We start from the raw sequence: 68,581 nt of genomic DNA, 5'->3' as shown, positions 1-68,581 counted from the left end.
TACCAGACTGCCTTCTCAATGTACTGTTTGCTCCTATTATTTCCTTCCTTGGTGAAATTTTCTTGGTGTAAAGACTGGATCCAGGGATTGCTCCTGCTTCAGGGACTGCTGACTTCACAAACTTGCCTCGAGGTGCCAGGGGAGAAACTGACCAGTACATGCTCACACAGCTGGGATGGAAGGCTGGATTTCAATTCTCCCCTGTGACATGTTATGGCTGGAATCACCAAACTAATGATATCCACAGAATTGGAAAAGATCTTTGTGCCCCACTTACACTATGGTTTTATAAGTGAAGAAACTGAGGCTACAATCAGGGATAGGTGTGTGTCGTTTCATCTCCATCCTCAGCTCCTTCAGGTAAAAACCATCCTAATCTCTGAGGCTAAATAGGGGAAAGTTAGGAAAAGGATGTCAAGAAAATATTTTATTATAAATGATTATAAAAATTATAAAATCAAAATTATTATGATTATTATAATCATCAGAGGGGGCAGCTAGCTGGTGCAGTGGATAGAGCACCAGCCTTGAATTCAGGAGGACCCGAGTTCAAATCTGGTCTCAGACACTTAACACTTCCTAGTTGTGTGACCTTGGGCAAGTCACTTAACCCCAGCCTCCAAAAAAAAAAAAAATTATAATCATCATAATATGTTAAGGTTTGTTTGAGTTTTGGAGAGTGCTTTATGAATATTCTCATTCTATTCTTACAATAGCCCCAAGAGGTAGGTGATATTATACTCATTTTACAGATAAAGAAACTAAGGCAGAAGTTATTTTCTTCTCCAGTGACACAGCTAAAGCTGAAGCAGACTTTGAATGCAATGATTTAAATATAAATGAACATAAACAGATATATACACAAGGATAATTATATATGCACATATACACAGACACACAGACACATTCATACAAAGACGAGCTAGATGGTACAGTGGATAGACTGTTGTGGTTGGAGTCAAGAAGACCAGCTCAATTCTGCCTTAGACACTTACCAAATGAGCAAGTTAGCAAGTTATTTAATTTCTGTCTGCCTCAGTTTCCTTAACTGTAAAATGGAACCCCACCTTACAAGACTTGTGAGGATCTGAAGAAATAATAATTTGTAAAATATTCAGCACAGTGTCTGATAGATGTTGAATGATACATAAATACAAGTCATTTATTTTAATGATGATAGTGAAATATATATGTGCAAAGTTAAAGAAATGACTCAGAGGCTTCTTGGGGAGATATACATGTTATTGTCCTTCATTATTGAAGAGGACCAAAATGACATCACTATGTTAAGAGTTGAGTTACAGTGTGTCCAACGGTTGTAAAACGGGAACCACCAGCCAGTGGCTGCAGGAGGTCTAACTCAGACCTGTAGAATGGATCTCTTCATGTGAGAGGATGATGGGGACACAAGAAGACTGAGAGGCTGTTGTGTTCTCTGACCTCTCTCCTCTTCCCTCTGCCTCCAATTTATTTCATTCCCAATCCACAAGAAACATTTGCAAAAGCTACTCTGCAATGCCTTCAAGTGTTATGATTCACAGCTGTGGAGGTTCCCGGAGAATTGACCTGCCCCTTCACCTAAACATGGTCCTTAACATCCAACTATGGCTGATCAAATCAATTTGAGTTCGGAAGCTCTGCCACAGGTTGGACACAAATAGTATCCTGGGGAGAAAGGGCCTTACTAATTGTGGATCTAGGTTTTCTTGGCTTTGAAGGCAACTGTGTGGCTACCACCCCATAACGGCACATAGGTGGCAATTAATAAACGTTTATTAATTGATTGACTGATCACAGTCCAAACAAGTTTTTATGAGGCAATTAAATACCGCAGGTCTCAGTCAGGAAGATCAGAGACTTAGTCCTCAGAGACTTAATAGTTGTGTGATCCTGGACAAATCAGATTATTTTTGTTTGCATCAGTTTCTTTAACTGTAATATGGGCACAAATTAGCATCTAACCTCCTAGAGTGGTGAAGATTAAGTGAGATAGTATTAGTAAAGTGCTTAGCACAGAGACTGGCCAAAAAAAGAGAAAAAGACATTATTTTTTTTTTCCTTTAAAGAATGGAATAAAATTCATTTGCCCAGGAGTGCGTGTGTCCACAAACATGGCCACACATTCATTAAGGATTAAGGCTCACTTTGGGACCCTAAAGTCACCACTCAACTGAACATGCTCTTTCCAAAGTTATCACTAATCTCTTGGTTTCCCCATCGGTGGGTCTAAATGTCCCCTGGAGTCTTTATCAGCGATCAATCCTTTCCTCTTTCCTCATCCTTCCTGGATCTCTCCAGACTCTGCTCATCCTTATTTCCTCTCTGGGGTTTCATGACATTGCAAAATGAAATTTCATTTTCTTGTCAATGAGGAATTGCTTTTCATTGATAAGTCTTTTAGCTATCTTGGCTGTGGGGCCACAGTGTGTCATTAGTGAAAAACCAAGCTGACCTTGGAGGAGGAAAGACCTTGATTGAAGTTTCACCTCTAAATCTGGTCTCAGACAGCTAGGAAGTATGTGACCCTGAGCAAGTCACTTAACCCCAGCCTCAGGGAAAAAAAAAAAAAAAAAGAAGTTTCACCTCAGATACCTGACTGGCTATGAAACCATGAGCAAATCATTTAATTAACCTTTTCGGGGCACAAGCTGGGTCCTTAGTAATGTTTGTCAGCTGACTGATTGACCAATCTTGGGATGAGTTCCTCTAGAAATGAAATCCTTAGTCCAAGTCCCTTCAAAGAATAATAGCAGCATAGTGATTTATTCTAGAGCTATTTCTAACTGAATACCCATGAAAAAGAGAAGGAGATCATAATAATGAGTAAATAACAATGAGAATTAACTTAAATCTGATTCTGAGATTTAAAAATGCCTTGAACAGAGTTCCATCTGATTCTCACAGCATCCCTAGAGAGATAAATGCTATATCAAGACTTCCTAATCCACAGTACAAGAACTTGGGTTTTATTTATTTATTTATTTTCTGAGAGTTGGCTTCTTTTGCAATCCTATGTATTTTATTCTGAACTTTACCAGAACAACTTCCAAGTGGGTCCATGTCCCCCTAAAAGGTTAAGAACTCTTGCTTTAGGTATTAATCACAGTCTGACAGATGAGGAAACTGAGACTCACTGGAGTTATACTTTCCCAGTGTCATTTGGTTAGCACTGGCTTTGGAGTGTTGGGATTTGGCCCTGTGATTTCCTGTTTGAGTGTCCCAGAGCAGGGCACTTAATACTTCCCAGTGTGCCCTGGGCTTCTCCTCCAATGGTTGATGGGCCTGGACTCTGTAGTCTCCAACCTTCTAGGACTGTGAAATCTTTAATATTGATTCTATTTGTAGATCGCATTGAGTTCAAATTCAGCAGGACACAAACACACACCCACTCACAAACAAGCACACATATTCTCACAGACACATATACTCAGGAACACACACAGACACACACACACACACACACACACACTTGCTTAGATATACTCACATACACATTCACAGACATTTGCATTCACACACTCACAAATGTACTCACAAACACACACACACTTGCTTAGATATACTTACATACACATTCACAGACATTTGCATTCACACACTCACAAATGTACTCACAAACACACACACACTTGCTTAGATATACTCACATATACACTCACAGACACACTTGCATATATACACACTCACAAACGTACTCACAAACACACACACACTTGCTTAGATATACTCACATATACACTCACAGACACACTTGCATATATACACACTCACAAATGTACTCACAAACACACACACACTTGCTTAGATATACTCACATATACACTCACAGACACACTTGCATATATACACACTCACAAATGTACTCACAAACACACACACACTTGCTTAGATATACTCACATATACACTCACAGACACACTTGCATATATACACACTCACAAACGTACTCACAAACACACACACACTTGCTTAGATATATTCACATATACACTCACAGACACACTTGCATATATACACACTCACAAATGTACTCACAAACACACACACACTTGCTTAGATATACTCACATATACACTCACAGACACACTTGCATATATACACACTCACAAATGTACTCACAAACACACACACACTTGCTTAGATATACTCACATATACACTCAGACACACTTGCATTTACACACACTCACAAATGTACTCACAAACACACACATACTTGCTTATATTCACATATACATCCACAGACATTTGCATTCACACACTCGCAAATGTACTCACAAACACACACACACTTGCTTAGATATACTCACATATACACTCACAGACACACTTGCATATATACACACTCACAAATGTACTCACAAACACACACACACTTGCTTAGATATATTCACATATACACTCACAGACACATTTGCATTCACACACTCACAAATGTACTCACACACACACACTTGCTTAGATATACTCACATATACACTCAGACACTTGCATTTACACACACTCACAAATGTACTCACAAAAACACACATATTTACAGACATACACACTAACATGTATATACACACTCTCTTAGAGATACACTCACTTAAGACACACACACACACACACACACAATGCCTCTCCCCAGATCACACAGATATTAAGTGTCACAACTAAGATTCAAACCCAGACCAAGTTTGCTATTTCTTTGCTGAGCTGACCAAGGGCTGACCTTACAAGAGTGCTATTGGCAGTCAGAAGGAAAGGGGGGAGTCCTCTGTCCTAGAGCTTGGCAAGTGCCCTCCAAGAGCCCCATTTCTTAACCTCCATTGTCTATGAAATTCAGAACATGAGATGTAGAAATCCACCCAGTGCCATGAAAACTCTGAGCCAAACCAGGCAGGCTGCCGTTTTGCTAATGAGCAAAGCAGAGGCAGACGCTGTCACTCGAGACAGAGGATTGCTGGGAGCCCAGACTGGTGGCTTGGGATCCAGCAATCCCACCACAAAGCTAACCACTCCCTCCTCAGGGCAGCGAGCCCATGGGAAACCAGGACCAAGTTGGTTAGGACTGACCAGGCTTCTGTGTAGCTTCCAAGTGGGACCCTCTTCTCCCACCTTGAGATGCTTAAATTTGGTTTCATGACCACCCAAGTAGACAGCTGCTGGGAGGGAAATCCATCCAGAGTTTAGAATCTAGAGTCCAGTCTCCCCAATGGGCCCTCTAGTGGGGACATTCTGGAAACCTCTGAGTGGTTCAGGACTGATGGGAAGGAGCCCCCCCAAAACAAAGAAGCTTTTAACCCAGTGGCATAAAACCACAGGATTCTACCTTAAGTCCAATACCCTCATTGGGGAACTGAGGTCCAAAGTTCCACAGTGACAGAACTTCCCATTCGAACCCAGTTCTTTCTACTCCTAATTCCCCACTTGGCTTGTACCATATGGCAAAACCATAAGAGAAAATAATAATTTTGACAAATAAAATATTAAGAGTTAAACAGAGGATTCAAACTGAACTCTTCAGATTCCCAGATGCTTTCCACAGTGCCTCAACCTGAAGCAGAACCTTGGAAGAAAAGGCAAATTTCAGTAGATAAAGGTGTGCACCCAGGACATTCTGGCTGGACCCAGTGTAGGCTGGTGGGAAAGAACCAGGTAAAAGGGAGCCATGGCTAGTTCTTCTTGTCAGCCAAGAGGCTGTGGATCCAAGGGCAGAAAATGATGGGGGAAAAGCCTGGTTCATCCTGCTGCAGGAGTCTTCAGTACAAGATCAGGAACCTTGCTTTAAGATTCCGGTGGCCAGAGGTAACCATAAACAGCTCTTGATCAGGGTAATGGTCCATTGGGGTTGTTTTTTAGGAATATTCCTTCAAATAGCTGAATAGAATATGGATTGGAGCAAAAGTCTGTTAGAATAGTGAGGGGGGACAGGAAAGAGAAGGGGGAAGAACAGTTCCAGAACACTAGCCTTGAGACAATGGAGACTAATCCCAGTGGTTCTATCCAAGAGTTTAGAGGAGACAGGAAAACTCTGGGACTTGACAATTAACTGCAGGGGGGAAGGAAGAGTCAAGATTGTAGCACCTATGGCCCCTTCTCTCCATCCACTTGGGTCTACATCTCTTTTCAACTTCTCTGGGCCCAGTTTTTCTACTCCAGTCCATCCTCCATTCAGCCATTAAAGTGATCTTCCAGAAGAGAAAATCTGACCATAAACCTGCAGTGGCTCCCTATCATCTCCGCATCATCATCTAAAACTCTTTTATTTAAAGTTCTTCCCAGCCTGGGTTCCACTTAAACTTTGCTCCCTTTCCCAAACTCTAGAGTTTAACCATATAAACCTACTTGCTGGCATTCTGCCTGTGTCAGGAATATTCTTAGTCAATTAACAAGCATTTATTAAGTTCTAACTAAGTGCTAGACACTGTGGTAAATGCTGGGGAAATAAAGAAAAGCCAGAAAAGAAAAGAAAAAAAAAAAAACAACTGGTCCTGCCTTTAAGGAGTTTACATTATAATGGGAGAAGATAAAACATAAAGGAGATGCTGAGTGAAATGAGCAGAACCAGAAGATCGCTATCCACTTCAATGCTGTATGAGGATGTATGCTGATGGAAGTGGAAATCTTCAACATAAAGAAGATCCAACTCACTTCCAGTTGATCAATGATGGACAGAAACAACTACACCCAGAGAAGGAACACTGGGAAGTGAATGTAAACTGTTAGCACTACTGTCCAGTTTACTTATACCTTCGGAATCTAATACTTAATATGCAACAAGAAAATGGTATTTACACACATATGTTGTATCTAGGTTATACTGTAACACATGTAAAATGTATGGGATTGCCTGTCATCTAGGGGAGGGAGGGGAAAATTTGGAAAAATGAATACAAGGGATAATGTTATATAAAAAAATTACTCATGCATATGTAGTGTCAAAAATTTTTTTTAAATTATAAAAAAAAAAAAAAAAAAAACCATAAAGGAGAACTGAAAGGGGGAGGGGAAACACCCTCCTCTGGCTTGGTAGTGAAATTTGGAGAGTTGGAAGCTGAGCCAAGATGATTGACTGCTCTGGGGTCCTTTCCTTCAGCCAATCAAGAAACATTTATTAGATACTTTCTCTGTGTCAGGCTAAGTACTGTGCAGAGTACTGAGGATTAAAAAAAAGGCAAGAAACAACAACCTCCACCCTCTAAGAGCTCCCTTATCTAACCAGAAGAGGAATATGCAAAAGCAAGATATATTTAGGATGGAAAGGAAATAATTTGATAATAGGGAGGAAAGCAGAATTACCAGGGGTTGGAGAGGGTTTCCAGTGAAAGGAGAGAAGGAGCTTCTGATGAATGGCCTCTCTATTTTCTGTAAAATGGAGGCAAGTTTCTCAGCTGGGAGGTTAGGGGAGGAGATGGGGGAGATTCTTAGAAGGGAGGTTGAAAAGCTTTGGAAGAGTCCCTGTGGGGAAGAGGAGAGTGAATTGATAAGGGAGGTGCAGGAGGATTGCCTTTTGAAGCAGAAAGATATTTTTGGATGAGAAGGCCATGGGGCTGAGGGAAGTTCCAGGAGAGAAGATAGATCATGGTGGTGATGCTAGAGTCCAAAACAGGGCTGAAAAGCTACCTTATCTCTGCCCCTTCTTTTCCTTCCTTTCTTTTTTGCTGAAGCAATTGGGGTTAAGTGACTTGCCTAAGATCACCCTTCTTTTCCTTTCCCGACTTAATTCGGCACTCAGTTCATGGGCTCATTTCTTCCGGAGATCTTTCCTGGTTTTCCTAGCCTTCTCCAACTTTATTGTGGGTCCACTTTATATGTATATTACATGTTCCTGTTTATGTACACATAATCTCTCCCCAGAAAATATTCCTTGAAAACAGGATTTTTTTTTTGCTTTTTCCTTATATACTTGGCACATAGTAAGCCCTTTAAAAATCTTACTTTTTACAATATATATGACAAGATTTTGAACTTGGAGAATATTGGTATCCTCCACAGATCTTTGGAGGTGCTGAATGATTCAAGAGGGAAGATAATGAGGTCAGTCTTAGCAATGTTTGTCATGAGAGACACTTGGGATGTGTTGAAGATGTCCAGTAGGTACAGATGTGGAATGGAGCTCAGGAGGAAGATGAGGGCTGATAGATAATAGATCAGGAACCATCTGGACAGAGAAAGTAGTCAAAAAAAAAAGCCTGGAATAGCAGAAGAACAAGGTGGCCACTCTCTAAGCTCAAGCTTGTGAAAAGAAGAAAGTCTGGCTTTATTTTCACTGATTTTGATCTGGAAGGGACTTTGGAGATCATCTAGTTTAAGCAAAATGAGAGCACGGGCAATGAAAGGATTGAGGAATGAGAGGGGAAGTGAGAATGGAGGTTAGGAGATGAGAGGATGTGGTCCAGACAGAAGGATGAGGGATTGTGATCCACCAGACCAGAGAGACTGAGCTCTAATAGAGTTCGACCACTCTGGGAGTCTTAGAATGTAGAGGTAGAAGTCACTCATGGGAGTTCATCCTGATGGACCAGGAGATCAAAATGTTCCAAACATGATATCCCATGAAATTTTAAACTCCTTAAAGGCTTTTTTCCCCTTTTTGCATCTTAGTTTATAGGTGCATAATAGGTGCCTAATAAATGTTCATTGATTGATTAAAATGTTACCAAGATGACCATGATTATTATGCAAAGATCCATCAAAGACAAAACCCATGGAAGATTAATTTGTTAATGACTTGTGGTTTCATTTGCACCCAGAATACAATGTTCTTTTAAAAAAAAAATTATTTTAGAAAAAAAAAAAAATTTATTTTTGATCCCTGGATCAAATCACTTGATTTTTAAAAATAAAACTTTTTATTTTCAAAACCAAGGCATAATTTTCAACATTCACCCTTGCAAAACTTTGTATTTCAGATTTTTCTCTCCCTCCCTTCTCCCCATTCCCTGCCCTAACGGCAGTATATATTAAACATGTGTAATTCTTCTATATCTATTTCCACACGGCAGTATATATTAAACATGTGTAATTCTACTATATCTATTTCCACATTTATCATGTTGTATGAGAAAAATTAGATCAAAAAGAAAAAAAAATGAGAAAACAAAATATGAGCAAACAACAACAAAAGGTAAAAATACTATGTTGTAATCCATATTTATTTCCCACAGTCCTCTCTCTGGGTGCAGATGGCTCTCTCCATCACAAGATCATTAGAACCATATGAATGGAAAGAAATACTATTGTTCTATAAGAAATGATGAACAGGCTGATTTCAGAAAAACCTACATGAACCGATGCTGAGTGAATCAAGCAGAACCAGGAAAACACAGCAACAAGAAGATTATGTGACGGTCAAGGAGGATAGCTCTTCTCAGCAATTCAGTGATCCAAGGCAATTCCAATAAACATTGGATGGAAAATGTCATCTGCATCCAGAGAAAGAACTATGGAGACTGAATGTGGATTGAAGCAGAGTATTTTTAACTTTCTTTCATTTTTTTCTTTCTCATGATTTTTCCCTTTTGTTCTGATTTTTCTTTTCCCACATGAGTCATATGGGAATATGTTAAAAATGAATATTTATGTATAACTTATATCAGATTGCTTACTAGCAAAGGGAGGAAAGAGGTAAGGGATGGAGAAAGAAAAAAAAGTTGGAACTCTAAATCTTATTAAAAATATATATATTGAAAACAATTTAAAATGTAATTGGAAAAATAATATACTATTAAAATTTAAAGAAAAGAAATGACAGAAGGGCTTTCATCTGGAAGACTTATATGAACTAATGCAAAGTGAAATGAGTAGAACCAAGGAACATTGTCCACAACAAGAGCAATATGGTATGATGATGAATCGTGAATGACTTAGCTAATCTGAGTAACACAATGATCCAAGACAATTTCAAAGAACTTAATGATGAAAAATGCTATTTATTTCCAGAGAATGAACTGATAGAATCTGAATGCAGATTGAAGCAGGCTTTAAAAAACTTTTTTTCTTTTTTTAAAATTTCTTTTCTTTTGCAACATGGCTAATATGTCTACACTTGTATGACCTATATCGAATTGCTTCCCTTCTCAAGGAGAAGGAAGAAAACAGAGAGAATTTGGAACTCAAATTTTTATTTATTTTTTATTTTTTTATTTTTATCTTTCTTTTTCTACTTTTTATTTTGCATTTATTTTTATTTTTTTTTTTAATATTTTTTTTATTCATTTTTCCAAATTATCCCCTCCCTCCCTCCACTCCTTCCCAGTGGAACTCAAATTTTTAAAAACATATATTAAATAAAGAAGATCCAACTCACTTCCAGTTGATCAATGATGGACAGAAATAACTACACCCAGAGAAGGAACACTGGGAAGTGAATGTAAATTGTTAGCACTACTGTCTATCTACCCAGGGTACTTATACCTTCGGAAGCTAATAATTAATGTGCAACAAGAAAATGGTATTTACACACATATATTGTATCTAGGTTATATTGTAACACATGTAAAATGTATGGGATTACCTGCCATCAGGGGGAGGGAGTGGAGGGAGGGAGGGGATAATTTGGAAAAATGAATTAAAAAAAATATATATATATTAAAAATTGTTTGTAGATATTAAGAAAAAAAAGTTTCTGGGCAGCTAGACAGTACAATATATAAAGCACCAGTCCTGAATTCGAGAGGACCCGAGTTTAAGCCAACCTCATTGCACTTAATACTTCCTATCTGTGTGACCTTGGACAAGTCATGTAACTCCAATTGCTTCAAAACAAACAAAAAATAAAATAAAATTTCTGATGCTTGAGTTGAAGCCCAGCCAGATTAAGTAACTTGCCTTTGGGCCTAGAGTTAGTGTTGATGGCAGTCTTTGAATTCAGGCCTTACTGGATCCAAGTCCAGCAGTCTGGACTATCATATAAAATAATATGAAAGTGGAGAGGAAATAGGAAGAGGAACATACTAGACACATCTGCTACATCCGTGTATCTATATACATATGAATCTGTATGTATAAAAATGTGTAATACAAATCAGAGTGGAATATAGAGATTTAGTACTGAAAGGAACATCAGAGGTTACCTGGTCCAAAGCCTATTATTTTCCAAACAAGGAAACTGAGGGCAGACAAGTGATATGAGTTTTCTGGGGTTACTAAGAGAGTAAATGGTAGAACCTGTGCCCCATGACTACAAATCTACCGTTCTTCCATTGCCAAACACCTGCCTGATATTCAGAGGATAACCAATTACCCATGTATATTTCTATTCTAAAAGTCATTAATCACAAAACTAAGGGGGGAAGAAAGAAGGAAAGCATCCCAAGATGTCTAGCTTGTGAGAGGAGGGGTGGAGAAGGAAAGCCCCGAGTCCTGGCATGGACTTCCTACTCTCTGGTCTCATTCTTGCCAACTCGATCTTTTCTGCCTGAGCACTTTTTTTATTCTTTCCCATGCCCATACTGGAGAGCTCAGTGTGGCTCTCTCAGGCCTGGCTCCTTGCCCTCCCATGGCTCCAAAGGCTTGTATGTGGGGACTCATGGGAGTCAGAGAAAGCCAATTACATACGAGGTGGGGAGCACTCAGGTTCCTGCATACACTTAGCACATGGATGGCTAATGGGATTTAGGAAAGCTAGATCTTCCTTGGTAGAGAATATCTTCAAAGATTCAACAACTCTGAACAACACAATGACCAACTGAGATTCCGAAGGACTCACGCTGAAGCATGGAGATGGATGGAGGCTTTCTCCTTCTCTTTGTGTCTCTTCCTTTTTTTGGGACATGGTGACCAATACTTTGCACAACTCTACGTATTTATAATGCATTTCTTATCTTCTAAATGGATGGAAGAGAAGCAGAGAATTTGGATCTGAAAATAAAATGAAATTGATGAAAAAGGAAAATGTCTTTGAGAACCAAGGAAAGCTTGAACAAGGACCTTTGGGATCCTCCTGGGACCATGAGATAGCAGATCAGAGCTGAAGGCCGTTGAGTACAATGTCCTCATTCAAGATGATGGGATCTGGAGAGAAGGAATCCATAGCTCTCCAAGCAGCAGAAAGGCCCTAGCTTGTCAGAAGTCCAGTCCAGGTCCAATGATCCTGCCTAGCAGGATCATGGCTTCATTCTAGATTCTTTACAAAGGTGCTGACCTGTTGGAAAAAAGAGGTGAAAATCAACTTTGTAGTAGATGGGAGGAAATCATCCCTCCACCCAAGTCCTTTTTGGATAGAGCATAAGCTCCTTGAGGGCAGGGCTGGCTTTGTTTTTTCTCTGCAGGCCCAGCACCTGAGAGAACATAGTAGGCCCTTAGCCACTGGTTACTGATTGGCCAGTTGTGTCATCCTAGTGTGTAAGTGGCCTCAAGATCTTGAAAGCCACGCCCTGATAGGCGGAGGATGAGGCTCCCATAAAGCCAAAAGCCTTTTAGTAGAGGCCCCTAAGGGGATAATTTGGGAAAATGAATACAAGGGATAATGTTATATTAAAAAAAAATTACTCATGCATATATAATGTCAAAAAAAATTATAAATAAATAAGTAGAGGCCCTTAAGAATCCAACATCACCCACCAGCCCCACTGGGTTCACAGAGGCTGTTGACATCAGCAGCTATGGCACTGCTGACGAATTTCCCAGCCATGGTACGATTACCACCTACGAAGATATTGGGGACCTAAGTCAGTGCTGAGAATGTCCAGTGAATAGAATCTTGGCTCCTGAAGCCCTGGGAGGATAGGAGCAGTCAGATCAAAAGATTGAGAGGAGAAAGGAAAAAGCAAGGGGGAGAAGGGGATGGAGCAGAGAGAGGCTGAGTCTAGCTTGCCCATGCAGTCCAGCCTGCTCTCAGAGTCCAGACTGCCCCCAGAATCCAATCTGCTCTCAGAGTCCAGACTGCTCCCACAATCCAGTCCCCCAGAATTGTTTGCCCTCAGAGTCTAGCCTGCCTGTACAGTCCAGTCTATTCCCAGAGTCCAGTCTGCCCTCAGAATCCAGTTTGCCCCCAGAAAACAATCTGCTCCCAGAGTCCAGTCTGCCCCCAAAGTCTAGTCTATTCCTAGAGTCCACTCTACCCTCAGAACCCAGTCTGCCTTCACAGTTCAATCTGCTCCCAGAGTCCAGTCTACTTCCAGAATCCAGTCTGCCTTCACAGTTCAATCTGTTCCCAGAGTCCAGCCTGCTTGGGTCCAGAAATCCAGGATGCTTTGGTGGATGAAATAAATGAGGACAATAACAGTTCTATTAGTCATCTAATTCTGAGAATATAGCATTGGAAGAGCAGGGAACCCCGTCTTTGACCTAGACAGATGGAGGGGAACTGTTATCCATTTAGTGCCAGAAGGGGTTTTGGTGGCCAATAAATCAGTCCAATCCCCTCATTTCCAGTACTCTCTCTTAAGGACTCTAAGTCTTTTGGCCTCTCTTTTCCCCAAGGAAGCCATGGGATCATCAGATCATAAGTTTAGGACTAGAAGAAAGCTTAAAGGTCATCTGGTCCAATCCCCTTATTTTACAGACTGAGGCCCTTTGAGGGTAGTAACTCATTTAAGTGGATCATCCAAAGTCCCACAGGGCTTCAATCTCCAGGTGTTTGTTTTTAGAAATCTGAGGAAAACAGGAGGGCTTAGGATAATGTTAAACCAGGCTGACACTGTCCCCATGGAGTGAAAATCTACTACAGCTCATCATCGTTAGAACTGGCTTGACCTTTGTCATGAGCTCCTCTTGCTTGGTGGCTTGCTCCGAGAAATCCTCATTGACATCTAGCACTAGAACAGGGGCCTTCTTCAAGTCCTCAAAGTGGAGCCTGCAAGAGCAGATGTGAGGGAGTGGTGAAGAAAGAGTTGGAAACATTTGCAGGACAACAGGAGGGGAGCTTGGGAGGAAAACAATCTGGCCTTGGAGTCAGAGGCCTGGGTTCAAATCTCGCACCCTGCCATTTATGAGCTGTGGGACCTTCAGTTTCCTCATCTGTCAGATGGAACGTTGGACAAGCTGGCCTCAAGGATCCCTTCTACCTTGAAATGGATGACCCTAGACTCTTCATTTGTAGAACTTCTCACACAAACAGAAAGGAAACATTTTTTCTCCCTTAATGTTGGGATTGTTCTTGGGATCTCCTGACACTGCTGCTGTTCAGACATTTTCCAGTTGTGTCTTGTTCTGTGACTGCATTTGGAGTTTTCTTGGCAAAGATACTAGACTGATTTGTCATCTCCTTCTCCAGCTCATTTTACAGATGAGGAACCGAGGCAAACAGGGGTAGTGACTTGCTCAGAACTACACAACTAGTAAGTGTTTGAGGCTGAATTTCATGAGTTCTATCCATATTGACGCCTCCCTGCTAAAACCCAAAGCCATTTGGGGAACATGGACACTCTCCTGATGTGGACCAGAATTGAGGAAAACCTTAGGAGGTCAAATTTGCAAAACTAATTTTGAGATCAGAACTGCTAGCCAGAAGTCAGCCAAAATGTACAGAAACCACTAGAAGAGTGGCTCTGCAGCTCTGTATATTCGTTTCAAGAAAACCAGGCAGAAACCACTGGGACAGTTCTGAGTCTGGATCCCGGAGTGGCCAAACCACCCAAGAAGAATCCTAAGAGGTAGCATCCATCTGAAGTCACTTGAAGACTATTACATACTCCAGATGTGTTCTATATCTCCCGTGAGCTTCATTAACAGCCCTGGGAGGTAGGTATTATTATTATTATTAGCCCATTTTACAGCTAAGAAAATAGAGGCACTGAGAAATGAATTTACTTGCCCATTGTTATGGATCTATATCTAGAAGGGGCCTTAGAAGCCAAGCCACTCATTTTATAGATGAGGAAACTGAGGCTAAGAAATTAAAGTGATTGCCCAAGGCCCCCCAGATAATAAAGTCATAACAGATAGTACTACTGACCCTGGAGTCAACAAGGACACCTCTGACAATTCCCAGATGGGTGACTCTAGGTAAGTCAACTGACCTTTCAATTTCCTCGTTATAGAATGAAGAAATGGAACCCATCTCTCTCCAAGGTCCCTTCCAGCTCTTAATCTCTGGCAGGGCCATGAAACCCAGGTCATTCTGGCTCCAAGATTAGTGCAATACTGTTATGACAGAAGTGATGTCCTTACTCAGTGAGTGGTCCATGGGAGAGTTGAGGATTTGACTTACTCAGTCACCTTATGGATGAGCCAGTCTTCATGCTGAGCATGGAGCTGTTCAAGGTATCCCAGCTCAAGATCCTTCTCCTCAGCCCTGGCGCGTTGGCGTAGTCTCTTGAAGCACACCTAAAAGACAATCCGGGTTCTGTCATCAAGGCTAGATCAGTGCTCTCCCACTTCCCCTGTTTTTGTGGTCTCTGGCCAGCACTGAATGATAAATCTCTCAAATTAATCAGAGAATCACCAAATAGGAAGGGACTCTAGAGATCCTGGCTAATTGCTACTTGAAAAAGGAATCGATCCCTTCCAAAACGCTCCCCACAAATACTTGTTCAAGCTCTTTAATGGTAGTGAACTCAATCACTTTATAAAGTATCCCATCCCACTTTTGGACAGATAGAATTGGTGAAAGAAAATCTTCCTCTCAGTAACTTATATTCCTTGGTTCTGGAGTCAGAAGCTCTGGGTTCAAACTCTGCCTCGATGCTAGCTATCATGTGACCCTGAACTGGTCAGATATCTAGTCTGCAGTTAATTGACCTTAAAAACTTAAAAACGAAGAGGCAGCTAGGTGGTGCAGTGGTTAGAGCACCAGCTTTGAAGTCAGGAGGACCTGAGTTCAAATCTGGTCTCAGACACTTAACACTTCCTAGATGTGTGACCCTGGGCAAGTCACTTAACCCCAACTGCCTCAGCAAAAAACAAAACAAAACAAAACAAAACTTAAAAACTAGGTGGCCTAAGATGTCCCTTCTGGCTCTGGATTCTATGAAAATTTGAGAAGCTGGGTCCTTACCCACTTAGAAGTGGATCTGACTTCATGAAAAGAGTAAACAATAACCATAATAATTAATGAAGCTGATTCTGCCTTTCAATTAAATAATCTCATAGATAAACAGTATCTGTTCTTCAGTAGCACAAAACTTGGAATCAGGAAGATTGAGATCAAGTCTTGCTTCTGATTGTTTCTGACTGTATAATTAACCATGAACAGTCCCTTAAACTTGTCTACCTCAGTTTCTTCATCTTTAAGATAAAGATAATCACAACATCTTCCCAGAGTTGTTGGGAGGATCAAGCAAATCAACAGATATAAAAATACTTTATGTTATGATTAATGTTACTATTATTATCTATTATTTCTGCAATGGGCCTCAATGATTAATGTTGAGCTGGGGAAAGTAATCCTCTTTCCTGAATGGGATTTCAGCTCCAAGAAGACACAAGGTCTGTTTTTCTTGTAGTTTACCTGCCCCGTGGCTCATGGGATCCCAGATTTAGTGTTTGAAGTGAATCAATTTAAGATCATATAGGTAGAAGGGGCAAAGGAGCACCCCTAAGCATCGACAAAGTACTTGCTGAGTGCCAGGGGCTGTTCTAGGTTCAGGAGGTACAAAGAAAGACTAAGAGGAAAATGTCCTTAATCCCAAGGGATTTATTTTCTAAAGAGAGAGGCAATTCACCAACCAGTCAACCAACAGCATTTATTATGCCCTTACTATATACCAAGAATTAGGCCAGGGGCTTTAGAAACTTTCTAAGCTTTCATTTTACAGAAAAGGAAGGACCTTGGGGCATCTGACTGCCCCCATTCATGAAGGAAGGAAAGTGACTCCAAGGGAGTTGAAATCATTATCAGTCATGAAGCCAGTTAATTATAAAATCCAGGACCAGAACTCAGGGCTCTTGAAATTTAGCCTAGCAGATCCATGATTTGGTCAGTTCAGAAGGCTGGGTTCTATGTTCTTATGATTATTATTGGTGTGGCATAAATCTCAGTTTCCTTATCTGGAAAATGGGGATGTAAATACTAGTATTGAAGAGATTTAGCAGAAACGGGCTATTATGATGAGAATTCTACTGTTTGACTAGCTTTCACTTGCTAATCCATTGCTGGCATTCTGGATAGGGCAATTATTCCTCAGCTGCTTTCCTTGGGTAGAGAAGAGAGCATCACAAAGGCGAGGAAGAGAATGTTTAATGGAAGCAGGAAAGAGCAGCCCCCACCTCCACCCCCATTCTCCCCTAGCCAGCCAAGCTCATGCCTTAGGGCTGCATGGGGAAGCTGAGGCAATGGGGGAAAGGCCCCAATAGGGCCAGGAGCCAAAAAGGGAAATCCAGGTTTTAATTTCCCAAAAGAAGATGAGGGATTCCCCCCTCTATCTCCCAAAGATCCCTTCCAGAGGGCCTGGCTGGGGAAGGGCTCTGGCTTTAGAAAAGAAAGGATCAGATAGGGATGATCAGTATTTGTGTTAAGGGAGGATCACGGTCTTAGAGCAAGCTGGAAGGGGCATCTAGCTTAACCTTCTCCTCTTACTGAAGTCTGATGCTCAGATCTCATTCTGGGATGTTTTGAAGGGCACATGACCAAGAAGCAGCAGAGCCACATTTGAATTCAGGTGACTCCAAATTCAGCACACTTGACTGCCTCCCTCCCTCCCTCTTTCAGCAGAAGTGATTCCTAAGGCCCCCCTCCCCAAAACTCCAGCGGCCTCCCACTTGAATCAGGTGTCTGGAATTCTTCTCTGGGGTACCTGGGGAGAAGCCCGAAGGTAGATGAAGCCATCCTGGAAAATGTTTTTGCTAAACTCCTGGAGAAGGAAGGAATGCCAATTCTGATAGACAGCCCACTCCACATCATTTAGGAAGCCATTTTCAAAGAGATTCTTGGCAAAGATGTACCTGGGTGGGATGAGAGAGGGGGTATGGGAAAAGCAGGTAGAAAAACCAATCAGGAGGCAAAAGGGGGGCAATAATAGCACCCACCACCCGGTGTTATTATAAAGATCCAAGAATGCACTGGACAAACTTGAAGGCACCACTTATAAATGCAATCATCATCATCATCATCAGCAGCACACTTATTAGGTTTTGCATCAGAGTCCCCCATTCCTTATCCAGTGCAGAGTCTTCCCCCCAGACAAGGCTCCCTCAGTTTGGTATTAACCAACTCCTAAAACTGTCAGCAAATAAAGGCCAATTCAATTGTGCAAACACTTAATCAGTATCTATTGAATTCAAGGCTCAGGGGCTAGAGATGGGATAATTAGGAGAAGGCAGTGCAGTAGTTTAGTCAAAACAGACGCTAAGTGACTCCCCCTGTGGGCCTTTTTCTTGGCAAAAATACAGGACTGGATTGTCATTTCCTTCTCCTGTGTACCCCTATTTTACAGAAGAGGAACTCATAGGGCAAATAGCCCCTAAGTATCTGAGGCTGGATTTGAACTAACCTATCCATTGCACTATTTAGCTGCCACCAAAAGGAGATTAAAAATGATATTTATATAACGTGGCAAAGTAAAACCTTACTTTTTTTTTTTTTTTTTCCCTGAGGCAGTTGGGGTTAAGTGACTTGCCCAGGGTCACACAGCTGGGAAATCTTAAGTGTCTGAGGCCACATTTGAACTCAGGTCCTCCTGACTTCAAGGCTGGTGTTCTACCCACTGCACCACCTAGCCACCCCTTTAATTTTTTAAAATTAATTTTATAACTATAATTTTTTTTGACAGCACATATGCATAGGTAATTTTTTACATTATCCCTTCCACTCCCTTCTGTTCCAAATTTTCCCCTCCTTCCCTCCACCCACTCCCCTAGATGGAAGGCAGTCCCATACATATTAAATATGTTATAGTATATCCTAGGTACAATATATATGTGCAGAACCGAATTTTGTTGTTGTTGTTGCAAAGGAAGAATTAGATTCAGAAGGTAAAAATAACCTGGGGAGAAAAACAAAAGTGCAAACAGTTTCCACTCATTTCCCAGTGTTCCTTCTCTGGATGGAGCAGATTCTGTCCATCATTGATCAATTGGAACTGGATTCGATCTTCTCTATATAACCTTACACTTTATACCTCCCCCACGCACTCTTTGCTAGAGCCATCACCCCCCCCCCCCCATTGCTACTCTTCAAGCAAGATTTTCCCTGTCTCAGCTGGCATTTTCATTGGCTGTCCCCTCTGCCTCCTGGCTTTCCTGGAGTCCCACCTTCTCCAGGAAGCCTTCCCTCATTCCCTTTACTACTTGTGCTTTCCCTCTGGTGATTATTGCCCATCATTTCATTTATCCTGTCATTTATATTGTCTGCATGACAACTTTCCCCCCTGTATCACCAAATGGTGTCAGTTACACAGCAAAGAGACCGTCAGAAATGTTTGCTGACCCACCACCCACCTTGACACTCAGAACACCCCCCCCCAAGAAGCCTTTCCTGCTTTCCCTCAAGCTGCTAACCCTCCCTCCCTCCAATAAGTTTATATTTATTTTGCCTCTACCCATAAATCCATGCGCATGTTGCTCCCCTAAGAGAATATAAGCTCAAGGAGGCCAGGCTTTTCCCTTTGGTCTCTATATTGCCAAGATTTAGCACACATGTGCTCAATAAACGCTTGAAACTGAAATCTCTTATTTCACTTTTAATAACATCTAAGATGTTGAAAAAGAGAAGACTCTGAATGCTACTTTTAAGGAGCTTACAATGGAAGAGGAAGAGGAAGACGCTCAAATAACTACGACTTGAAAGAAAGGACAATGCAGAAAGGAAAGCAAAAAGCAGCAAAGGGCCAACTGGGACGCAGCTGGGAGCCAGGGAAGACTTCAAGGAATGGAGAGTATCCATGAAACAATGAATCCCTCCCCCTCCCCCTTCAGCTAAAAGCAGCCCAAGGAAGTTCAGAAGAGGCCCTTCCTCCCTGGCCTTCCCTCTCCCCTCCTCTCCTGTCCTCCTTGGGCAGGGGGGGAGGGGAAGTACAACTAGATCACATTTAATTTACTTTTAAAAAACTAACAAACCATTATGTAATAGAGTCTCATATAATAAACACTTAGATACATTAAAAAAAAAAAAAAAAAAAAAAAAAAAAAAAAAAAAAAAACTCCCTGCAGGTCCCTAGGTTTGGCCTGGAAATAAATTAAGAATTCCAAGGAATGGGATTGCCTGTCATCTAGGGGAGGGAGTAGAGGGAGGGAGGGGAAAATTTGGGAAAGTAAATACAAGGGATAATGTTGTAAAAAAAAAAAAATTACCCATGCATATGTACTGTCAAAAATTATAATTATAAAATTAATAAATTATATAAAAATATAAGATTAAAATACTTGATTTTCCTTAAAAAAAATAAAAATTCCAAGGAATAGAGTTGGGGAAAGGCAGGGTAATTCTATTCCAGGCTCAGGGGAACTGCAGCAGCAAAGACAGGAAGAGCAGAGAAGACAGGACAAAGGCAACAAGCAAAACAGCGTCCAGTTAGTGGGAAAGGAAGATCATGTGAAAGTGAAGAAAAGTCAGTTGGAGAGTGGCAGGCTCAGGCAAGTGGACGGTAGTGGATAAGCCATGGGGAGTGACATCATTAGCCTGGGTCTCAGGTGTGGAGGCTGGAAGGAAGAGGGACAGATTGGAAGCAAGGAGACCAATTAGGAGGCTATTACAAGGGGGAAGAAAAAAGATGAGGGCTTAAACAAAGATGGCTACAGAGCAAGCAGAGACAAGGGGTCGGGTGCAAAGGATTTTGCCAAGGGGTGATGGGCAGGATGTGGCACTTGACTGGAAGCTGGGGTTGGGGGTAGCTATGGGAGAAGAATTTCAAAGCTAAAGAACTTTAAAGATACTGAGGCCATCCACAGAAATAGAAAAGTCTGCAGTGTGGAGGAGGGGGAGATGGATATATGTGAATTTAAAAGCATTATTAGGTATTATAATATTTTCCAAGTATTTGTGTGATGAGTTGGTATTATATATATATATATATATATATATATATATATATATATATATACAAAAACAAGACAGAGGGAGCCCTGGGTACCTTCATTCTGTAGGTCAAACAGCCCAGCAATCATACAATCAATAAAAGCCTAAATTCTCTGAATTGGAAATGGGCAAAAACAGGCCTTGCCCTCAGGAAGCTCTCCTTCTAACCAGGGAGAACACAGTAGATAAAGATAAGAAAAAAACAGATTAAATAGAAGGCAACTTTGGAGGGGGAGGGGGATGAAGGGGGGGGGGATGTGCAGTGGCCAGGGAGGGCTGTTTTGTAGCAGGAAGACAAGTGGGGATGAATGGATCCAAAGAGCAATTGATGAGGAGCCGGGGACTGGAAATGCTGAGTGGGATGTGCTAGTGGGGTGTCCAGATGGCCATATCTAGCAGGCAGAGGGATAAAAAACCAAAGCAGGACCAGAATTCTGAGGGGTCTGAGGTAGAAGATACCGATTGGGAGGCATTTGTGTTCAACTGAAGCCTTGGGGGTGGATGGGATTGATAAAGAGTGGGGAGATAATAGAGAGCTGAAGAAAGAGACATCCGCATTTGAGAGGAGCTCTCCAGACAGACAAAGAACCGTCCCAAAGAGTGGAGAACTGGAACAGAATAATGCCATGGAAACTTGGGGGAGGGGAAGGCATCCAAGAGGAGGAAAAGAAGTACAGAGGTTAAGTACAGATTTAGAAACTGAGGCAAGACAGGCTAAGTAATAGAGATTTGAATCCTGAAACAGGGTTTGGTCAGGATTCTTTTTCTGACATCACCTTGAATCTCAAGGAGATGATAGGCAAAAGAAAAAAAAAAAAAAAACCTTATCTCCTTGGGTGCCACTCTTAACCAGGTGTAGGTTCTCATCATCTACCAATTGGCTTACTGCAATAGTCTTGGTGGGGGAGGGGTTCTCCCTGCCTTACTCTGCCTCCATTATCATCCATCCTCTACTCAGTGATTAAATTGATCTTCCAGCAATGCAGGTCTGACCATGTGATCATGATCACCATGAATCAGCTAAACTTCAGTGGCTCCCTATTACCTCTAGAATCAAATGTAAAGTATCCTGGTTGACATTAAAAACCCTTTACAAGCTGATCCCTTTTTATATTCCAGGTCTTCTTACTCCTCTACAGGCATCCCAAGATCCAGTAATGGAACTCTACTTCATTTTTCATTGGCTTTCTTTGTGCCTGAAACACTCTCCTTCCTCATCTCCATTTCCCTGCATCCCTAGTTTCATCAGGGCCTACTTTCTGCAAGAAGTCTTTTTGTAAGCCTGGAGAAAAGGGTCTCCCCCCTCCCCCCCCAAAAAAACACAACCTGTTGTTGTTGTTGTTGTTAACACCAATGCTTAGTATAGTGCCTCTGCTAGGTGCTTAATAAATGCTTACTTAAAATGTTTAGGGTAGTAGACAATGCAGAGCTGGAGGCAAGACAGGCTGAGAGTGAAAGTGGGGAGATTTGAAAAAAAGATAAGATTTGGGGACAGCTAGGTGGCGCAGTGGATAGAGCACCAGCCTTGAATTCAGGAGGACCCGAGTTCAAATCTGCACTCAGACCTAGCTGTGTGACCCTGGGCAAGTCACTTAACCCCAGCCTCAGGAAAAAAAAAAAAAAAAAAAAAAGGATAAGATTTGGAAGAAGCTTTTAAAATTCTGATATCCAGAGGGAAAAGACATCTCAGAGACTATAAAACCCAACTTTCTCATTTTATGACTAAGGAAATTGAGGCTCAGTTTCCTTAGTCATAAATAGCCCAGGGATTAAAACCCATGTTTTAGGCCTTCAGATCCAGCTCTCCCTCTCCTGTCCCAGTGTTATGGGGAAAGTGCTGGAGACTCTCTATGTGACATGAAGAAAATGATCGACCAATATCTGGATGTTCACATGGTGCTAAAAAGCACCGAGTCACCAGCACCTCCCCTGGCTTTCAGATGTCCCCATCTCATTCATTGTACCATCCATTCAGGATTGTACCATTCATGCAGGATACTTTATCTCCCAAATCCTTGCCTTTAGCCCAGAGAAACTGAATTTCAGGCCAGTGCCGGAAGGCCCAGTGATAGCACAAGCAGCTGCTGGAAAATGAGTCTCACTGATGGATGAGGAGCCACAAGATCCGATCAGATCGGCTGGCCCAGAGTCTTCTTGGACTCCCTTCCCAGCCACGTGCGCTTCTTCCAATCTCTAGCTTCCTTCAGCAATCTGATCAAGGAGCACGGACTCCATTAGGGCTTTTCGAGGCTCCCAGATGCAGCTGTCCCTATCTCCAAATCAGCTTGAAATTGGTTTGGGTATCTGTATTTGGACATGTTTCCTCCAAGAGGAGGTAAACTCCCTGCAGACAGACAGGTTCTCATGGTTATGGCCAGGGCCTAGGAGAGTGTTTGGCACACAGCAGCTGCTTAATAAATGCACATTGATTGGTTGGTTGAGACAGATGGTAGGAGTTAGCCAGGGGATAGAAAGGGAATATCCAAGGATAGAAAAGCAAACATTATAAGGCCAAAACTGGATGAGGACAAAAGTAGGGCAGAACCACAGTTGAGGAAATAGGACCTAAAGAAATGATGAAGGCAAGAAGAGATTCATCAGAGGAAGGGAGTGGCAGGGTTGGATGGAGAAGGAGAGAGAGGGGGTGAGGAAGGGAGGGAGAGGGGGGTGAGGGAGGGAGAGGGGGGTGAGGGAGGGAGGGAGAGGGGGGTGAGGGAGGGAGAGGGGGTGAGGGAGGGAGAGGGGGGAGAAGAAAGAAGGGAATGAGGGAGGAAGGGAAAGAGGGAGGGAGGGAGAGGGAGAGAGGGAGAGAGGGAGAGAGGGAGAGAGGGAGAGAGGGAGAGAGGGAGAGAGGGAGAGAGGGAGAGAGGGAGAGAGGGAGAGAGGGAGAGAGGGAGAGAGGGAGAAAGGGGGGAGGGAGAGAGTTAGTGAAACTTCAGATACAGTGAGACAGAGCCAGTGAAACAGAAAGAGAGAGACAGAGACTATGAAAGCAGAGTAATATAGTGGATAGACCATTGGACATGGAGGCAAGGAGAGTTCCCATCCTGTCTCAGTTGTAAGACCTTGGATAAATCACTTGTTTAGTGGTTTTTTAATCATTTCTAACTTTTGCTAACCATTTTGGGAATTTTCTTTGCAAAGACACTGGGGTAGTATGCCATTTTTTCCCCCTCCAGCTTATTTTACAGATAAGGAAACTGAGGCAAACTGGGTTAAGTGACTTGCCCAGGGTCACTCAGCTAGTGAGGTCAAATTTGAACTCAGGAAGAGGAGTCTTCCTGCCTTTGGGTGAGGACACCTGCCTTTCAGAGGAAAAAACAATTACTGCCTCCCTGAACCACAGGGAGGTGGTTCTATATGTGCAAAATGAGGGATTTTGCCTCAGTAGTTTTGCAGGTCAAATCCAACCTTAATTCTTAATTCTAGAACATCAGCTGGGTCCATGGTAGACAGGCAGGTTCCAGCTAGAAATCTCCATGTATGACTGGTGGACCCCTCATGGTTTATTAAGAACTTCTACTTTTTAAGGCTATGAGTAATAGGGAGGGTGGCAACCTGTGCTGGTAACAGGATTTTCCTCACCAGGGAATTCTCTGTTCTAATGAAATTAAAGAGCAAGACTTCATTTTTCGCTTTGTGCCAGTCCCAGGGCTAAGCAAAGGAGGATGGAAAGAAAAAGTGAAACCAGTGTTTGCCCTCAAGGAGCTTCCATTCTAAGGAATAAATATAAACAGAAGGAGATAGCCATTTAAGGAACAGGTGAAAGATAACCTTTGGCTGGGAGGGGATTCTCAGTCAGCCACAGAGGATCCTAGAGACCTCCCGGTCTCCGGAGCCCCAGTCTGCAGGAAACCTGATGCTGAGTGGGGGAGGGGGAGGGGAAAAGCTGGTTTAGGAGTTTTCAGAGCTTTATTTTTCCTCTAGGAAACTTAACCCTCCATGGCCTAGGCAAACCTGCCCCATCTTGAATAACACTGAGAGTCTCGGTACTTTAGAAGGGCCCAGACCCAGCTGTCCTTGGAGCTGGGAAACACCCCCTCATGTTTTCTGCTTGCCCAAGGAACTGACTCTGCAACCCCCCCCCAAAAAAAAAAAAAGTGTTTCCAATGTACTCACTTCCTCCACTCTCCAGACCCAACTGAAGGAAGTAGGGGCTGAATTTAAAACTCACCCCTTTCCCCCAGCTAAACAAACAACATTTGGCAAATAGAAACCAGGGCTTCAGAAAGGATCAGGTTATCTCATCAGGCCTGCATACAAGCTTAATTCCTCCCCACCACCCAAGCCACAAGATGCAATTGAAATCCTAAACAATGAGGCTTGTTTATAGACTCTAGTTCCTAAGGCAACACTCGATTGCATTTGTCCACCCCGGGCTAACCCCAAATCAGACAGGCCTTCAATTACCCAAGACTCCCAGCAAGTTTGCCTTTCTGTCCCGGCCTCAGCTTCCCTGTTAGTCAAAAGGAACAGCACACCGACCCTTCCCTCAGCGTGTTCTAAGGATGAAGGATCCAGTACAGAAGCCATTTCTCCACTGGCCCTTCCCCCACCTCACCCCCCCCATTAGAAACTCTATTAGCCTTGGGGTGGTCAGGAGCATATCTAAATGACCCTTCCAGGCTCCAGATTCTACTTTAGAGCAGGGTTTTGCATTTCTTGGAGGCCCTCTGGAGCAAGCACTTCAAGTTTGCCAAAACATTTAAGAGGGCCAAGAACTAGGGAGCTAGGAAAAGCTAGGGTGTGGAAGGGAGGCCAAGGGTCAGGACTTTTGCTTCTCCTTCCGAGCTTCCAAGCAGCCCCTCCCACACAGGTTTTGGGTAGGGGGAAGGTAACCTAAAGAACTTAAAGGGAGCGCCCCCCGCCCCCAAGCCCCCTTCCAACAGAAAGAGACCATAGTCTCCCTCCATCTATAGTGGAAGCCATTTGGGATTCATCAATCCTCACTCTCCTAGCCCAGTCTCTCTATTGCTGGCTACAATGACTTCTTCATCAAAGTATCCATATTAATGGCAGCCCTCTGACAAGGCTATCAAAAGTTTCTATTGGAGTATCCAAGGAGGGCTCCTTGGCTGGATACTTTATCATCAAAGTATCCAGAGATAGCTCTGCTACACTCTAAGTATCTGTCTTATTTTATCTGCTAAAATTAAAACAGTAACACTATCACAATAGAAACTAACACAATAGCTACAGTGTCTACCAGCCACTGTTGGAAACAATATCCAAAAGGTCTTCATGAACGAAATCCATCCAAAGGTCTTCATGAACGAAATCCATCCAAAGGTTTTCTTGAACGAAATCGATCCTTAAAAGCATTAAAGTATGGCCAAAGGGCAACTAGAAGTGGATAGAGCCCCAAAGTCCTGAATTCAAATTCAACCCCAAACACAAAACACTTGTGAGTTGTGGGCTGGGCAAATCACTTAACCTTAATAATTTCATCAAATAAACAAACAAACAGATAAACAGGGAATGGCCAAGAACTAATAGTTACTATCAAAATCTTTATCTAGGGCTGTACCCTGCAAGGGGCTTATCCTGGGGAGGGGGTGGTAAAGATTCCCAGCTAGATCATTTCAAGAGTTTTCCAGGGAATCCTCTCCGGGTGCAGAAGACTTTCCTGGGTTCCCCTAGATTATAGAGATGGGTGGGAGTGGGGAGGTAGAGGAAGGTGAATGAAAAGAATAGAACAAGCACCCCCTGGAAGGCCAAGGAGCAGCTTTCCTGGGCATTCTCCCTGGCCAGGAATGATTGAAATCTGGCAAAGGAGGGTACTGAATAAGAGAGGAAATGGGCCACCGGGACAAAGAGCTCCAGGCTCCACATTTGCCCTTCTAATAACTTACAGAAGCCCAGGGCCGACCAGTAAGTTTCCCATCAGCACAGCCAGCTCATCCCCTGGATGGGCTGCATCCGGCCCAGCACTCCTCTCCTCCCATGCTCTCCAGATTGTTTAACCACATGTTGGAAGCCTATTGGAGTCTGGCCTCTGTGCCAGGGTCATCCATTCTCCCGCCTCTCTCCTTCAGGGGCCTGAGAGGACTAGCTCTGTGGGAACAGATGGGCTGACTTTCCAGGCAGGGAATCTGCAGTACAAATGCTTTTTAAAGTCCCTCTCCTGTGGGCAGGCTCACATGCCCTTTCCCTCACTTGTCATTCCCTGAAAGCTCCGAGAAAAATCCTGGTCCTAGCACGGGGGTGGGGAAGGGGAAAGAGAAAGATCATAGATTCAGATCTAAAAGGGTCTTCAGAGATTGTATAATCTAATCTCATTTTATTGCCCCTGAAGTCCAGGGGGAAGGGGAGGGACTTTCATAGAAAGAAAACTGGGTCATCTGACTCCAATTTCACTATTTCCACTATCGGACTCAAATTATCATAGGATTAGAGACCTGGGATTAAAAGGGGCCTCAGGGACAATCAAGTCAGGCCCCTAATTTTGATGAGGGTCAGTCATTTTCATATCTGACTCTTTATAATCCCTTTTGGTGTTTTCTTCCCCAGCTCATTTTTTTAGAAGAGGAAACTGAGGCAAACAAGATTAAATAACAGTTATCTGAAGCTGGATCTGAACTTGGAAAGCAGAATTTTGGGAAGGAAGGTTGTTCTGATTCCAGCCCTGCCACTTAGCTTCTCACTCACATTTTACAGATATGGAAACTGAGGTCCTGGGGACATGACTTAGTAGTAGAATGGGATTCTTCCCCCTAAACTACAGATACAACCTTACTGACTTGTCATAAAACTAAGTTATATTTTTTAAAAACTTTTTTTATTTTATTTCTACTTTTTATTAAATAATGAGTCTGTAAGAGAGGCTAGTCTCTTCCAGCTCTCCAATTACTTAATTCTATAGTCCCTTCCTCCAAAGCATATGGGGCTGGGGGGAGGGGAACCAATGCTAATCAGAGAATAGAAACCAATCCCAGCCTGAGCTCAGCTGGAGCTGCCTTTTTCTAGAAGAGGAGAAAATTCTAATCACTGCCCAGGAGAGCTGAGGCCCTTCGCTCCTATAACTCTCACTTGGCCTTTCTGACACTCAGAGGGGATTCTGGGGGATATCTCCAGACTAGAGCACGGTGGGTCAGTAAAACTGACTTTCTCTGGAACTTTAATCCATTTTCATTGTAGTGTTATCTTTTTATTTTCCTTAAAATCCCATTAAGTTTATTATCAGGTTTGTTATCATGGATTCAAATTCAGACTAAGGCTTGAGTAATGTAACCTTGGGCAATTATTATACCTTTCCCCAATGACCTCACAATTTCCCCTAATTATTCTCATTCTATTTATTATGGCTTCCCTCATATGTGCCCCACTCCCCCCTTCCAATGCAAGCTCCTTGTGACAAAAGATGAAGCCATTCAAAGTCTGAATCCCAACATCCAGGATACAGTAGGTGTTTAATAATAAATACTTGTAGCTGGATGGTCAAATCACTTTGGTTTTCTGGGTCTCAGTTTCCTCACCTGGAAAATCCAGATAATTAGCTCAGACAGCCTCCCGGTGGGATGGAGTTTCTCCTTGTAAAGCTTAATGAGAAGTTAGGCGAGGGAGGAGAACCCTCCTCACCTTCCGTTCTAGGCCAAGGCCATGGCTACTGGGCAGCTCCCCAAGCCTGGGCCCAGTGGCTCCCCCCTCCAGAGGGTCTCCTGCAGGGGGCCTGCCATACTATTAATCATGTTTAAAAGGCTCCAAGAGGGGCCGGCAGTCTAGACACCAGACACTTTCTCGCAAAGACCAGCGCACCGAATCCTGCGCCAAAAGGGACAGGACCCAAGCTTCTCAGTTTACAACAAGCAGACCCTGAAAAGTCATTAAAGCAGATTTGCTGGTTCTCTGGGAGAGAAGCTCATTTCGTCACAGCAGGAGAGGGCTGCTGACTTACAGATTCTTCCCATCTAGGAGACTTTGTGCCTAGGGGACAGTAAGGGATAGTAGGGAGAGCCTTCTGGGGTCCTGAAAAGGCCCAGCTTCAAATTCTGTCCCCTACACTTACTAGATTTGTGATTACGGCCTAGGAGGCTTATGTCTCTAAGCCTCAATTATCCACATCTGTAAAATGGACCTGAGAATATTTATAGAATCTCTCTCACTGACTTGGTGTAAAGTGTTTTGCAAACCTTAAAGCCCTTGATAAATGTCTGTTGTTATTATTATTATTATTATTATTGTTCCTGTTACAGAATTTAGAGCCAAAAGAGACAAGCTCACAAGTTTAAAGATGTGCTTGTTGATTCATTGATTGTGTGTTCATCTATAAAAGGAAGAGTTTGGGTTGGATGACCTCAAATCTCCTCCAGCTCTAAGATTCTGTTACTGTCGGCCTGGCGGCAGACTGTGTGTTTGTCTGCTGTCTTTGGACCAGCCAAATTTGGAGTTTCCCAGGACCAGGCTGGTCTCTGGCAAGAGATTCTTCAGCTAGAGGAGTCGCAATCTGCATCAGCGAAGGGAGATTTGACATGAATGAAATCAGAGGCAGGTGAAATATTGGAGGACATGTAAAGGGACAGAAAGAACCTGCTCTCTAGTGGAACACAACGCCCTAGATTCTGATGCTGCTCCATCATTGCTACAGACTGGGATGATCTGGGTCCAGGCTGGGAATCCTGGAAGCAACTTTTGACTTTCTAATCGATAAAAGAGCCTCCCAAAGAGCAAATGCAAAGGTTTCCTCCTGGACCCAGGCCTGGGATAATGACTGAGATTGGAGCAATCCACTTAGCTACATGGAGGCCAAGAAAGAAAATGGGATGGGGATTAGGGGAGGGGCTGGGGGGGCCAGGGAATAGAGGAAACTGCCAACAATGTCTCACTGTTTAGACAATTGCAGCTAGGAGGGATTTGGGAGATCATCTGACTCTGTGTAGGAGGAAAGCCCAGAAAAGAGACTGGAGGGCCAGGCTATTGTGTATTTGTCCCCTAAGAGTAATTTGAATTTGTGGGGAAACAAACTAGAGCAGCGGAGGTCAAAGGAGCAAAGCCAGAGGTCCAGGATTCAGGATTGCCTCTGTCACCATCAGCCATCACTGGCGCATCTGGGTCTCCAACAAAAGGAAAGGCCTTGGCTAATCTTCCAGGTCCCTTCTAGCTGGAAAGCAATGATTTTCTAGAAATGGACCAAATCTTTACTTAGCTGATCTCATCAAGCTGAACTCTTTCTTCATCACTTAATCTATACAGGGACTTCTTTATTTTTGTTGAGTCAAGGGTTGGAGCAACTTGCTGTATGAGTATGGGTAAATCACAGCTCAGCAGAGCCTCAGTTTCCCCATGATAATCATACCACATCTGGAGTTGCTGTGGGAGAAGTAGATGGGTAATCTCACAGTGTCTTTCTTTCTCTTTCTTTCTTTCTTTCTTTCTTTCTTTCTTTCTTTCTTTCTTTCTTTCTTTCTTTCTTTCTTTCTTTCTTTCTTTCTTTCTTTCTTTCTTTCTTTCTTTCTTTCTTTCTTTCTTTCTTTCTTTCTTTCTTTCTTTCTTTCTTTCTTTCTTTCTTTCGAGGCTGGGGTTAAATGACTTGCCCAGGGTCACACAGCTAGGAAGTGTTAAGTATCTGACACCAGATTTGAACTCAGGTCCTCCTGAATTCAAGGCTGATGCTTTATCCACTGTGCCACCTAGCTACCCCCTATAGTGTCTTTTTTGTTTGTTTGTTTTTGTTTTTGTTTTCCCTGAGGCTGGGGTTAAGTGACTTGCCCAGGGTCACACAGCTAGGAAGTGTTAAGTATCTGAGACCAGATTTGAACTCGGGTCCTCCTAAATTCAAGGCTGGTGCTCTATCCACTGCACCACATAGCTGCCCCCCCCCCCCCCCCATAAGAGTCTTTCAAGTACAAGGAGTTATTCCCAGGAAACTGTACTTTTTGAAGGTGGGAGGAGCGAAGGTCCCCACAGGAGAAGGGAGGCAGGCCCACACAGCCTGGAGCCAAGAAAACTACCAGGGCTGCTGGCCTGAGCATCTTACCTGTCACTGTACACTGACCGCTCGAAGATTTGTACCGGCTCTTGGGCCTGCAAGAGGCTCTCTGGGTAGGGGGCCAGCTGGGATCGGAGCCGACTCAGGAAGGAAAACATCTGGAAGGTGTAGGACCACCGTGAGGGCTGCTGGTACATCATATCCAACAAATTCCCCACGCTCTGGGGAGGGCCAGCCTGGGGGGGGAAGGGAATGGAAGAAGGAGGGACGTTAATGTCACACGATGTATTTTCCACAGAAGCCTATCTGAAAATCAATGGGAACAGTTACAAAATTATCATCTCCTAGGAAAGAAGCAGTCTCCAAGGGAAGGGATAAGAGGGCTCCAGATAACACAGTAATTGTCTTTATGTGAGTGAGACCCCATAGCTTTTTGCCCAGGAGGAATATTTACCTTTTTGGAGTCTGGCAATACTAGGATGGGCTGCCCTGGGAGGGAGGCCCAAGCTTCCGCCACACAGAGGCCTCCATGCAGAGGCCGTCTGGGCACTGGTCCCGGATTTCATCCAGGGGATTCTGTTTTAGAATATAGCTCCCCAGAGGGAAAAGGACCCATATGTACAAGTGTTTGCAGCAGCTCTTGTTGTAGAGAATTGGAAAACGAGTAGGTGCCCATCCATGAGGGAATGGCTGAATAGGTTATGGTATATGAAAGTAGTGGAATATTACTGTTCTATAAGAAATGATGAACACCTCGGCATTCAATCCCCTCAATCTGACTTTAACCTGCCTTTCTAAACTTTCCCAGACTTACTCCAGCATGTGGCTGGAGGAAAAGGCACTGGGCTTGGAGTCAGGAACGTCTGACTTTCAATCTTGTCTCAGACACTTACTAGTATGTGACCCTGGGCAAGATGGTGAATTTCTCTAGGGAGTATTTCTGCCAAGAAAACCCTAAATGGAGTCATGAAGAATTGATAAAACTGAACAAACATCGAAGCAACAGTTTGGCTGGAGTATGTGAGGCGCCATGATTTTTAGTGTATCTAGAAAAGCAGGCTGGAACCTCATTGTGTGAATAAACAGCAGAAAATTGTAGTTTAACTTAGCGGCAACAGGAAGCCTCTTTGACTTCTTAAGTGGGAGAGTTACAAGGTCAGTTTTGCATTTCAGGAGTATCAATTTGGCATCTGTGTAGAAAGGGGTCATGGGAAAGCACAGAGGCAAGGAGACCAATCAGGAAGTCTTTCCTTCAGGAAAGAGGCAAGAAGGACATGAACACAGTACGGTATTGGATGTGAGCAGAAGAAAAGGGAGGGAAGGGAGGGATGTCATGAAGATAGAAAAACTGACAAGAAACTGAATGTGGAGTTGAGGGAGCAGAAAGACTTAAGGATAACCTTTAGGCTGAAAACCTGCATAAGGACTCAACAGAGGAAACCAGCAAAATAAGAAGGGAAAGACGCGTGGATCAGGATAAGGAGTTCTCCATCAGATAATGAGTATGAGATGTCTAGACAATGTCCAATAGGCAATTGGTGGTGTTAGCTCAAGAGAAGCACTAGGATTGGACATACGGTTCCGGGTCATCTATATGAAGATGATAACTCTGCAAACAAAGCAATAGATTTAAAATGTCTTCAAACCATAAAGCATTGCATAAAGTGATTACTGTTTGGTAGTGGTGGTGATGATGACACCATCATTATGACTGAACTACGGAGCTGATGAGATTGCAAAGAGAAAAGAGTTCAGGGCAGAGATTTTGGGGATACCTAGGTTAAGGAGGCTCTACTTGGATACGAACTAAAAAAGAGCCGAAGGAGAACCAAATGACAAGAAAACCCGGAGAAGAGAGAATCTCCAAAAAGGGAGGATCTCCATGGGTCAGATGGGTGGAAGAGGATGGAGAAAGACTGCAAGCTTGGCAATTTAGAACCTCGGTTATTGTAGAATGGTCAGTTTGATGAGATTAATCCACATTGTAAGGGTTTAAGAAATAAAAGAAGTGGAAGCAATGAGTAAAGATGGATGGTTTTTCCTAGGAATGAAAAGGGTAGGAGAATTATAGGGCACTAGCTGGAGGGCCAAGCGGGAAGTTTGTTCATTTTTTAAGAATGGGAGAAACGTTGGAATAACTGGAACAATCAGGTAAAAACCCACTAAATAGGGAAATAGAGGTGAAGGAACATAAGAATAGGCTGCCAAGAGATAGAGTGGGCTCAAAAACTCTAATGTTCAAAATCCTCCCCAATATGATCTCAATTTTCTTTTCCAGCCTTATCACTACTATTCCTCTGTATCAGCTCTTTAACTACAATGAGACTAATCTAATCCTCACTTTCCTCCTCACATTGGTGGTATTTTTCATATAAGTCTCCCAAAGGGACATGAGCTTTGGCAAGAAGTCTCACAACTATCAGACCAGCTAATATAACAGAAAAGGAAAATGACAAATTTTGTTGAAGATGTGGGACACCTGGGACACTAATGTACTATGGGTGGAGTTGTGAACTGATCCAATAATTCTGGAGAGCAATTATATTTTTTTTCCAAACTCCCCCAAAAGACAATAAAACCATGCATACTCTTTGATCCAGCAGTGTCATTACTAGGCCTGTATCCCAAAGAGATCATTAAAAAAAAAAAAGGAAAAGGGCTTACAAGTACAAAAATATTTATAGCACTTCTTTTTGTGGTGGCAAAGAATGAGTAATTGAGGGGACACAGCATTTGGGGAAAGGCTGAGCCCATGCATACTCTTTGATCCAGCAATGCCATTACTAGGTCTGTATTCCAAAGGGATCATAAAAAAGGGAAGAGGATCTTCACGCACAAAAAATATGTATAGCAGCTCTTTGTGCCATGGCCGACTTTGATAGAGTTAGCTTTTCTCACTACTACAATCATCTAAGATAATTCCAAAAGACCCAGGATGGAAAATGCTACTTGCATCCAGAGAAAGAACTATGGAGTCTGAATTAAAGCAGACTATTTCTACTTTATTTATTTGTTGGTAGTTTTTACCTTTTGTTCTGTTTCTTCTTTAACAACATGACTATTAGGGAAATATATTTCATATGATTGCAGATATCCTGCAAAGGTTTATTGCTAAACCTCTATCAAATTGCTTATCATTTTAGGAAGAGGGATGAGAAGAGAAGAAGGGAGAAAATTTGGAACTCAAAATTTTATTTTAAAATGAGCGTAATTGGGGCAGCTAGGTGGTGCAGTGGATAGAGCACCAGACTTGAAATCAGGAGGATCTGAGGTCAAATCTGGCCTTAGACTTACTAGATGTATGACCCTGGGCAAGTCATTTAACCCTATTTGCCTCAGGGGGAGGAAAAAAAAAAAAGAATGCTATTGTACACAGCACAGCAAGATTATATGATGATCAATTCTAATAGACATGGATGGCTCTTTTCAACAGTGAGTGATTCAGGCCAGTTCCAATGATTTTGTGATGGAGAGAGCCATCTGTACCCAGACAGAGGACTGTGGGCATTGAGTGTGGATCAAAGTATTTTCACTCTTTTGCTGTCATTTGCTTGTATTTTGTTCTCATTTTTTTCTTTTTGACATAATTTTTTTCCTGCATCATGATAATCATGGAAATTATGTATAAAAGAATTACACATGTTTAACATATATTGGATTATTTACCATTTAGGAAGGCAGGGAGGGAAAGGAGGGAGAAAAAAATTTGGAACACAAGGTTTTGCAAGAGTGAACATTGAAAATTATCTATTCATATGTTTTTGTTGTTGCTGTTGTTTTTTAATTATAGCTTTTTATTTACAATATATATGCATGGGTAATTTTTCAGCATTGACAGTTGCCAAACCTTTTGTTCCAACTTCCCCCCAACTTTCCCCCTCCTTCCCACCACCCCTTCCCCCAGATGACAGGTTGACCAATACATGTAAATATGTTAAAGCATAAGTTAAATACAATATATGTATACTGGGGGGGGGGGGCAACTAAGTGGCGAAGTGGATAGAGCACCAGCCTTGAATTCAGGAGGACCCGAGTGCAAATTTGATCTCAGACACTTAACACTAGCTGTGTGACCCTGGGCAAGTCAATTAACCCCAGCCTCAGAAAGAAAGAAAAAAAAAAACAAAACAAAAAACAATATATGTATACTTGTCCATACAGTTACTTTGCTGTACGAAAAGAATCGGACTTTGAAATAGTATATAATTAGCCTGTGAAGGAAATAAAAAATATGCATATATTTTGAAAAAAAAAAAGCTTTAATAATTAAAAAAAATAAAAATAAATGTTAATTTTTTTTTTACACATGTAAAAATTGGGAAAAATAAAATACTATTTAAAAGAAAAAAGAGTGACCTCTTCATCAGACTGGAGCAAAGAAACAGAGAACAGGGGGATGATCTTAGAGCTCTGGAGTTAAAAGGAAGGGGATGAGAGTTCTGAGATAGATCTTTATTTTTCTAGTAAAATATGAGGCAATGTTTTGCTCAGAGGGATAGGGCAGAAGATGGTGTGGGAGGCTTCAGGAGAAAAGAAACTGCTTTGAATAACTGCAATGGAGAATTCCTAAACTGGAAAAGAGCAGAAGACTTCCCTGACCAGGAGACCCAGGTGAGATTCCATGACATAAAGTCTTGGACACAGTGCAACTGCCTCCAGCATGATTTAGCATCATAAGGATATTAGTAATAAGGGGGATGCCAGAAATAAGTCAACAAGTATTTATTTATTTATTATCAACCATGGTGAACTGGTTGCCCATGGAGTCAAGGGCAGAATAGGAAGAAATTGAAAGCCGAGATAGCTTAGAAGTGAAATTGGCAGACCAGGAGGAATGAGCCACAGAAAAGAGAGTTAGGGGTGATCACATAAAGGAATTCTAGAATTCTTGATCACGGAACTACAACCCCTCTGGTACCGGTGAAATCAAGGCTGTGACCGTCCAGATATGTGGCTAAAGTGCAAGGAAGGTGGAGGAGCAATGACAGAGTCTAGGAGGGGGATAGGTGGGATCTGGAGAAAAGAATGTGGCCTGTGCCTCCAGTGTGTGTGTGTGTGTGTGTGTGTGTGTGTGTGTGTGTGTGTGTCTTTGAAAGACAGCAGGAATGAGAGACAATTCTCCTGGAACACCAGAACACAGGAGTGAGGGATGAAAGAGTCTTAAAAAGAGGGAACTATTGTTAATGACCAAGTGACCAAAGGTTGTGTTGGCCGGGGCCTTGGGAGCCTTCCCTCCAGCAGCCCCATCTCTGCCTTCCTGCTCTAAGGGACAGGATCTGCTGGAGCACTTTTTGCCTGAGTTCTTTCATGCCCCAGGGAAGAAGGTCCATTTGGTCAGGTTTTCCTCACTCTCAGCTGGGGGCTGCTAAGGTCTGGAGTCCATGGCTCAGTACAATTCAGCCAACAAATCTGTGCTTGCTCAAGAGTTAGGAGAGCTTTGGTTCTGCTGGGTTTAGATGACAGCACGGTGGCTGGAGATGGGCACAGGGGTTGTTGTGGCTTCCCAGCTCCTCAGAATCTGTCCTTCCCTCTCCATCCTCTCCTCTAGTCCCTCTTATCTCTCTCTGAGTTCTTCCCCAGAGCTGCTGCTGTTCCACACCCCCACCAAACCCTGTGCGCTGCCCATTCTGCCAGTGCCGGTCCACAATCCCATTGCTCACTGCTCACAGGGCAGAGCCAGCCCAGTCTGTGCTCTCTCCACAAGCTCACTCTTGTTGCTCCTTGAGTTATGAGCATTAAGCCCTAGGCCAGTGTTTAGGTGCCTTCCCTGCAAGTATCTGATGAACTCAGCCTTCCTGGACAGCAGCCGCCCATTTGTCAGCTTTGGGACACTCGCTCCAGTCCACTCGTCCACCTCTAGCCTTGGAGGCAACCTTCTTCTTCTGGCAGTCTGGTGCTGGGTCTGCTCTCCAGCTGCCTCCGGCTAAATCAACTGGTCCTCAAGGTCCCATAGGAATAGAATGAACAGAAAAGAATTTCCTGAGCACTTACCACATAGGAAGCATTGTGACAAAAGAGGCCATATGAGAGGTGATAGGTCATGGGACTTCCAGCCAGCAAGATCTGGGTTCACCTGTGTGACCCTGAGAAAATCACCAATGTCTCCATGACTCAGTAGCCTCATTGGTACAATGTCGGAGCCGGGTCCCTTCCACCTCTAAATCTATGATCGTACGAATCCAGAAGAACCTACTCTGAGGGAGTTCACATGGGACAACAACACATACGTGGATTCAGCTTTGAGTCAGATGGAAAAGGCCAGTGTTACTCGTGGTTCAGTATCAGGGCAGATGGGAAGGCCATGTGAACTTTGAAGAGGTTGCTGGGAAAGGATTGGGCCCCCAAGGTCAGGCAGAGGTGAGGTTGGGATAGGGAGTGAAAATCCAAGATCTGGTAGGAATTAGACAGTGGAGGTTGGAATAGGAATAGGAATAGGCTTATTCTTATTGATCTTATAGGAATCTAGTAGTGGGAAGGGAAGGTCTCCGACAATCCTATACTCTGGCCCTAAACCTGCCAACACTGGAACTCAGCTTTGCGTCTGCTCCTTGAGCTTCAGATGGAGAACTTTTTTCCCTCCATCTTCTCTGGTCTGGAATTAGACCTCCCTGGGCCACTGTCCATTGTCTCATTAGAACATAAGCTCCTTGAGGGCAGGAACTTTGTCTCTTCTGTAATTGTCAGATGACATAGTGCTTGGCAAGTTGTAAATGATCTACAAATGCTTGATGGATCATTCATTCATTCATTCATTCATTCATTCATTCATTCATTCATTCCAGAAGGCAGATGCTCACTCCTACTGGCCAATCAGTATGAGAATGTAGCTATATGATAGGCTGGGCATTTGGATTTTTTTAAGAAAAGAATCAGAAAGTGCTGAACATTGAGCACCAAATAACATCACATGGAAAAGAATTGTTTGAATATACAGAGAGTGGCCATCTGAGACAGGTGAGGAAATTGGGCTCTGGTCACAAGGCTGGCCCCGAAGCATCATTGGAATGATCTAGGCATCTGCTGGAGCTTGCACTCTGGCAAAAATAGAGCTGTTAGTAATGTTCTGACTTGGCTTGAGGAGAATTTAATTTTTCAAAAAGCCAAGGACACTTCTGGACCCCCTCCCACCCAGCTCTGACCTAGGGCAGAGAATCACTCAGGTGACCCAATAGCACCACCCCATGGTAACCGAGGAATATACACTCTTGGTTAAGATGCTATGAATCAGCATGGTAAAGATCCTCAGCTCTCTCCTAACTACCCACCAAAAGCAGAGAAAAAGAATGGCAGGCTACACTGTCTAGTCCAAATTTACACAGAGAAAAAAACCAGAGACCAACTGTGTTGGGAAGAAGGGTCGCCATAGGGAAATCTTGAAGTCCTCCAACTTTGGAAGAGGGGCCCCCCTCCCTTATTATATGAATAAACTGAACAATAATCACAATAAGGAAATGTTCTGGACTAACAGAAGCCTAAGAGGTAAACAAAGAAGAAGCGTAATTTCCTAAGTTTAAGTGAAAAAAAAAAATTAGAAACCATATGAAATGGGGAGAAGGGTCACCATAGGGAAATCTAGGTAAATGATCTTAAAGTCCACCAACTTTGGAAAAGGGGCCCCACTCCTTTATTATATAATAATCACAATAAGGAAATGTTCTGGACTAACAGAAGCCCAAGAGGTAAACAAAGAAGAAGCATTAATTTCCTAAGTTTAAGTGAAAAAAAAAAATAGAAACCAACTGAAATGGGGAGAAGGGTCACCATAGGGAAATCTAGGTAAATGATCTTGAAGTCCACCAACTTTGGAAAAGGGGCCCCACTCCCTTATTATATAATAATCACAATAAGAAAATGTTCTGGACTAACAGAAGCCCAAGAAGTAAACAAAGAAGAAGTGTAATTTCCTAAGTTTGTGTGAAAAAAAAAAAAAAAATAGAAACCAACTGAAATGGGGAGAAGGGTCACCATAGGGAAATCTAGGTAAATGATCTTGAAGTCCACCAACTTTGGAAAAGGGGCCCCACTCCCTTATTATATAATAATCACAATAAGGAAATGTTCTGGACTAACAGAAGCCCAAGAGGTAAACAAAGAAGAAGTGTAATTTCCTAAGTTTGTGTGAAAAAAAAAAAAAATAGAAACCAACTGAAATGGGGAGAAGGGTCACCATAGGGAAATCCAGGTAAATGATCTTGAAGTCCACCAACTTTGGAAGAAGGGGCCCATTCCCTTATTATATGAATAAACTGAATAATAAACACAATGAGGAAATACTCTGGATTAATAGAAGCCCAAGATGTAAATGAAGAAGAAGAAGAATTTCATAATAAGTTTAAGCAAAGTTTCAGAGGGGAAAAAATGATCTGGCCACAAGGACTATAATCTTGACTCCCAACTCTCTAAGAAAAAAACAAAAGAAATGAAGCAGGAGCAGGCTCATGAAGAGATGGCAGTATATTATAGCATGAGGAATCCAGATCTCCTACAAACACTCAAGTACAGCTCTCAAGTGGAGCAAAAGGGAAAATGATTTAAAAAATCAAATGAGAAACAGCTAGAAGTTCTCCATTCAGTCCATGACCACACAGAAAGACTGCCAGAATCTTGAAGTCCTGAGCAGGTAGAAAGCAAAGTGCATAGGGGAGGAGAAATGGGACTAGAGGAAAAAAGACCAGTCAAGAGCAACCTTGTGCTTAGTCCGGCAGAAGCCAGACACAGAGCATCATCACCAAAATTAATGAAGCAATACCAAGGCATCTCCATTTGAAATACAGGAGACAGAACTTAAGACTGCTTACTAGTAACCTAGGAACCATGTGCCACAGTAAACAGATCTGTCAGGTAAGATCTGAGTTCAAATTCAAATTCTACCTCAGACACTTATTTGCTGATTAATCCCAGACAAGTCACTTAATTTTTGTCTTCTTCAGTTTCCTCATGGATAAAGTAGCTATAATTAATATAATTAATCCCTCACTGTGAGGATGAATTAATATTTGTAAAGTGCTTTGTAAGCCTTAAAGCAGTTTTAGAAATGTTATCTACTCTTACCTAATAGATTGTGAGATCAAGGACTTTGACCTTAATATCCCCAGTACTTAGCAACAATGTCTAGAGAAGAGTAGGTAACCCACCTTTAGAAGTCAAATTAATTTTTAATTTTTTCTTCAAAAGCCTTTTATTGAATATAATATATAAATATACTAATATAACAACATTATTATATGATTATTATCATAATTATATATTATATATAATACATTATTATGATTTAATATTTTATAATTTATAGATGATATATAATTTAATATATCATATATTATACAATAAGGTGATTAGTAAGTAATGTGTTCCATGCTTCTGCTTTTTCACATTTGTTTGTGTGTTTTGTGTTTCGAATGCTCAGGACACCATCAATTTTTATAAAGGTGCTATGCCTAGCATGGATAAATTCTTCTCTGTTCTTGTTCAGTAATTTTTAGAGATCTACCATCAAATGATCTGACCACTTTTCTACAAAAATGATACAATATAGCTAAACTTTTGGAATGCACTTAAAGATTTTCAATAAAAGAGAGAATGAACAAACTAATGTATTAATCAAATAATAATAATACATAAACCTAAGAAATCAAAGAACCCTAATTGAATAACAAATAAATTCTGGAAATCAATGAAGAGATTAATAAAAGTAAAATTAAAAAAATTGAATTGTTAAATAAAACAAGGTTAAACTTTTTTTTTTTTTTTTTGCTGAGGCAGTGGGGTTAAGTGACTTGCCCAGGGTCACACACTTAGGAAGTGTTAAGTGTTTGAGGTCAGATTTGAAATCAGGTCCTCCTTACTTCAGGGCTGATACTCTATCCACTGCACCACCTAGCTGCCCTGGTTAAACTTTTTTTTAAAGTGTGATTTTATCACCCACAACCACTCTGAAGGACTTACGATGAAAAATTCTATCCACACCCAGAGAAGGAACTAATTGTGTCTCAATACAGATTGGAGCATTCTCTCTCTCTCTCTAACTTAATTTTTAAGGATTTTTAATTTTCATTAGGTGGAAGACCTATGTTTTCTTTCACAACTTGACTTTTTAATAGAAATGTTTTGTATAACTTCACGTGGGCTTTCTTAATTGTGGGTAGGGATAAAGGAGAGAACTTACAACTCAAAAACTTTAAAAACAAATGTAAAAAAGATTAGTCTGAATGTAACTGGGGCAAAAATATCAAATAAATAAATAAAATAATCTTCAAGGGGGGAAATAAAGTTTGATTTTAAAATGAGAAAGAAAAATGAAATTGAATCAAAAATGAAAAAAAAAATCCCAAATCAAGTTAAATTAAGGAAAGTAAAAGAAATTATTTTGTCTAATTATATGTCAACAAAGTAGATAACTTATTTGATTATAAAAATAAAAATTACCTAATTGTCAAAATAAGAAATAGGTGATTTAAATAATTCAGTATCAGGAAAAACAAAATGAATAAGCCATTGAAAAATCCCTACAATCATCTGGATTCACGAGTGAATTCCATCAAATGTTCAAAGAACAATTAACAACAGATGGTAAAATAGAAAAAGGGAGAGATCCTTATAAACTCTTTTTATGATACAAATAGGATCCTGATACTCAAGTCATAGAGGAAAAAAAAGCATAGAAAAAGAAAACTATAGACCAATATCTGAAATGAACAGTAAGACAAAAATATCAAATAAAATGTTAACAAAGAAGTTCAATAACATTATTAAACACTTTTACACCATGGCCAACTTGGCTTTATATTAACAATGCATGGTTGGTTTAATATATGGAAAAATCAAATATGACAGAGCATATTAAAACCAAAAATAAAAAAGTGCATGATTATGTTGATCTAGTCTCAGAAGGCTTCTTGACAAAATCTAGTATCTGTTTCTGTTTAAAAACAGAACAACAATAAAAAGCATCATAAGAATAAATAAATAGTCCTTTTCTTTGCTTTAGAAATATTATCTATTGAAAACCAGTCAGTCTTATATATAATGAAGAAACACTTTCCAATAAAGTCAGGGATAAAGTACAGATATCTATTATCTCTAGAAATGAAAGTAATAAGAAAAGAAAGAGAAATTTAGGGAATAGACATAGGTAAAGAGGAAACTACTGTTTCTTCTAAGTACAATATGACGGCCTAGCTAGTGAACCTCAAGGAATCAACCAAAATAGTAAGTGAAACAGACTGAGCAAAAGTTGCAGGATAGAAAATAAATCAACAAAAATCACCATCATTTTTGAATTCTACAAAAAAAATCAAGTAGAAAAAGTTAGAATGAGAAAAATCCATTCAAAATAATCACCAAATATATAAAACATTTATTTGGGTGACAAATTACAGTATATAAAGGTTATGGAATATTATTGTAATGTAAGAAAAGATGAAGGAGGTGGTTTCAGAAAAATCTGAGAAGACTTGAAGGAATTAAAGTAAAGCTAAATGGGCAGAACCAGAACAATTTATTTACAGTCACAACAATACTGTAAAGTTAAACTACTTTGAAAGATTAAGGAATCCTAATCAACATGACTGATCACAATTTCAAAAGTCTCAAGCTAAAATATGTTATCTACCCTCAGATAGAAAATGGATGGATTCAGAAGAAAGATTAAGGCATATTTTCCTTTCTTTCTTTCTTTCTTTTCTTTTTTTTTTTAACATGGCTAAAGTGGGAATTTGTTTTGCATGTGTGTGTGTGTGTGTGCACAAAATGAATTTTGTTTTTCTTGATTCTCGGTGGAAGTGGGAGGGAGAAAATTTAGAACTAAAAGTAAAATAAAGTTGAATTAAAAATAGAGAAAGAACTTAGATATGCACAAAAATAGTCATAACAGTATTCTTTGTTGAAGCAAAGAATTAAAAACCAAAAGGATGACCATTCATTATAAATGGGATATTGACTAAACAATAACAAAAAACATCACAAAGAAAATCAACTTTGAAAGTCTTTTCAGATCTTCATGCAATGGCCACTCTAACTGCAAGGAAGATGATAAAGAAGTGATAGACTAGAACTGCCAAATGCAATATATATTTTCTGAGATGGTCAGTGTGTAGATTTGTTTTGCTTGGCTAGGCTTATTTATTACAATAGGGGTATATTGATTTTAAAGGAGGATGAGAGGATGGTGTTGTAATAATAATAAAAAAAAAAAAAAAAAAAAAGGAAGGGGAAGAAATAGGGCCATGAAAGAACTTTTTTAAAGCGCAGAGGAGAGTTTCAAGGGAGATACTGACAGGATAGTCAGCTTCGAACTGATTATATACTTACATAACCAATGTATATAATAGAGAATGATGGTTCATACACTGTTTTCTTTTTCTGTTCTTTGTATATGGAAACGTTCGTGTCTGTTTATGTTTGTCAAGTTCAAAATGACCAAAACAATCTTAAAAAAGCAAGTTTAGGATGGGGAAAGTATGAGTGGGTTTAACAAGCTTTCAGAAATAAGGAGATAGTGTCAGTATGCTCTGCCTTCACCAAATATCACCTCGCATATTGTTTTCAGGTCTTAACATCACAGTTGAAGAATGACATTGAGAAGTTAGTTTCCAGAGGGGGTTAACAAGGATAGTACATGGCTGGGAGTCCATGGCATAGGAAGATCAGTTAAAGGAACTAGGCAGGAATTGTCCTGAAGAAGAGAAGACTGGAGGTTGGGGCATGGGAATAATAGCAGCCTTATGGATGAGGGATTAGATTTACTCCCTTTGGTTTCAGAGGATTGAAACACACCAGAAGTAAGTGAAAATCTCAAAAATGTCCATTTAGGTTTGATAAAGGAGAAGAGCTGCCTAAAAGCAAAATGGCCTTCCCTGAGAGACAGTGGATTTCCCCTTCCTTAAAAGTCTTCCTTAAAAGACCACAAGCTTTCAGAGAGATTTTTTTCCTCCATGGATTGGTCAAGGTGGATCAGGTTGACCTTCAAGATCTCGAATTATGTTACTCTAGAACTCCAGGGTCTGTGTCCTTTACACCAGCCAAACTGCCCCTCAACCAAGTTTTGTCTCCCCTTTTTGGGGCAGTGAAATCGGCATGAGGTTGATTCAAGGAAACACAAAGGGTATTTCTTGCCCCACTCATAATAGCAGGTCAGTCTACTACCCTCTCCTACCACCTTGCTGCCAAGGGCTCCAGCACTTTGCAAACTTACTGTCGAAGTGCCAACAGCCTGGATGTTCTGCCATGTTGTTATTGGTTCAGCAGCTATGTGCCACTCTGGAAAGGTTTTCAGGAGTAGCTTCACAAAAGTGGATTTCCCCACAGCTGCAAAAGAAATTATATTTTTAAAAATTATTTTTTCATTATCAAAAATGTATTTCTCTCTCTTCTACTCTTTGCTATCTATGGGCAGGTGAAGGGGGAGTGGGGAGGGAAAGGAAAACCAAGACCTTTATAATATGCACATTCAAACAAAACAAATTCTTGCAATGGTCATGTTCAAAAATATATTTCTTATTCTGCATATGGATCCCTTTACTTCTCCATCAGGATACGGGAGCATTCTCTTAATCATCGGTCTATATTCCAGAGTCATGGTTAGTCATTGTGTTGATCAGGGTTCTTGAGTCCGTCAAAGTTGTTTGTCTTTAAAGTGTTGTCACTGTATAATTTGTTTTCTTTGGTTCTGTTTACACTGCATCAGGTTTCTCTGAAATTATCCTTTTAATTATTTTTTACAGTACAACGACTAGTTCACTATATTTAGATACACTAACTTTGTGAGTTATTGATAGACATCCCTTCCCTTTGGTTTCCAGTTCCTTGCTTCTACAAAAAGAGCTGCCATAGTTCTGCATATATGAGTCTTTCCTCTCTTTCTTTGATCTCTTTGGGGTACAGACTTTCTAGTGTTATTTCTGGGTTAAAAATACACAGACGGGGCAGTGGATAGAGCACCAGCCTTGAATTCAGGAGGACCCAAGTTCAAATCTGGTCTCAGACACTTAACACTTCCTAGCTGTGTGACCCTGGGTAAGTCACTTAACCCCAGCCTCAGAAAATAAATAAATAAATAAAAATACACAGACTAGTAACTCTGGGGGGATAATTACAAATTTTCCAGAATGCTGTACCATTTCAAAGTTCCTCCAACGATGCATTGATATACCTGTTTTTTCCATAGCCCTTGTGTTAAATTATATTTCTCTCATTAGTGATTTGGAACATTTTTTCCTATGGTTATTGATAACTCAAATTTCTTCTTTTGAAAACTGCCTATTCATATCTTTTGATCTTTCATCAACTGGCAAATGGCTCTCTTCTTCAGGACCAAGCTCAAATGTCACCTCCTCATTGGTGCCTTCCTAATGAAAATTATTTATCTACCCATCAATTCTTTCTTTATTGTTGTTGTTCAGTCTTTTCACTCATGTCTGATTTTTCATGGCAAAGATAGTGGAATGGTTTGCCATATCCTTCCCCAATTCACTTTTATGGTTGAGAAACTGAGGCAAATAGAGTTAAACGATTTGTCCAGGGTCACACAACTAATAAACTGTCTGAGGTCAGATTTGAACTCATGAAGATGAGTATTCCTGATTCTAAGTCCAGTGCTCAACCCACTGCAGTATCACCTAGCTGCCTCTTTCCAGATATGACTCAAAAATCCTTTCTCTAGAGGTGAGATAAAGTGCAGAAGGCATCAAATGTACTTGGTGAACCAGATAAGAAAATTACATCTTCAAACAGGAAAAGTAACCATAAAACGATTCAGTTTCTTCACTTATAAAATGAGTGCAGTTGGACTTAATACATTGTTTTAAAATTTTTATATCTTATTTTTTCAATTACTTGCAAAAAAACAATTGCTATCAATTATTATTATTTTTTAAATTGAGTTCTGGGGCAGCTAGGTGACCCAGTGGATAAAGTACCAGCCCTGAAGTCAGGAGGACCTGAGTTCAAATGTGATCTTAGATACTTAATATGTCCTAGCTATATGACCTTGGGCAAGTCACTTAACCCCAATTACTTCAGCAAAAAAAAAAAAAAATTCCAAATTCTCTCTTTCCCCTACCCTATCAGTGAGAAGGCAAACAATTCAATATAGATTATACATGTGCAGTCATGCAAAACATATTTCCATATTAGCCATGTTGTGAAAAAAGAAACAGACCCTGTTCCCCCTGTCCCCCCAAAACATCCACCACCAAACCTAAGCAAAATTTCAATCTGCACTCAAATTCTCTCAGGTCTTGGAGGCAGGTAGCATTTATTCATCATGAGTCTTTCAGAATTGTGTTACGATATTGTATTGCTGACAAGTTATTCCCAAATGATCATCATACAATATTGCCATCATTGTGTCCATTGTTTTCCTGCTTCTGCTCACTTCACTTTGCATCAGTTCATGTAAGTCTTTCCAGGTTTTTTTTGAGAGCATCCTGCTCATCATTTCTTTATAGCACAGTTATATTCCATCATAATTACATACCACAACTTATTAAGCTATTCCTTAAATGACGAGTACTTCCTCAGTTTCCAATTCTTTATCACTATAAAAAGTTGCTATAAATATCCTTGCCTCCCCTCCCTTTTAAAAATGATCTTTTGGGATACAAACCTAGGGGGGTATTGCTGGGTCAAAGGGTATAACCAGTTTTATATGCCCTTGAGTATAGGGACAGCATAATTTCCAAGGTCTCTTCCAACTTTAAATTTAAGATTCTATATTCTCTCTATATATATTCTATAGTTTGGAGTTCCTGGTACCCAAGGAGTTAGGAGTGGACAGAGAAGGACCAGGAAGGTATAGAAGAATCACACATGTTAATATACATTGGATTACTTGCTGTCTAAGAGAGGAGTGGGGGAAAGAAGTGAGAAAAATTTGGAACACAAGGTTTTGCAAGAGTGAATGGTGAAAACTATCTTTGCATAAATTTTAAAAATAAAAGCTATTTTTTAAAAAAAAGAAGGCTAGGAAGAAAGAGCCCCTGGACTCTTGTCCATATATAGCAGGAGAACAGAAGCAATTACAATAAGGTACTCAACAAAGAGAACTTGAAAGATTTACTCTGGCCTTCAGAAGAAGAATTGAAGACCCAGGCTTTAGGCAATAATTAAAAAGACCAGTTTCTATGGCATCCTCAGTTTTTCCCTATATCTGGTACTCATTTCATGACCTAATAAGAAATAAGCCAAGTTAGGACTCATCTGACAATCTAGAATGAGGTGATCAAAACAATTGCCTTTCACAAGCTGCCTTCTTCCCCAATGGACTAAGATGGCTCGCTTCTCGGCTGAGAGGACAGAATTATGGCTGTTAAATGAGGGCACACACAGGAGGATGTGGTTACTGTTTAGGGCAGGTTTTCCTGCTTGATTACAGCAGATAAGATCTCTCCAATCTTCCAGGCAGTTGGGTAACAGCAATCATAGTAGTCAGTGCTAATAGCTACCATTTCTCCGGCACTTTAGAGTTTGCAGGGCACTTTGCATGTGTTCTCATTTGATCTGAACAAGGACTCAGTGAGGCAGGTGCTTGTATTTCCTTCTTTTCCAGATGTTGAAACTCAGGCCCAGAATAACACATGTGTAAATAATATATAAGAATAAACTGGTTATATTCTAACATTGGGAGATGCTAAAAATGTGAACCCTATAATTATCAAGGATCATGTTTCTTGTGGTTCGGTTGTTTTCAGTCATGTCTTATTCTTTGTGACCCCATTTGAGGTTTTCTTGGCAGAGATATTGGAGTGGTTTGCCTCTCCAGCTCATTGTATAGATGAGGAAATGAGGAAATCGTACAGGTGAGGCAAACAGGGTAAATGACTAGCCCAGGATCATACAACTAGTAAATGTCTGAGGCCAGATTTGAACCCTTGCTCTCCTGAGTTGAGGGTTGACACGCTATCTGCTGCCCACTTAGCTGCTCTAGGCAAGAGCTGAGAATGATTCTCTTCCATCTTAGTGATGTTAAGAGATCAAAGGAAAGAGGAATACACAGGGGAAAGAGAGGAATAGTGAGTAAGATTATCATACATAATCAGAGCAATTAAACATATTTACAAATGAGAAGGAGGAAACAGCTGACAGAACAACTTCATTTTCATCTGGATGAAACACACACACACACACACACACACACACACACACACACACCCGCAAAACACTTGAGTACAAAACTACTTATCATTCAATGGGGAACTTGGCAGGAAAGGGGAGGAGGGAATTAGAGGGAAGATAGACTAAATTAAATTTATTTGACTAGAAGAGAAGCTAGGTGGTATAGTAGACAGAACATCTGGTCTGGAGTCAGGAAAACTCATCTCAGTGAGTCCAAATACAACCTCAGGCACTTACTAGTTGTGTGACCCTGAACTAGTCACTTAACCCTATTTGCCTCAGTTTCCTCTTCTGTAAAATGATCTGGAGAAGGAAATGGCAAACCACTCCAGTACCTTGGCCAAGAAAACCTCAAATAGGGGGATGAAGAGTGAGACATAACTAAAATGACTGCATAACAATAACAAGAGATAAAGGGAAGGATTAGTCCTAAACAAAACAAACTTTAAGGATATGTTTTAAAATATTTATAGATATTTTTAAGATGGCAAAGTGGGAATCTGAAGGGAGGCATAAATTGGGGAATGACTGAACAAACTATGACATAGAAAGATGAAAGAAAATGACTATGCTGAAAGAAATGATGGAGACCATTACAGAGAAACTTGGAAAACATAACTGAATTAACAAGAGTAAAATGAGCAGAAGCAGAAGAAAAAAATATAGAAAACCACAATATGTTGTAAAGACAAACAACTTTGAAAGGCTTAGAACACAGACCAGTGTAATCACCAGCCACTACTGTAAAGGATCAATGATGAAGCAAGCTAGTCTCCAACCTGACAGAAAGGTGGCATAATATAAAATAAGGTGTGTGTGTGTGTGTGTGTGTGTGTGTGTGTGTGTTTGGCTTGACTACACATGTCTGTAACAGAGAATTTGCTTTTCCTTTTCTTTCATTTGGGGGGAATAGAGTGAGAAGGAAAGAAGGTTTTTTTTTTTTCTGATTGAATAAAATAAAAAGCAATTTAAAAGAAAAGGGATGTTGGAGGAAGAGAAGAAGATAAAGAGTCCCATTTTGGACATGTTCACTTTGAGATATCTATGGGACATGTCCAAAAGGCAGTTGGTGAGATGATCCTGATTAGGGCTGAGGCCTGTAGATCTGGGAGTCATTTTTTTTGCTGATGGCATTTAAACTCATGAGAGCTGATGAAATCTTAAGCAAGATAGTATGGAGGGCCTGCATTTTGGATTTCCTTCACAGGCTAATGGTACACTATTTCAAAGTCTGACTCTTTTTGAACACAAAATAACTGTGTAGACATATATACTAATATTGCATTTAATTTATACTTTAACATATTGAACATGTATTGGATAACTTGCCATCTGTGGGTGGGAGGGGAGGAGGGGAAAAAATAGAACAAAAGGTTTGGCAATTGTCAATGTTATAAAATGACCCATGCATATAACTTGTAAATAAAAAGCTATAATAATTTTTTTTTTTTAAAGATAGTATGGAGGGAGAAGAAAAGGGAATCAGGTTAGAGACTTTGGGAACTCCCATGTGAAAGGGCATAATCTAGGAAAAACTAGCAAAGGAGAGTGAGGGGCTATCACATAAGAGAAAGCAATTTCAAGAAAAACTAGAGGTCAGAATAACCAGTAGAAGAGGAGATCAATAACGTGACAAGTGGCAGAGAGCTCAGGAAGGGTGAGTCCTGAGAAAAGGTCGTTGGGTCTGGCAAGTGATCCATCACTGATGCTTTTTACAACTCTGACTTGGGAGGCAGGCAGAGGCGCTGGAGATCAGTCTATTTCCCTAAAGCTGCACCTGAGGAGTTATCCATAATTAGGACAGGCTAGGAACCGGCTAAAATCCATCAGCATCTTGGCTTGGACCCACAACTTCGGTTTTCTGCTATAAGGAGCCCACATGCAGGAGCAGGGACCTAGTGCTCTATCTCCCTGGCAGATGGGGCCTTAGTGATAACAATCACTTCTTAGGGGGAAACTTTGTAGTGCCTTTGTATACTTTGTAGTAAATCATTTGCCTCTAAGTTGCTTCTTCTCAGTGGAGATGTAAACTCCTTCAGTGCAGACATTGTATCTTTCTGTCAGTATCACACAGTAGGAGTTGGTTAAATTTAAATGCCAAGTTAGCCCCTCCCCTTTAAGGGGGGAGGGCAGAGCCGCAGGCAGCTAGTCTGAAAAGGCTCTGGAGGAGCTGCTGAAGACCCACAAGATCATATCAAAAACTAACGTGATAGGTGCTGTCTGGCACTACAAGGTGTCTGTTTTCTGGCCCATTCAAAGCACCTCTCTCTAGAGGCCCGCGTCCATGTTTTAGGAAGGGCAAAATCCTGCTAAAATCCCCATCTTCTACAGGAAGCCTTTCCCACCTCCTCTTAATAATTGTCCTTAGCTCTCAAACATTTCCTATTTAACTGGTCGATTGCATCTTTGTATATATCGGCATCTGCTTGTTTGCTTGCGATCTCTCCCTTAGAGTGTGAGCTCCTTGGAGGCCCTACATTCAGTGGCACATAGTAGGTCCATAAATATGCCGCCTGATTGCTTTGGGTGCAGCCAGGCCCAATCTGCCCTGGGCCTGGAATCAGTGGGGCGCTCCCCGTTATTGCAGGGTGTCTAGAGGAAACTTTCCATTTTTGAGTGGGATGAAGATCAGGTCAGGTCCAGTGTGGGCTCCTGGGTCAGTGGGTCCCTTGTAGCGAGCTGTTGTCTCTAGAAGCTGCCGGATCGCTCTCTGGGAAGAGATCTGTTGTGTCTACTCAAATCTCTCAGACAGATTCTTCTTCCTGTAGTGAACCGTTGTCTCCAGGCAGTTGCTGTTAACTCTTGTCCAGAGAAGTGACTTCCCTTCCTGCAGAGAGCCCCGTCAAGATCTCTTCCCAGAGAGCGATCCGGCAGCTTCTAGAGACAACAGCTCGCTACAGTCCCTCTCGGCCCTGAAGGCTCAGGGGCTGCATCAGCGAGATCGCGCATCCCAAAATATGCTTTTCCTCCCCATTCCTCCTTTCCCTTCCCCTTCCTCCTCTCTTTCCTCTCCTCCTTCTCCCTCTCCCTCCTCAGAGCAGGTACCTCTCACGGCGCAGGCCCAGACCGGGCCTTCGGCCGACTCCACCCATCCAGCCCAAGGGCCTATCTAGATCAGCCGTCCAAGGCCTCGGCTCCAGCAAAATCAGACCCCGCCCCCGGTCTCCGCCCCGCCCCCTCCGGCTCCCCGCCCCGCCCAGGGCCAGACGCACGTCCTGCTCGGGAGGACCTTACCGATGTTCCCTTCCACCGAGAGGCGCCGGGGTGCGCGCCTCGGAGCCCGACCCGACGCGGAGCGCTGGCTCCGAGCCACGGGCCCGAGGAAGGCGCGGAGTAGGAGCCGCAGCTGCGGGGCCGGCCTGCCCAGAGCCGCCATCCTCCTCCGCCGCCTCTTTCTCCTGCTCCCCCTCCGCCTTCAGTGCGTGCTCCTCCCTGGGCGTGGAGGTGCGGCCTGCGCCGCTGCCCCGCCCCGCGCTGGGACCCTGAGGGCCGGATCGGGCTGAGCGCCTTACGGTTCCTGCTCCATCCCTGCCCAGCCCAGATCCAACCCAGACTGCTCCGGGCGCCAGCCTCCTCCCCCCCCCCCCCCCCCCCCCCCCCCCCCCCGCCCTTGCTTGGAGGCTGCCAACCAGTCACGATATCCCGGGGAGATCCGCCAGTCAATCAGCTAGGGTTCATTGAGTCCCTACTATGTGCTGTTTACACAAAGACAGGCCCCGCTCTCAGGGAGCATATTTCTTTCTTTTTTGGTTTTTATTACAGCTTTTGATTTTCCAAACACATGCATGGCTAATTTTTCTTTTTTCTTTTTTTTTAACTTTTTAAAATTAATTTTTATAATTATAACATTTTTTTTGACAGTACATATGCATAGGTATTTTTTTTTTTAACATTATCCCTTGTACTCCCTTCTGTTCCGAATTTTTCCCCTCCTTCCCTCCACCCCCTCCCCTAGATGGCAGACATTCCCATACATATTAAATATCTTATAGTATATCCTAGGTACAATATATATGTGCAGAACCGAATTTTGTTGTTGCAAAGGAAGAATTGGATTCGAAAGATAAAAATAATCTGGGAAGAAAAACAAACAAAAGCTCACAGTTTACATTCATTTCCCATTGTTCCTTTTCTGGATGTAGCTGATTCTGTCCATCATTAATCAATTGGAATTGGATTAGCTCTTCTCTATGTTGAAGATATCCACTTCCATCAGAATACATCCTCATACAGTATCATTGTTGAAGTGTATAATGACCGCATGGGTAATTTTTCAACAGTGACCCTTGCAAAACCTTCTGTTCCAAATTTTCCTCTCCTAACCCCCTACCCCTTCCCCAGATGGCAAATAATCCAATATATATTAAACAGGGTAAAAATACATGTTAAATCCAATATGTGCAAATATATTTATACAATTATCCTGTTGCACAAGAAAAATCAGATCAAAAAGAAAAAAAAAAAGGAAAAAGAAAACAAAATGCAAGTAAATAACAACAAAAAGAGTGAAAGTGCTATGTATGTTGTGATCCATACTCAGTTCCCCCAGTCCTCTCTCTGGGTGCAGATGGCTCTCTTCATCACAAGATCATGGCCACTGGACTCAATCATCCATTGTTAGAAAGAGCCATGTGCATCAAAATTGATCATCCTGTAATCTTGTTGCCATGTATAAAGATCTGGTTCTGCTCATTTCACTTCGCAAGAGAGCATATTTCTAACTGGGGCCCGAGGTAACATACAAATAAACCGGACATATGCTACTTCAGACACACCAGATGTGTGCATCTGGGCAAGTCATTTCACTTTGGTTTGCCTCAGTTTCCTCATTTATAAAATGAATATCACCAGTGACCTTAAGGAAGACCACAATAGGAAGAGCTCAGGGTAGTGGTGGTGGATAAATTAAGTGAGATCAAGAAGGGGTAACTTGATATCTCCATGGCACTCAAACTGTTAGCATTTTAAAAAGCTGGAATGCTAGAGGGATCCATTTTATTTTATTTTTTTCCAATATTACTTTATTTTTCCAAATCCATGTAAAGATAGCTTTCAACATTCATTTTTTGGTAAAACTTTGTACTCCAAAGTTTTCTCCTTTCTTTACCTCCCCCCCACACCCTCAAGGCAGCAACTCTTGATATAGGTTAAATATGTGCAATTCTCAAGCACGTTTCCATATTTGTCACATTGTGTGAGACAAAATGTTATTTGCAGAATGTCCTGTAGAATTCTACAGGAATCAGCGAGGTTGCACATCCCAAAATACTCTCTGCTTTTACTCTTCCACACAGATCAAAAGGGGGAAAAAATGAGAAAAAAAACAAAACAAAACAAAACAAGAAACAGAACAAAAGGTGAAAACACTATGCTTCCACCCATATTCAGTTTTCTTTGTCTAGATCTTATTGGCATATCCCATCCTGACTCCTTTGGAATTATCTTGAATCACCTCATTGTTGAAAAGTGCCAAGTCCAACCCAATTAATAATTTCATAATCTTTCCATGACTTTCCAAGATTTTCAGTAAGTCTTTCCATGCTTTTTTGAAATCAACCTGCTCATCATTTCTTATAGAATAATAATGTTCCATTACCTTCATATGCCATACTTATTTAGCCGTTCTCCAACTGATGGGCATCCTTTCAATTTCCAGTTCCTTGCCACCACAAACATTTTGCACATTTAAAAAATACAAAACACTAGAGTTAGGAAGGGGAGGAGGGGAGGGAATTTGTTTTCGGCTACATTGGACACAAGTATAATAGTACCTCATAAACTAAGCTGGAATATCTTTGATTAAGAATTTGGTGATGGATTGTATTTCTCTGGTAGGAGGCCCAGATTAGTTAAGTGCAGTGGGGCTCATCACTTGAGGGGCAGTTTAGGAAAATCCCATATGAAATTCTACTTGATTAAAGGGATCATAATAGAGATGTTTGGAAATTGTCCTGTGCAGCCTACAATGGAGTAAAAGTAATTATCTATGTAACTTCCTAACAAAAAGGGAAGAAATTCAATCAGGAATTCTGGAGGATTGGCCATTGGATGAAAATAACTAATGATTCACAGATTGCAAATGATTGGTTGGGAGTTTGTCAGGCCTTTGTCAAGTCTATGCAAAATGGGCAAGCTAGCTTTGTTCCAGAATTTCTCTGCATCAGTTAAGATGAGAACCAATTATGGAGGAAAAACTCAGCTCTTGAATGTGCTCTAACATTCCCTTGGGCCTCTTTTAGAGTCCATTAAGGGTAGTGAAAGAAAAGGATTTCTCCCTCATCTCTCCACAGATAACAGCATCTTGCAAGAGCAACATTTGTGGAATTCAGTTCCATAAAATAAAATACAATTTTCCTCAAACTTTCCTTCTACAAAGCCAAGAGATAGTTCAAAACCAATCTATTGTCTATTACTTCATGTCTTAGGGAATCCAAGGATTCCTGCTGGTTTTAAAGTCCTGCAGCAATCTTACTGACAATTTTTTTTTTTTTTTTTTTTTTTTGGAGGCTGGGGTTAAGTGACTTGCCTAGGGTCACACAGCTAGGAAGTGTTAAGTATCAGAGATCACATTTGAACTCGGGTCCTCCTGAATTCAGGGCTGGTGCTCTATCCACTGCACCACCTAGCTGCCCCCTTTAGTGACAATTTTTGATGTTCATGAGTCAATTGCTATAACTGCCATGCTTTTTCAGTGGCATAATCAGTGATGGAACCTAAATTTTTGTTGAGAGCTCTTCAAGCCATCAGATTCAAAACTTAAAAGAATTCTTGACTCTTCCTCCTTCACCTCTCACTCTTCAATGTTCAAATCCTGTCCATTCTACAGTCATATTTGTCACATTTGTTACCTTATATCCACTCAGAAAGCCTCTTTCCCAGTTGAATCAATCAGCCGACAAGCAGTTAGTTATTAAGCTCTTACAATTTGTCATCCTTTGTGCTGTCAAGTCCTGAAATAAATCAGAGTCACCAGCTGAGGAATAAAATGTCTTTAACTGAGATAACAAAATACCAATTCTGCTACCTGGGAGATGGCTCACGAATGCATAGCACAGTAGATTACCCAACTCCAAGATACAGGAGGAGGCACTAAAGATAGCAAGGCCTGGTCATGAGACTTCAATGATTGTTTTGGTCTTCATGCCATAAATCCCAATAGAAAGGGGCAAATGCATGAAGAGCCAAAATACAATTAAAGCTAGTTTACAAGGTAAAATCTCTAGGTGAGGGGATTTAGGGTGAGGTTCACCTCTTCCTAGTGAAAAGTAATTATTTTGGGAGTAGAAATCTAAAAGCATTATTGAAATGCTGCCATTACTAGGGTGATTTGTTGTTTCACTAGGATGATTAACAGAGCTGTTAATATTACATTTGATATTAACAATTTTCTGCCAGTGCTAAGTGCTGAGGAGACACACACACAAACACACACACACACACACACACTCACACACACAAAAGATAGTTTGTGCTCTTCAGCTAATCATCTCTTAATTTCTTACAATGGAGTAAAAGTAATTACCTATGTAACTTCATAACAAAGAGGGAAGAAATTTAATCAGTCAGATGGAATTCTGGGGAATTGGCCATTGGGTGAAAACAACTAATGATTCACAGATGTTTTCCTCCTTTTTTTTTTTTTTTTTTTTCTTTCCCAGTAGCTCTCAGCTCCAATTCATCCTCATAGGCCAAAAAGAAAATCTTAAAACACAAATCTGACCCTGCCACTCCCTCTGTCAGAAAAATTTCTTGGCTCCCTATTACCCAAATTGGATTTCTTCAATCAGAAACCACAAGACCACTTGTCATGTTTATTCCTTTTATGAATTCCATTAAATGGCTGCTGCCTTTCCTTTTAAATATCAAACTCAGTCATACTACCTCTAAAATAAAATACAAACTCTTCAGTCATTTGAAATCTCCCACTATCTGGCTGTTACCTACATTTTCTGCTTTCCTTTTCATTCCTTCCCTTCATACTACCTCCATTCTGACCAAGTGGCCAACCCACACGGGATGGAAGTCCATCTCTCACCTACAAGTCTTTGTACAAAGTATCCTGTGTCTGGAATTCCTACTCTTCTTCATTTCCATCTTTTATAATCCTTGGCTTTCTTTAAAGCATAGTTTAAGTGCTAACTCCTTTGCAAGGCTTTGACTGATTTCCCCAATTAATGCTTGAGCTCTCTCTGTCTCTCTCTCTATTTCTGTTTCTCCAGTTTTTGAAATTACTTTCTATTTACTTATCCATACAGTCTGTATCTCCCTCATGGAACATAAGCTGCTTCTTCTTCTTCTTTTTTTTTTTTCCTGAGGCTGGGGTTAAGTGACTTGCCCAGGGTCACACAGCTAGGAAGTGTCAAGTGTCTGAGACTACATTTGAACTCGGGTCCCCCTGAATTCAAGGCTGGTGCTCTATCCACTTTGCCACCTAGATGCCCCCACATAAGCTTCTTGAAGGCAGGGATTTTTTCTGTCTTCGTGCCTGGCACATAGCAGACATTTAATTATTGTTTATTGCTTTGGATCTAACTGAATATGGCCCAACTCTTTCTGTAAATAAAGTGGTTGGCCTAGGTTATTTCCAATTTCTTAAGCTATGATCCCATGATAATTCTTAGCCTCAGGAAGGTTGCCCTGGGGCAGAGGTGAGATTCAGATCCAATCCCCTTGAGTGTTCTTGGGGCAGTGCTCTTTACAACATGACTCCTTGTCAGTTACCCAATTAAAAGAGGATGGACCTGGTACTAAAAATAAATACTTTTGAAGCCTCCGAGGTAAGCTAGGTTCTGTTCTGCTTTGTTTTTCATGTTACCTACCTCTAAATCCTGTTCTCAGCATTGTCAATCCCCTAATTTTTAATATGGAAATTGACCCTTGGCTCAAAGGAGGACTCCCAAGCAGCCTGAATGGTCTTGGGGAAAAGATTTCCACACGGCACCTTTGTGATGCTAAACCAGGTTCTCCCCCTGCTGGGATATTGGGGGTCAAGTCACAAAGCAGATGGGTCTGCAAGCAACTATTTCCCCTTGACTGTTTTATCTGAATTGGCCACTCACCTTTTTCTCTCTCAACTGCTCTCTGAATAGCTCTTCAGATCCAGGCCTAGAGAATAAAGGGTTGACTCTATCCCACAGAGATGTGACCCTGAATTATTGATTCTACATCCTTTATGTCCCAGGGAACCATGGGAAAAGAATAGCAAGCCATCCAGGTGCTCCCAGACTGCAGAACAATAGGGATGGAAATGCTTAAGAGGATGGTTGGCTCTTCACTCTGGCCTCCTAAGAAAAGTGAATTTAGAAGCACAGAATCAGAGTCAAGAAAGACCTCAGAAGCTATCTTGTCCTGTCTATACCACAATACCAAACTATGTCTCTGAGAAATTCACCTTCTGCACTTGATAAATAGTCATTGACTGAATGAGTCTCCTCCTTACTTGTTACAGTGGGTAGAGTATTAGGCTTGGAATCAGGAAGATTTGAATTCACATTTGACCTCAGATACTTACTAGCTGTGTGACCCTGGGTAAGTCACATTTAACCCTGTTTACCTCAGTTACCCCAGATGTAAAATGAGCTGGAGAAAGAAATGTATCTTCCAAGAAATCCCCAAGTGAAGATTCAGACACGACTGAAACCACTGAATAACAATAAACAAAAATATTAGATTCTCCCAGTAACTGAATGGATTTGAAGTCAGGAGATGCAAATTAAGATCTCAGCTTGGCTACTTATGTGATCTTGGCCAAGTCATTTCTCTTTCTCTAATATTCTGCTTTGTCATCTCTAAAATGAGGGGTTAGAGTAGATGATCTCTGAAGATCTTTCTGGTTCTCAATCTATGATCCTTGAGGGTACAAGACTACCTCATTTTCACTTCTATATGCTCAGCACCTAGGACAGTGCCTTAGACTTAATCTGATCTGTGATTTATTTCTTTGGTATAGGGAATTCTTGGTGAAAACATTTACTCCCTTCGTCTATGAAGGACAGGGCCTACTTTACTAGCAACTTTAGAGCTTAAAGCAGTTTCCTGGGGGCACTGAGAAGGTGAGTCACATATCTAGATTATACAGTTAGTCTCAAAGGCAGGAAGTGAATTTGTCTCCCGCTTGTAAGGCAGTTTTTTATTTACTGTCATACACTTCTGCTCTGCCTTGCACATAATAGGTACTTTAAAAAAACATGTTTAAAATTGGATTGAATTCCAGAGAGCTGATATGTTTCTCCTTCCTTTAGTCTTCATATTCTCTATTAAGTGACTAAATCCAGCCAGAAGTTGGGAGACGACTGACAGAATGAAATCAGACAATCCAAGGAGTACAACATGCACTTCAGACAGAAGATTGCCCAGTGAAACTGTGTCAGAATGTATCAGAGACAAGGCTTGAACTGGTTTTCCATCTATTGGCCCTCACCACTTCTTGCCTTGTCCATGGTACAAGGATTAGAGTTACAGTTGGTAATTATTTACTTCATTTAATTGAAAAGGATACAAATGTGGATGGGGAGAGGAGAGAAAGAACAAGGAAGAAAGACATGGAGGAAAAAAGGAAAAGTGAGAAAGACAGTGTCTTGGGGCAGTTAGGTGGCACAGTGTATAGAGTACCAGCCCTGAAGTCAGAAGGTCCTGAGTTCAAATCTGGTCTCAGATACTTAACACTAACTAGCTGTGTGACCCTGGGCAAGTCACTTAACCCCAATTGCCTCAGCAAAAAAAAAAAAAAAAAAGAGAGAGAGAGAGAGAGAGAGAGAGAGAGAGAGAGAGAGAGAGAGAGAGAGTGTCTTGATGAAAGTAGGCACTTCATAAGTTTATTGAATTGAATTAAGGCCTTTAAAAGATACACAAACTCTGATCAATTCAGTGACCACAATTCTAGGGAGTGGAAGTATGATAACCATCTCCTTAGAGAGGATTGAGCAAAGATATAGAATGAGACATATATTTTAAGACAAAGCCAATATAGGAATTTTGTTTTAGTATGTCTATTTGTTATAGAGGGCTTTAAAAAAATCTTTCCTCAATTGGAGGTAGAAGAGACAAGGGTTAGATTAGTAGCAGTTATAATGATAATAATAGCTAGCATTTATAGAATTCTTTGAGGTTATAAAGTGCTTCACAAATATTATCTTATTTGAGCCTCACAACAATCCTGCAAGATAGATGTTATTAATACCAACATTTTACAGATGAACAAACTGAGGTTAGGAAAGATTAAATGAGGGGCAGCTAGGTGGCACAGTGGATAGAGCACAAGCCCTGAATTCAGGAGGACCTGAGTTCAAATCTGATCTCAGACACTTAACACTTACTAGCTGTGTGATCCTGGGCAAGTCACTTAACCCCAGCCTCAAAAAAAAAAAAAAAAAAAAAAAAAAAAAAGGAAAGATTAAATGCTTGCCCAGGGTCACTGCTAGTAACTGAGGCCAGAATTGAACTGAGATCTTCCTGACTTCACAGCCATCACTCTCTCCACTGTACCCCTGAGCTTCTACAATGATGATGATGACAACAAATACTTGTATTTATATAACATTAAGCTTTGTAAAGTATTTCATATCCCATTTTTAGTTTATATAAAATATAAAAAGAGGAGAAAGAGGATCAGTGAAGAATATATATATATATTTTATAGGGCAACATGACAGGAATGTTTATTTAAGTACCTAATGACACAAATCTAGGAGCGATAACTAACACATCTAAAAAGATCTTGACAGGCTAGAATGTTTAATGGGGATAAATCTAAATTCTTTTTTTTTTTCTTTTTTTTTTCTTTTTTTTTTTTAATTTACCTGCTAAATAGGGGAGGGAATTGGTGGGAAGGAGGGGAAAATTTGCAACAAAAGGTTATGCAAGTGTCAATGTTGGAAAAATTACTCATGTATATGCTTTGTAAGTAAAAAGCTTTTATAAAAAGAAAGAAAATATATTAGAGAGTATTAAAACCAGCCAATCAGTCAGTAAATATTTATTGCTTGTTACATGTGTAAAGTACTGGGGCTAAAAAAAAATGGAGATTCTTTCAGGAAACTCACTGTATAATGAGGGAACCAACAAGATAAACAACTATGGACAGTCTAAATAGAGGATAAATTTGAAGCAGTCAACTCAGAGAAGGTGCAAGAATTAAAGAACATTCAAAAAGTTATCAAACTGTGCAGACCCTTTGATCTAGCAGTATCTCCAAAAGAGATCTTAAAGAAGGGAAAGGGCCCTGTATGTGCAAGAATGTTTGTGGCAGCTCTCTTTGTAGTGGCCAGAAACTGGAAACTGAGTAGATGCCCATCAGTTGCAGAATGGCTGAATACATTATGGTGTATGAATGTTATGGAATATTATTGTTCTGTAAGAAACGACCTGCAGGATGATTTCAGAAAGGCTTGGAGAGACTGACAGGAACTGATGCTGAGGGAAATGAGCAGAACCAGGAGGTCATTATACATGGCAATAAGAAGACCGTATGATGATCAATTCTGATGCACATGGCTCTCTTCAACAATGAGATGATCCACATCAGTTCCAGTTGTTCAGTAATGAAGAGAACAAGCACACAGAGAAAGAACTATGGAAAATGAATGTGGACCACAATAGCATTTCCACTCTTTCTGTTATTGTTTGCTTGCATTTTTGCTTTTTCTTTTCAGGTTATTTTTACCTTCTTCCTAAATCCAATTTTTCTTGTGCAGCAAGATAACTGTATAAATATGTACACAAATATTGTATTTAACATATATTTTAACATATTTAACATGTATTGGACTACCTGCCATCTAGGGGAGGGAGTGGGGGGGAAGAAGGGGAAAAGTTGGAACAGAAGGTTTTGCAAGGGTCAATGTTGAAAAATTACCCATGCAGATGTTTTGTAAATAAAAAGCTACAATTAAAAAAAAAAATAAAGAGCATTGGGAACCCTGTCAAATGTGGGATTGTAGCTGAGACTTGAAAAAAGCCAGATACAAGCTAATCTTCTATCTTATACATTTGGCTAGTTTATAATGGATTATCTATCCCTCATGCCCTGCTCCCTAACTGTGAGCTTGTTCCAGGTCCTTACCCTGGATTTTTTCTCTCCATGAATCTTTTTTCTTGGTGATTTTAGCAGGTTCCATAATTCAATGATCACTTCTATGCAGATGACTCCTATATTTCTCAGTCTAGTTCTCTCTTCTGCCTATTTAGGATTTTGCTCTCAATATTTTATAGGTTTCTCAGACTTAACATGTCGTGTCCACAACTGAGCCTGTCATTCCCCCCACTCCTCAGTTTCTGAACTTCCCTATTTTTGAGGGCAACCTGTTATTCAGATCTCAAACTTGGTATCATCCTTGACTCTTTTCTCCCCCACTCCATCCTGAGTTCAAATCTGGATTCAAACATTTATTAGGCACCTTAGGAGATCCTGGTCTCCTAGCCTCAGTTTCCTCAACTGCAAAATTGTGGTAATAATGATATTCATCCTACCTCTCAGGATTGTTGTGAGGATCAAATGAGATGATATTTGTAAACTGCTTAGCAAAATTCCTGGCAGTAGGTGGTTTAAAACAGTTTATTCCCATTTCCGTCTTCCCATCACATCAGTTGTCAAATCTTGTTTATTTATCTTCATGAGATCTCTTATATCCACACCCTTCTCCATTCACAATGACCCCCTTCTCTTCTTGCTGACAAGACTACAAAAAGCCTCCTACTTGGTCTCTCTGCCTCTTCTCCAAATCATTGTCCACAAAGCTGACAAAATGATATTCCTAAATCCCAGGATTAAGTCATGCTCTTTCACAAAAAGCTCCAGGGGATCCTGTGATTTCTTCTAAGATTAAATACAGCTTCCTTGAGTTGGTTCTCAAAGCACTTCAAAATTAATTATAGTCTACCTTTCTAGCTTGATTTCCCATTATCTCCTTCACAAAGTCTTTGTTCCTACCAAACAGTCCTATTTGCTGTTCCCTTTGCACAATATTTCAACTTCTGTCTCTGTACCTTTGAACTGACTGGCCATCCCTCATGTCTGGAACCATTTTTACCTAGTATCCTTCAAAATTCCACGTGAGCATTAACCTTTATGTGAACTTTTTCCTGATCCCACCATTCCGTTAATGGACTTTGTGCTAAATTACATTTTATTTATTTTGTTTATGTTTATATAAACATATAAATTATGTTTAATTTCATGTATACAACATATGTTCACCACCCCCACCTCCACCCTCTAATCTACTCCTTGGAGGCAGTGACTGCTTAATTTTTGCATTTAAATCTTTAGGGCTAAGGATAATGCCTGGCCCAAGTTATGCCACAGATCTCTTTTATTGTCCTGACTCAGTTTCCCTGAATCATCCTACCTCAGTTTCCCTGAATTGTAATCTAATTGTTCTGGTCATTCCTACAACCACTCCTCCCTCTTAATCATCAGAATATTTGAATACCATCTGATGGAAGTGGATATCTTCAACATAAAGAAGATCCAACTCACTTCCAGTTGATCAATGATGGACAGAAACAACTACACCCAGAGAAGGAACATTGGGAAGTGAATGTAAATTGTTAGCACTACTGTCTATCTACCCAGGTTACTTATACCTTCGGAATCTAATACTTAATGTGCAACAAGAAAATGGGATTTACACACATATATTGTATCTAGGTTATACTGTAACACATGTAATATGTAGGGGATTGCCTGTCATCTAGGGGAGGGAGTAGAAGGAGGAAGGGGAAATTTTGGAAAAATGAATACAAGGGATAATGTTATAAAAAAAAAATTACTCATGCATTAAAAAAAAAAAAAAAGAATATTTGAATACCAGAATGCCTCTCCTCAATCCAATCTATCAGAGTATCAGATACCATCTTATCAAGATGCCTCTCCCCATCTCCGGTGCGGGGTGCCTTCCCCCATTATATTATCCCTATCTCTGGTGGCTCCCCTCACCCTGTCAGAACAGGATTGTCAGAGTCCTGTTCCCACTCTCAGCACCCTGACTCTACCCCTGACTCAGTCTTCCCCCCGTGTTTGAGCCCCATGTACATATGTCATTGAGCACTCACATTGTTTGCTGGATTCTTGGAGATGATAGTCTCATTCAGCCCTGGGACCAAACCAGGGATCCATTTGTTCCCAGTAAATCTCTCCTTTTCAAATAAAATATTAAATCTCTATCTTGCCTCAGTTTCTCCGGCATTATGACCCAGAGGAGTCACATCAGAAATGCTGATTGATTGTTTCACTCTTAAGATTCTTATATCATCTTGTTTTGGAGTTATTTATATACCTGTCCAATCTCTCCTTTTGGAAAGTAAACTTCTCAAGTTCAAGAACTATCTGTGAACTATCTTTTGCATGGTTACTAAATGTCTTAAGGGAATATAAGCTCTTTGAGTGTGATGAATATTTATTTATGGACATTGGTTCTCCTGGGAGAGTACATGTCTTGCACACAGTAAGTACTTAATAAATGTTTGTTGCTAAAAAAAAAACTTGTTGCAAACTATGAATACATATTGAAGGTAGAAATGAGGCTGGGGAGGGGGAAGACAATAAGCTTGTCCATTAAGAGTATTAGCGTGCTAGAGCTTTCAGTGAATAGTGAAATAAAATCACCATTTCTTTTTGTCACTCTCTTAATACATTCCCTTTAAAATAGTCTAAAATATGTGCCGAACAGAATTTTGGGCAGTAAAACTAAGAAAAAGACCCAGTGAGTCATTTTCTTAGCTCAGAGCAGTAATAGGTCATGATAGTGACAGCAGTCATGAGGAGTAGTATAGCACCCAAGGATGATAAGGAAACTTAGCACCTGGTCAGAAAGAGATCCTAGTTATCCCATACTAGCACTGAATATCATTTAGTAGCTCTATTGTCCATTACCCAGTTCTGGGTCACAGTTCCAAGATAGAGAGGAGTGAATCAGTCAGAGACTTCACCAGGGCAGGTATCAGAAGTCCAGTGACTTCTTACACTTACAGGCCACCTCCCTGAACCATGAAAGCAGCAGAAGGACATAAAAGACAGAAGATAGACCAAAATATGTTCCCTTCCTTCCTGATCCCAAAGTGGACAGGACCTAACTCTAACATAAAATACAAAGACAAGAAATAGGCTGGAAAAATAAGCAAACAAACAAACAAAGAATCTGGCCATAAAAAATTACTATGGTGACAGGAAGTTCAACACAAAACTCAGAGGAAGACAACAATATGAAAATATCTACAAGTAGTCTCAAAGAATAATAAATGCAGATTGGATACAAGCTCCACAAAAGTTCCTGGAAGAGCTAGAAAAATAATTTCAAAAATCAAATAAGATTGGTAGAGGGGAAATTGTGAAACCAAATGAAAGCAATGCATGAAAATTATAAAAAAAAGAACTAATATCTTGATAAAAGGATACAAAAATGCTGGAAAAAAAAACTCTTCAAAAAGCAGATCAGCTAAATGGTAAAAGAGGAACAAAATCTCTCTATAAAACAAAACAAAATATTCCCTAAGAACATTATCATCACTAAGATTTTTAATGGGAATGGAGGAAATGGGTATAAATCTAATATGTTGGCACAATCTTGAAAGAAGAATACAAGGAGAAATGGGGGAAGGAAGATCATATAAAGAAGGTGTGCAAGGAAAAGTTTATACATTGAAGGGCAAAATGGGGTGGGAATAGAAAATGCTTATACTAGTTCAGAGAGAGAAGAATGTACACATACACCCAGATAACATCTTCTAGATTTTATCTAGAAGAAAAACAGGAGAGAAAAAGGGTTAATGGAAAGGAGGAGAAGTATAAAATGGAGGATGGATTAAGGGTGGTAGTGGTCAGAAGCAAAACAGATTCTTGAGAATAGTATAGGGTAAAAAAAGAGAAAGATAAATATAAGATGGATGGAGGTGGATACACATTTAGCAAACATAGCAATGAATGGAATTCATTGGAAGCAAGTAGCATAATGGATTAAAAGCAGAACCCCTTTCCCCCAAAAAATGTTGTTTTCAAGAAACACACTTGAAACAGAAAGATACACACTGAATTAAAATAAAGAGCAGGAGCAAAATCTATTATCCTTTAGCTGAAGTAAGACAAAATCAGGGCTAGCAGTCATCTCAATTCAAAGCAGAAGCAAAAATGGATACAATTAAAAGTGATAATTAAAGCAAGAACATTTTCCTAAAAGTACTATAAACAATGAATTAATTTCATAATTAAACACATTTGCACCAAATGGTATAGCATCCAAATTCTTGAAGGAAAAGTTAAATGAATTGTAGTAGAGAATAGTAAAAATATACTAGTAGGGGACCTCAAATTTACCCCACTCAGACTGGGATAAATCGAATTGTAAAATAAGAGATAAATAGAAGTTTTAAAAAGTTATATATGATAGGTCTCTGGAAAATATTGAATGGAATTAAAATATACCATCACACCTTTGCAAAAACTGACCCTATATTAGGGTGCAGAAACTACACAAACAAATGCAGAACAGCAGAAATATTAAATGCACCCTTTTCTGAGAATAACATAATAAAAATTTACATTTAGTAAATAACCTAAAAGAATGAATAGGTCAAAGAGCAAATCATAGAAACAACAATTAAAGAACATAACAAAATTTGTGGGATGCAGCCAAAGCAGTACTTAGAAAGAAATTAAATGTTTACTTCAATAAAGAAAAGAAAGAGTATATCAGCTAATTGAATGTGCAACTAAACAAACATAAAATTGCCTCCCTCCCCTAATTAAATAACAAAATAGAAATTCTGAAAATCAAAGGAAAGATGAATAAAATTAAATGCAAAAAATACCAAACAAACATTGGGCTAATAAAGAAAATTAGGAGCTAGTTTTATGAAGCAGCAACAACAATAAAATAGATACATCTTTGGCTAAGTTGATTTAAAAAAAAAATTCCCAGTATAGAAAATGAAAAGGGTGAATGTAAAACCAATAAGGATGAAATAAAAGCAGTTATTATGAATTATTTTGAACAACTCTATGACAATAAAACTGACAATCTAAATAAAATAGATGAATAATTGCAAGTGAATAGGGGAATAGAATGCTTAAATAACTCTATCTTAGAAAAAGAAATTGAAGAAGGTATAAAAAAGTTCCTTGGAAAGAGGGGGAAGACTCAGGAACATACGGATTAACAAGTAAATTCTATCAAACATTTAATAAACAATTAATTCTAGTATCATTTTAAGTTGTTTGAAAAATAGGTAAAGAAATCCTACCAAATTCCTTTTGTGAAACAAATGTGATTTTGATAGTGAAATCAAGGAGAGCAAAAACAAAGAAAGAAAACTGCAAATTAATTTCCCTAATGAATATTGATGCACACATTTCAAATAAAATACTAACAAAGAGATTACAACAATATATCACAAAAGTCATACACAATGACCAAGTCAGATTTATGCTAGAAATTCAGGGCTGATTCAATATTAGGAAAATTGCCCAATTAACAACAAAAACATTTTAAAAATCATATAATTACTTCGATAGAGAAAATACTTGACAAAAATATAACACTCATTCCTGGGGAAAAAAAAATATAAGTCACAGGAATAAATGAAACTTAAAAAAAAGCTAAATAATGTCTATCTAAAAACAAATGATATCTATAAAAGAATAGAAGAGAAACCTTTCTAATAAGATCAGGGTAAAGCTAGATTTACCCATTATTATTTAATATTTACACTATTACTATTCACTATTGTACTAGAAATGCCTGTTCTAATAGTAAGACTAGAAAAAGAAATTGAAGAAATAAACACAGGCAATGGGGAAAGAAAGCTATCACTTTTTGTAGATATAATAGCATACTTAGAAAACTCTAATGAGTCAAGTAAAAAAAAATTTTTTTGAAACAATTACCAATTTAGCAAAGTTTTAGGATAGAAAACAAACCTACATAAATCTTTTTTTTTTTTATAAATTTTTATAAATTTTATAAATTCCAAAAAAAAATCCAGCTGGAAGAAAAAAAAAGAGAAATTCCATTTAAAATAACCATAAACAGTGTAAAATATGAGAGAATTTACCTGCCAAGACACACACACAAATGTTATGCACGTAATTACAAAACACTTTTCATATGAATCAAATCAAATCTAAATATTGGAGAAATATTAATTGCTTATTGGTAGACTGAGCCAATATACTAAAATAACAATTCTACCTAAATCAAGTTATTTATTCAGTGCCATGACAATCAAAACTACCAAGGAATGATTTTCCAGAGCTAGAAAAAGTAATAATAAAATTCATCTGCAGGAAAAAAAAAAGATTAACAAAATCAAGGAAATTAGTGAAAAAAATGTGAATGAAGCAAATTTGTAATATTAGATCTCAAATTATACCATAAAGCTGTTATCATTAAAACAATAGAAATAGAGTGATTGATCAATGGAATAGATTAGGTAGAAAGTATACCAAAGCAAATGAGCACACTAACCATGTTTGATATATACAAATATCCCAGACACTGGAGCAAGAACATACTGTTTGATAAAAACCAAAAAGTAATCTCGCAGAAAATAGGCACAAACCAACATCTCACGCCACATATCAAGATAAGCATGTGATTTTTATATAAAGGGCCATATCAACAGTCAACTGGGGGAGCATGTCAAATCTATGCTTAGGGGAAGAGTTCATGACCAAACAAGACATAGAGGGGTTCATGGGAGGTAGAATGGGTAATTCGAATCTAAACTGGATAAATTTATTTACCTGAAATTAAAAGGGTTTTGTGCCAAGGGAAAAATAATGTAGCTACAATTAGAAGAAAACAATAAAATAAAATTTAAAGAAAAGCAGGGATGGGGGAAATTTTGTAATAAGTTTCTTTGAAAAGATCACATTTCTCAAATATATGGTATAAGAAAACTGAACTAAATTTATAAAAAATGGATCCATTCCCTGATTGATAAATGATTAAGGCATATGAACATTTAGTTTTCAGAGGAAGAAATCAAATCCACCAATAATTATGTTAAATACATTCTCTGAATTACTATTAGAAAAATGCTAATTAAAACAACTCTGATGTACTACTTCATGTCCATCAGATTAGCTAAGATGATAGAAAATGAAAATGAAAATGCAGAGGATATGGTAAAGTAGGTACGCTAATGTACTGTTGTCATAGTGCAGAATGATTTGGAGAGAACATTTGGGAGAACCATTTGGAACTTTTTGCAACAGCTATAAAATTTTGACCCAGAAATACTAAGGGTTGTATCCCAAAGGAAGCAAAAAAAAGGAAAAAGGACCTATTTGTACAAAAATATTTATAACAGCTTTTTTTGTGGTAGCAAGGAATTGGAAATCAAGAGAATACCCATCAACTGGGGAATGTCCGAACAACTTGTGGTATATAAATATGATGGAAAACTATTTTGCTATATGAAATGATGAAGGGGATGGTTTCAGAGATTTGTTTGGACCGGTGCAAAGCAAAGTAAGCAGAATCATAAAAAACAATTCACACAGAAACAGCAATATTGTAAAGATAATTGACTTTTCACAGATTTAGTAACACCGATCAATACAATCCACAATTATTCAGGACTCATAATAAAAAAAATCCTACTTCCAGATATAGAACTGATAATCTCAAAGTGCAGATTGAAGCATATTTTTTTCTCCTTTTTCTCCTC

At 40.3% G+C, this 68,581-nt stretch overlaps 1 protein-coding gene across 2 annotated transcripts; it reads right to left on the bottom strand.

Moving 5' to 3' along the window:
- Window positions 1-11,707: 11,707 nt before the first annotated feature.
- Window positions 11,708-51,474, bottom strand: DGUOK (deoxyguanosine kinase). Of its 2 annotated transcripts, XM_074285467.1 has the most exons (7): window positions 51,152-51,474; window positions 43,998-44,110; window positions 30,854-31,041; window positions 17,663-17,810; window positions 15,139-15,254; window positions 13,683-13,782; window positions 11,708-12,129 (listed from the first exon to the last, which is right to left on the bottom strand). In XM_074285467.1, the coding sequence occupies exons 1-7, from the start codon at window positions 51,291-51,293 to the stop codon at window positions 12,100-12,102; spliced, it is 837 nt and encodes a 278-aa protein (XP_074141568.1). In that variant the 5' UTR covers window positions 51,294-51,474; the 3' UTR covers window positions 11,708-12,099. The 2 variants fall into 2 exon arrangements, with proteins under 2 accessions (XP_074141568.1, XP_074141569.1); XM_074285468.1 differs by lacking the exons at window positions 43,998-44,110; window positions 51,152-51,474 and adding an exon at window positions 36,473-36,759.
- Window positions 51,475-68,581: the final 17,107 nt, after the last annotated feature.

Source organism: Sminthopsis crassicaudata, chromosome 2, assembly GCF_048593235.1.
Source record: "Sminthopsis crassicaudata isolate SCR6 chromosome 2, ASM4859323v1, whole genome shotgun sequence".
NCBI classification, from domain to species: Eukaryota; Metazoa; Chordata; class Mammalia; order Dasyuromorphia; family Dasyuridae; genus Sminthopsis; species Sminthopsis crassicaudata.
Note: the sequence above shows the minus strand (reverse complement) of the source record. Positions and strands in the feature narration are given on the sequence as shown.

Excerpts from the sequence above, each read along its gene's own strand:
- DGUOK (XM_074285467.1), bottom strand. The coding sequence starts at position 51,293 with ATGGCGGCTCTGGGCAGGCCGGCCCCGCAGCTGCGGCTCCTACTCCGC. Across the intron at positions 44,111-51,151 it reads CTCGGTGGAAGGGAACATCG|CTGTGGGGAAATCCACTTTT; the intron begins GTAAGGTCCTCC and ends TTTCTTTTGCAG. Across the intron at positions 15,255-17,662 it reads ACCTTCGGGCTTCTCCCCAG|GTGTGCTTCAAGAGACTACG; the intron begins GTACCCCAGAGA and ends ATTGTCTTTTAG.